This window comes from Puccinia triticina, chromosome 10A (genome assembly GCF_026914185.1).
Source record: "Puccinia triticina chromosome 10A, complete sequence".
Classification (NCBI taxonomy): Eukaryota; Fungi; Basidiomycota; class Pucciniomycetes; order Pucciniales; family Pucciniaceae; genus Puccinia; species Puccinia triticina.
In genome coordinates this window covers 1,986,429-2,057,938 of record NC_070567.1, presented here as the reverse complement: position 1 = coordinate 2,057,938, position 71,510 = coordinate 1,986,429, and the positions used below count along the sequence as shown (strand labels likewise).

Genomic DNA, 71,510 nt, shown 5'->3' with positions numbered 1-71,510 from the left:
TTACATTCAGGATCGTCTTTCCAAGCATCGACTTCTCTCGCCGAATTGTACAACATGGGTTTTGGATGGGGTTTGTAAAACAACCATGAGAACAAGCGATTGGCTGGGTGGTCGTCGGCTGAGAGACTCCGGCCAAAGCCGGGCTCCCGACTCGAGTGTAGCGTTAGGGAGTATGCGGGCCAAGGTGGTAAACTTCGATCATTAGAGTTTCAACACACAGTTATGCATAAACAAATCATGTACATTTGTGCATTACTGCGGCTGCGCAAACTTGTACTTAGTCTAACTCGACCCGCCCGTGTTTCCTTCTTTCCTCACCGAGATTGGACCCGATACCGTGCCGGCCCGAGCTTACCTGCAAAGCATTTCTTTTCGTCAGGTGAGTGTAATCAATTACCGGGATTGGACCCAATACCGTGCCGGCCCGAGCTTACCTGCGAAGCATTTCTTTTTGTCAGATTTGCATTCACTCCCCTGAGTGTCTTATAGGTTAAAAGCCGAGCTCTCGACGCCGCGCGACGGGAACCGAGTCCATTTTACGGGAGACCAGAACTGTATGGTCGGACGAGGAGGAAAGATAAAAGAGATTCAAGAAAAGGCAATTAGAGAGACCAAAGAGAAACAAAGAATCAAAAGAGAAAAAGAAGAAGAAGATCAATTGCGAACAATCAGAGAATTCGAAGAAAAACAGAAGAAATCATACAACCCGTCCAATCCTCCTCCTCGGTAGACGTCGACATGGCGTTACAACCAACAGCGGAAGACTACTTTTGCCTGAAAGCCGAAATCAATCGGCTATCATCAATGATACCAGCCCCTGTCCAGCAACCCGAAGGGAACAGTGTCCTCAACAGTTTCCACAAGAAGCCCCTCGAGCTGCACTACATGCACAACCCGAAAAAGACCCAGCTCGCGAAAGGGAAGGCAAACTTCAAAGTCTGGGATCAAGAGATCAACAGGACCCTCAAGTACGTATTCGAGAACGCCAATACGTTCACCGCTCTAGAGGCAAACTTCAAATCAAGGCCTGCCAAAGACCAAGCGGCCATCGCCTGCCTCTTGCGCTCCACAATCAAGACATCACTGCTTGACATCGTCGATGGGACTAATTCGGACAACCCGTGGACCATCTTCACAAGCCTCAAAAGCCAGTGCGATTGGTCCGACTGTCAACACAAGTTGGATCTCGTCAGCCAGTATGCCGATTTGATGGCAAACAGATTGAATCCGGGAACTGACGTCGACCTGGCGAAATGGAGCAAAGTTTGGACGGAAATGACCCAATTGAAGATCAATTTTGAGGAAATGGGAGGATTGTGCTTACAAAGCAGCTTCTCAGCACCTGCGGGGATTGATGCGAAGACATTCAAATTTGTAGTCAGCCAAAAGCTTGAGACGGCAACTGACGTCTCCATGAACGATGTGATGACTGTAATCCAAGCCGCGACAGGTAAATCCCAGCATAAGTCTAGTTCCACTGCCGACAACCACTACACCCCGATGGACTTAGATGCGAACAATCCCCGGTCGCTATGCTCCGCCACACCGACGCAATCCGCAACAGTTACCGCAGACAAGCAAAGTTCCAATTCCTCAGCAATACAACCAACTGCCACAACCAAAGCTCCAACTATCAATTGAAAAAGCAACTACATTTCGCGGTCAACCGATTCCCAAACACCTGAAGCACAAATGGGGCGTCAACTGCCACTATTGCAAACAAGACGGACACTGGTACAACAACTGCAAAGCTTTCTGGGAAGATGTCGCCTCGGGTGTGATAGGACCACCACCAGAAGGACACAACGCCCCCGGTTCCAACTATCTACCTCCTGATCGTCCTTTTGGCAGACACAACCGCTTACGACAACTAGAGTTACCGGAGATCAACGACGGGAAGATCCTTCTAGACTCAGGAGCTTCAACTCACGTGAGTGGTTCACTCAATCTGTACACATCAAAAGAACAACTGGCACAACCAAGAAAAATACTCCTGGCGGTGGCTGATTGCTTGGTTGATGTTAGCTTCAAGGGGACGATCTCGATCCCGACGAAGCAAGGAACAGTCACGGTTGAAGACGTATACTATTGTCCGGGCGTAGATGGTATAATCCTGTTGGTTGGGCAATTGACAAGTGTAGGATGGCGGTTATTTTTTCAAGGTTCAGATGCTACATCAACTAGCCCTAATAATGTAGTATTTAAAACATTGTACAGAAATTATTGCTGGTTCTTAAGCAATCTAAATCAATCTTTGAGCCTGAACAAAATCACACAACGACCGTCATTTGATCCGTTCCTCTGGCACCGGCGACTAGGACATGTATCAGAAGAAGTGGTGAAGAAGTACCTTCAACAACACTACCTGGAAGAAATTGAAGGGAAGACATGGGCTTCTTTGTTTTTTCAACAATGTGCAACCTCGAAGAGCATAGACAAGAAATCGCCAGGCGGAAATTCGCTGATCCCACGAGACAACCCAATGGACCTTCTAGTGTCGGACGTAGCTGGACCATTCTTGTACGACATGTCTGGAAAGCGGTACATTCTCACCATGAGAGACCACGCCTTGACGTACATATGGTGTGATGCAATGACGGAACAAAGTGAAGTCCCGACTAAGATAATGGCGTGGATGAACCATTTGAAGAATACTTTTGGCAGATACCCAAAGAACCTGCGTTGCAACAATGCGCCCGAGTATACAGCATCCCTGAAGAAGCTACTTCAACTGCTTGGAATTTCTCTGGCACCAGTACCCCCTTACAGCCCGGAACACAATGGTGAAGCTGAGCGAGTCAACCGTAGGCTAGGCGACATGGCAAGGACCATGCTGCATGAGTCAAAGATGCCTCGGCCGTATTGGAGCTATGCTTACCGGATGGCGGCTCACATACATAACAGAATTCCGAATAAGAAGATCGCGACTTGCCCCCTCACAGCAATGTACGGAATAGAGATAGATCCAAATGTTCTGTACCCATTTGGCGCAGAGGCTATAGTACACATACCAAAAGAAAAGCGCGATAAACTATCACAGAGGGCGCACGTCGGAAAACTGGTTGGATATCCAGCGGCAGGAGGCGGTTGGCTCGTCCACTCTTCATACAATGGCAGGATTCTACATCCAACTTCAGTCATATTCCCTGAATTTCAGTATCTCCCGGTCAAGAAGAGGACTCCTTCAAAAGGCGATCTTGACCTCATCTTGAATCAAATCGTACTCAAACTAGGCAAGGAAGAGACCGAAATCAATGCAAAAGCAGAAGAACAAGCAATGACCAACTTGCCCATGAATGAAGACCAACAACTACCGTCGCACATAAGATCAGCTCTAAAATCACCGGACTCAAAAGAATGGCTAGGAGCGGCGAACTATGAAATCAACAAGTTCTTCAAACTCGACGTGTGGGAGCCAATCGAACCGTTTCCTGGAGTCAAGGCTCTAGGTTGTTGGTGGTTATTTGCGATAAAAGAAGGAATGGCCAAAGGAGACCCGGAAATCTTTTAAGCAAGATATGTCGCAAAAGGCTTCAATCAGGTAATGGGTAGGGACTGCAACAAAACATATGCTCCGACGGCTTCACTTGTCACTCTGAGATTACTAATTTCACTAGCAATCAAATATCATTATCCGATTGCAACATTTGACGTTAGTTCGGCTTACCTCTACAGTCCTATAGAGGAATAAGTCTATGTACAACCTCCCGTCAAAATACGGCCAGAATTAAAAGGAAAAATAGTGAAATTGAAGAAAGCTATGTACGGTACGAAACAGGCGGCGAGATGCTGGTGGAAATTCTTCAAGAGCAAAATGGAAGATATTGGTTTTGTAGCGTCAGAATTGGAACAATCACTTTATATATATCGACAAGGACCGGATTTCATCATTATATGGCTACATGTTGATGACGGATTTGCGGTGGCATCCAATGAAACTCTTATGCGGGAACTGAAAACAGCAATGGAGAAAGATATGAAAATAAAGTGGTTGGATCGTATTGCAAAACTCGTTGGCATCAACATCAAAGTGAAGGCAGACGTAATCGAATTAGACCAAGAAAAACTAGCAGATCAGATTGTGAACGACTACTCAAGACCGGTATTCAACCAGCGGAGCACCCTACCGGACATCCAACTAGAAGTGCACTCGGGAGAACCTGTAGATCAAACGGCATACAGATCTATACTAGGTTCGCTCATGTATCTTGCGGCGGGGACAAGACCGGACCTGTCATACGGTGTAAACCTCCTAGCTAGATACAGCCAAAATCCCTCGATGAACCATTGGAAAGCGCTAGACTTCTTGATTGGATACTTGAAGCGTTCGTCATCAAAGAGGCTTTTGATTCAAGGAACCGGAAGTGCCCTGGATCTATGGTCGGATGCGAATTGGGGAGGCGAGCACGAGCGGTCGACTTCGGGTTTTGTTATCAAGCATATGGGCAATGCCATTGCATGGGGAGCAAAACGGCAGACGGTGGTGGCACTCTCAACATGCGCGGCGGAATACGTAGCACTCTTGGATGGAGCTCAACACCTGGCGGGAATCTCAATTCTTTTGGACAACATTCAACATCAAATACCCATGAATATATTCTGCGACAACGCAGCAGCAATATCGATAGCCGGCGACAACGCATCAAAGAAAAAGACTTGATACCTTATACGCGCTTTTTACTTCATTAATGATTTCGTACGGGAAAACAACATCAAGATAACGTGGACAAGTACAATCAACCAGCAGGCTGATATCTTCACCAAGAAACTAGGCCCCAACAAAATGGACAAGGCAACGGCGAATCTAGGCCTGACGGGGTAAACGTTTACCATCTTCAGGGGGGATGTTAGGGAGTATGCGGGCCAAGGTGGTAAACTTAGATCATTAGAGTTTCAACACACTGTTATGCATAAACAAATCATGTACATTTATGCATTACTGCGGCTGCGCAAACTTGTACTTAGTCTAACTCGACCCGCCGGTATTGGTTCTCTTCTTTCCTCACCGAGATTGGACCCAATACCGTGCTGGCCCGAGCTTACCTGCAAAGCATTTCTTTTTGTCAGGTGAGTCTAATCAATTACCAAGATTGGACCCAATACCGTGCCGGCCCAAGCTTACCTGCAAAGCATTTCTTTTTGTCAGATTTGCATTCACTCCCCTGAGTGTCTTATATGTAGCTTGCATCAACATTGATTGCCATTGAAAAGATGGAAGTTCAGATGGCCTGCTTGCGCTGCCTGGGTGTCCGTGGCCATGATGAGGATCTACTCGCTCAAGGATTTCGATGGAGGAGATATCCTTCAAATAAATAGGAGCCAACAACGCTGGGACAGTCGGCATCCCCAGGCCTCTTATCCCTCCCCCCGGCCCTAATCTCCGCTCCTTGTTGTTCAGTGACCTTTGCAGCATCCCGGTATCAGTAGGATGTTCAATTCTTCGCCAGACACTCCACTCTCATTCTTGGTGAGCTTGGTGCGGCGCGCTTCAGTTCAAAGCCAACTCAGGGAGGGTGGCCCCAAGTATTCAAATCATTATAAACTCAAGCGCTTCTCCCAACCCTTGCCCAATGGGCTGCTCTGGTATGGAAAAGTGTCAGCCTTAGAGCCAGCGCAGCTGGCCTAAAGTCTGCCTTTTTCTACTTCATTATACCTAAATGTGTTTATATCTTTTTAACGTTAAGGCATAAGGTTGTTTTGACTTCAGGTTATGATTTCTCATGCAATTTTGACCCTAGTGTTCACTGATCATTTTCCAATATCTCTACTCCTTCATAGAGTTTGTGGTTTGTGACATGCATGCGCAGCGACACCGTGTAGTCGCACCTGAGCGCTCTGTAGCCGGGCTACAGATACCAGACGGGTACCCCCCGTTCTGGAGGCGAGATACAGGAGGTGCCCGCCTTCCTTGCCTAGTTCAGACTAGTGCCAGAGTTAGGCTAAAGTGCCTCCTTTCTTTCTTCTTGCTACAGCCCCAGGGGTTTGTCCTGTACGGCTGTAGACACTTGCTTGTACCCCTGTATTCAGGGTAGTCACGTGTTGTTGTTTCATTCTTGAGGCCACTATATAAAGTGGCCTCTCTTCAGTTGTAGGGGTTTTCCACAGTTCCTTTTTCAGTCGGAATACTAGACATACACTAGTTTTCCTCATCTGTGTGCGGGCCCTTCCACTGAGCCCCGCTTCAGTGGTAGCAAGAGCTAAATTCAACCATTCAACCATAAAAACTCGTCACAATTACTATAAATTCTTTTTTTACCTACTTGCTTTGGATTTATTATCATCATCATCCAATGCACCCGTCACCGTTCTCCGTTCAAAGATCTTCTTATCCTCCTCGCCGTTAGAACCCTGCGGTCAGTTGGGGTTCCATTTTTTTCTTTCTACTTCCGAGTTCCATGCGGGTTGGTCCCAAAGTCCATAGTTTGTGACAGTTGTTGTCATCCTGTTCAGAGTGTGACACCTCTGGGTGAGGTTCAGCAACAGAATAGCGAGCATAGTGCTTGAAGAATAGAGAGGGCTCCAAATAGCTTACTATTTTTGTTTTACCACCCTCTGCACGTCTTCTAGATGTCAAATATGGGAAAAGTCGCCCACAGCCCAAAGGGAAAGTTCCGCAAAGGCTCTTTGGCCGATCTCAGCGAAGTCCCGCCAGGGCTGGCAAATCAGGAGAAGTACACCCCGGAGGAGGTCGCCGCGATGACTGTCCCAAAACGTCAGTGGCTGTCTCAGTGCGAGTACCTGATTGCTGGTTCAGATGACTTACTTGATTGGGAACCCAAAACAGTAGGTCCCTCTTCTGGCGCATCCTCTGAGGAGACCATAGGAAAGATTGAGGCGTCTCTGACAAGCACTTTCAATCAAATGAAGGTGAATCACCCTCAACACCAGCCGGCCCACCATGCTCCAAACTGGGCTTCGGGCACAGCCCCAGCCCCTGCCGGAGGATACCACCACCAAGGGTATCAGCAATTGGCTCCGGCCACAGGGTACCAGAACGCAGCCCCAGCCGCAGGAAATCCTCAGGGGGCGTTCAAACAAGCCCCCAAACCGGCCGATGTGCCGGAGTTTGTCATCCCGCCCGAGATCAATCCGTCAAAGGTTCTGAAGGGATGGCCAGATAAAGACAGTCCAAAGTTTTCAGGAGGGCTAGGCAAAAGCGCCACCTCCTGGCTACAAGTAGTCGAGGTCCTCATCAAGGATCGCAGAGCCCACCCAGGGATCTGGCACCGAGTAGCCAGCCAGCGCCTCAGTGGGAAGGCATTTCGCGACTGGACCAATGCATCTGCCAAAGACACCCAGCCAAAAAGCTGGGCGCAGTTCAAGGAGTGGCTTGTCCGGTTGAATCCGTTGGGCACTACGCCGGCGTTGCTAGCGTCGGAGTTGGATAAGCTGCAACAAGGGCCAAACAAGGCCGTCCAGTTCTTCTATGAGCGGTTCTGCGCCTGGCAGCAGAAGGCGAAGACAATCCACTTCGCCCACAATGAACAAACCGCGTTCATCACTTGGTTCACCCTGGGCCTCTCTTGAAAGGTCCAGGAGTTTGTGACCGGAGAAACTATTTGTGGTAATCCCTGCGCGATGAAGGATGTTGTTATGGCAGCCATCGCCAACGACCAGCATTACCGCACCTCGGTCGCAGCACCAGTTGCTGGAGGATCGGGATCCAGGAAGCGCCGAGCCGACGGCGACGGAGGCAAGAATCGGAAGAAGACTTTGTGGCCTTGCCACAATTGCAAAGTCAAGGGGCACTCTGCGAGGAACTTCCCAGAACCCAAGACTGACGCCCAAAAGGTGTGGGAGAAGGCTAACCAAGCTAAGAATCAAAAAAAGAGTAGTTGGTGAGGAAGAGTCTCTCCCACCAACATTAGTTGTAATTCCTTCTACCTTATGGAATCCATCTGTTGTTGAGAAGGATCATCGTGAGTTGTGCCACTGTGAGTCAGAATCAGCTGAAGATAGCGCTAGTCGCCCAGGCATGGGGAGAGCCGCATTGGACGCGCCTGTTGAGACCAGCCTTGAGTCACCGGAGACCGCCGCCGATGTTGTCGGAGATTGCTTGTGTATCAATGGATGCCATGCGATTGAGTTTGGGCCGGATGAACCTCAGGGCGTCCGGGCAGAGTTCCATCATCTAGTGAAGGGCCGCTTGGCCAGGGTCCTCCTTGACACCGGCGCAGGTTTGTTGTACGTTTGTTGTGGATCAGAAGTTGCCAATCAATCGTTCAGCCGTGTTGTTCAGAGTTACCGGAGCTTTTGGCGACCGGGTGTCCAACGATAGGTTGGCTGCCGTCCATTTCCTTCTGTTGGGGGTTGACTTCAAAGTTGTTTGCAGGGTAGCGTCCTTGTCAAGCTATGACGTTATCCTAGGTTGTGACAGGATTTCCGCGAATGTTGTCTCAACCAACTGGGATTCAAATACATGGCACCTGAGGGATAGATTCAGTAACGTTGTCCCTTTTAGTTTATCAGCTTCCTCAGTCTACAGCTTGGTGTCTCACAAGCTGGCCATGATGACTGACAAAGAAGAGGTCTTCTTACCTAGATCCATCCGGCGCCACAAATTTTACAAAGGTGCCCGGGAGTCTTTCATCTGCTTGATGGAGTTGGAAGGTGTCCCCGGCCCTAGAGACAAACAACCAGTGGGCTTACCCACAGTGTTTGGGCCGGATGCCACGCTTTGTCAGTCGTTGCAGTCTCTTGTGACTAGCTTTGGAGAGGTCTTTGGGCTGATTGCCAAGGTCTCGGATAAGCCAAGAACCATTGAGCATTTAGTAAATACCCAGGATGCGGCCGCGGTCCATCAAACGGTGCGGCAGCTTTCTCCAGCTCTGTTGAGTACCCTCAAAGAGCGGCTGGCTGGCCTGCAAGAAGCTGGTTTCATTTGTCCATCGACGTCGGCCTGGTCCTTGCCTATAGTCATGGTGAAGAATCCCAACTCAGGGAAAGTTAGGCTGTGCGTAGATTACAGAAAAGTAAACGCACTTACCAAGAAGGATAGGCACCCGTTGCCAATTATCCAAGAATGCTTTGATGCGTTGCAGGGAGCGAAATTCTTCTAGTGTATATTTTGGAAGAACACAAACTGCGACGATGACACCTGAGATGATGAAATATAAATCTGATTAAATGACGACTTCAACACAACAACTTAGGACTCCAGCACTACACACCTGAGATGATGAAATATAAATCTGATTAAATGACGACTTTGACACGACAGCTTAGGACTCCAGCACTACACACCTGCGACGACGCAGGGATTGTTTTTGTTTTGATTTGATTTTTATTTTGGTGCTGATTTGAGGGACGCGCGCAAGAGATTTTAATATTAGTCTCTTCCTCACGAATGATATGATGTAAACGCGTTAATTTTTATTGTGAAAGCAAAAGGAAAAGTATGAAAGACAATGATGATTATGATAAATATTAGAAAAAGCGAACCTGAGATGATGAAATATAAATCTGATTAAATGACGACTTCAACACGACAACTTAGGACTCCAGCACTACACACCTGAATAAGGAAATAAATATAAAGAAAACATTGGAAAGATTAGAAGTTAGAGGATTAGATCATAGCTATGTACATCAGTGATAGAGTGATAGATGCATACATGCGACGACGCAGGGATTGTTTTTGTTTTGTTTTGATTTTTATTTTGGTGGTGATTTGAGGGACGCGCGCAAGAGATTTTAATATCTGGATGATGGGAAAAAGGAAAAGGAATTCGGAATGGGATGATGAAAGTTTTGAGTTAGTTTGAGTATCTTTGGTGTCTTGAGGATGAGGATTGTGAGTTTGTTGATGTGCTTACTAGTCTCTTCCTCACAAATGATATGATGTAAACGTGTGAGGAAGAGACCAGCAAGGTTGGCCGCGCATGATTTGTTTTTGATACCGGTTCATAACAAGGTTAGGGTTCAGGCCGGTACTTTTGGATGCTGGTGAGAATTGACATTCATTACTGCGTATTCATAATGAGAAGTGGGATTATTCATAATCTAACATCTAGAAGATCAATCTTCAGCAAGGGTTTCACCAGATGAAGATAGCAGAGACAGACGTACCTAAGACAGCATTTGGCACCAAGTATGGCCACTTAAAGTGGTTGGTGATGCCTTTTGGGTTAGTGAACGCCCCGTCCACGTTCCAGCGTATGATGACGCAGATCCTCCGCCTGTTTATCGATGCATTTGTCCAGGTTTACCTTGACAATATCCTGATCTATTTGGATACAGAGGAAGAGCATGTACAACATGTTAAGTTGGTCCTCGAAGTGCTTCGTTGCAAGGATCTGAAATGCAGTGGCGCAAAGTGCGCATTTGTCTTACGGGAAATCCAATACGTGGGCCACATTATTGGTTTCAACTCAATCCAAACAATGGAGGAGAAGCTGAGCTGCGTGCGCGATTTGCCAAGACCTCAGACGGTCTATGACGTACGATTGTTCCTAGGGCTGTAGGGTTTCTATCGGCGGTACGTGAAAAACTTTGCCAAGATCGCCGGTCCGCTCCATGATTTGACGGCCGGTAGAGTAACTAAGCAGCAGTCCGTCTTGTGGCTGCCGAAGCAAGAGACGGAGTTCCAACAGCTTAAAGAAGTGTTGGTCAGTGCACCGATCCTCCTACTACCAGACGTCCTTAAACGGTTTGTGATGGAGACTGATGCATCAGACTTTGCCATTGGAGCCGTCCTGCTACAGGATGGAGAGTATTTAGTGCTGCATCCCGTGGCTTTTGAATTGAGTAAGCTAAACAAAGCTCAAGTCAATTACCCTGCTTAAGAAAGGGAATTGTTAGCCATCATACATGCATGGAGAAAATGGCACATCTACTTGGATGGCGCTGTTGAGACTACGGTGGTTTATACTGACCATGCTTCCCTGGCTTATCTGCAGACCCAGCTGCTGCCTACGAAGCGTCTCCTACGCTGGATTGAAGAATTCGCCGAAATGGATGTCGACATCCGGTACAAAAAGGGCGCCGACAATGTCGTGCCCGACGCACTCTCGCGTAGAAGCGACCTAGCGTTGCTAGAAGAAGTCACCAGTGAGCTTCATGAAACAGACTGGCCGTTGATAATACCATACTTGGTGGACGGAAGAGACTTACCAGAAGGAATCCGGGAGCGCTTGATAATACGGGCAAAGGAAAATATTGAGTTATTCAAATACGATGCAGACAACGAAACCTTGATCTATCTTGGCCGTTGTGGATTTAAGGAGAGGTCCCCGTTTGTGGCATTTGCTTACCAGTTTGACTTACTCAGGTCGGTTCATGATGAGCTAGGCCATCGCGGCAGAGACTGTACGCTTCAGATCTTAATGGGCGAGAAACCAGGGGATCACACCTGTGGCAGCGACTGCGCTGTGAGTGACACGACGAACAAACACGAGAGAAGGAGCTTGTGGAGGCACACCTGCGGTTGAGTGAGTTATGTGAGTGAGATTTCAAAACCGGAGGAGATGAATGAAGATGAAACTAGTACAAACCTGTAGCAGCAACTGCGCTGTGAGTGACACGACAAACAAACACGAGAGAAGGAGCTGGTGGAGGCACACCTGAGAGTCGACAGAAGGGAAGGTGATGAGAAGAGAGCACAGGAGAGAAATGAGAGAATAGAACAATAGGCATACCTGCGGTTGAGTGAGTGAGATTGCAAAACCGGAGGAGATGAATGAAGATACAACAAGTGGAAACAAAGTTGAACTAAATACATCTACATTAGGTTTAGCGGTCTCATCTAATCTAACCTAAACGATCCTGATCCGCAGCACCCTGCTGTGCCTCAATACCCCCCCTCTCTCATTGCCGGATGATCTTGATGTCAAAGATGATTTGTTGGTGTTTTTGTTGTCCGAGTGCCTTTGTGCATATGTCTGCCTTCATCTTTTGTGTGGATATGTAATTGATGCAGATAAGACCAGTGTTGTGAACTTCACTCAACCAATGGTAGATGATTTTGATATGCTTTGAGTGTTGTTGAAAGACCAGATTGGTTGCAAGCGTGATCGCGCTTTGGTTGTCAACATCAATTTCAATCTTGCGGTTGATAGGAATTGACAAACTGGCAAAGAGATATTTTAGCCAGAAGGATTCTTGAACGCCTTCAAAAAAGGCTTGATATTCTGCTTCAGTTGTGGAGGTGGAGACTGTTTGCTGTTTCTTCGAGCGCCAGGAAAGAAGATTGCCGCCTGGTTGAGTTATGTAACCTGAATACAAGCGGCAATTGTCAACGCAGTTTGCAAAGTCTGCATTGGTGAATACTGAGACGTCGTCTAAGTTGCCAGTTCTGTCTAGAACAATTCCATGTTGTTTGGTTCCTGCCAAGTATTGAAGAAGGTGTTGAACAGCCTTCCAGTGAGCAATTCCAGGTTTTTTGAGATGTTGTGAGAGTTGGGAGACAGTCAATGATATGTCAGGTCAAGTGGAGACTGAAAGGTAGTTGATTAAACCCAGTGCTTCGCGATAATTCACCTTGAGTTGAAGAAAAGATTGATGCTCGGCTTCAGAGCATTTTACTAACCAAGAGTTTGCCACCATTGGAGTCGACGCTGGACGACAGTCATTCATGTTGTAGTTGTCAAGAATAGATTGGGTGTATTTTTCTTGATTCAAAATTAGAGAAGTCTTTGATGTGCAAGTCAACTTGATGCCAAGAATATGATGAGCTTCACGCAGATCTTCCATCCTAAATTTGCCTGAGATTAGTTTTTTGAATCTTGACACGTCATGACTGATAATTATCATGTCGTCTACGTATACATGTACAAAGCATCCCTAGCCAGAAAGCTGAGACATGAATAAGCAAGGATCTGCGGGACTCGGTCGGAAGGAGATGGATTCAAAGAACTTCTTCAATTCAGCATACCACACCCTGGGAGCCTGCTTGAGGCCATAAATTGCCTTGTGTAGTTTCAGACAGTACCCTTTTGGGACGGTTAATCCTGGAGGCGGCCAAAAATAAACTGATTCTTTCAGATTTCCATTGAGGAATGCGTTTTTGGCGTCCATTTGATGGATGTCGTATCCCCTGTGGAGTCCCACTATCAAAGCAGCTCTAAGACTTGTGGAGCATACGTGAATCCAAATCCGTCCTTTTGCTGGGATCCTTGGGCACATAGTTGAGCTTTGAACTTGACTACCACCCCCTTGGAGTCTTTCTTTTTGCAAAACACCCAGACCGTACTGAGGAGGGATCCATTGCCAGGCATAACTTCAATCGACCACACCTTAAGATCTTTCATTGCCGCTAGTTCGTATTCCACAGCTTGGATCCAGGATGACGACTCAGATGAAAGCATAGCCTCCCGATGGGTTCAAGAGATGTCTGATGCTGAGAAGGCCATAGCAAGGTTAGCTCTTCTTTTGGTGTGAAGAATGTGGGAGGGGTCGATATTGGAGCTGATATTCTTTGGGGCAACGTTGGAGGTTAAGACTATGTCGTAGCCGGGTTTCATTCTAGATTGAGTATCTGAATGACTGATACCCTCAGATGACAATACTCGAGGTGAATTGGGATGTGGCAGAGGAGGAACGTCAAAAAAGGAATTGACGTCTATCAATGGAGCATCAAGATCGAGTTCATCCTCTGCTGACCTCCAGTCAAGTACTTCCATTAGAGAATCCGAAGTGGCTGGTGATGGGTTGGTTGGGGATTTGATGATTTCATCAAATTCAAATGGAGTTAATGGGTTGAATTGATATGATGGGTCAGCTGGAGAAAAAGTGGAGACTCCTGGGAAGTCTGTCTTGACAAAGGTAATGTTGTATTACCCATCTGCACCTGTGACAAAGGTGGGCAGTGTCACAATGCACTGTGCTTGACATGTCCACCCTCACGTTCGCCCGAACGTGAGGGTGGACGTGGCAAGCGATGTTCCTTGACGAGCTGGATATATTTATATACAGCCAATCCAAAAAAGCTTGGATGCTTTGGAGGGAATTTCCACTGGAAATTCCTATGGGATTTTCCAACCTTGTATGCAATGAAGTGACAAGGTTGGACATTTTGATATATGCAGGATGCCTATATCAAAATCAGGCAAGCTCAATCAGAGACTTCTGGCTGTTTTTCCCGGATTTTGATTACAGAATCAGAATCCTTGACCAATTTTCACCCTGGACTCCCACTCCGACGAACGCACCTGGGTGTCATGGTGCCGGTCCCCCCAGCGGCCTGCATTTTTTTTCGCTACCAAACGGCGCCGCCAATAGCAACTGCGCTCGCGGGGATGGATATCCATCTGTCAAACTGTGTTGTTGGATACACACAGGTTGGCAAATCCAGAAAGAATATCCGCTGGAAATTCCATCCAAAGAAGCCAAGCTTTTTCGGATTGGCTGTATATATATCCAGCTCGTTGGGAGGACTCCTCCCAGCGATATGGATACATAAGATGCAGCTCGCTGGGAGGAACCCCCTCGGCAAGCTGGATGCATAAGTATCCAGCTCCCTGGACCGGGTTGCACCGGCCATCGAAGGGAGTAAGCACTCCGTTCAATGCCTGTTACAACTCAGGCATGGTGACCTCCATGGCTGAGTTGTAACAGCGATCAAACGGAGTGCTTACTCCCTTCGATGGCCGGTGCAACTCAGCCATTGAGGAGAGTATGCCACCTATGGCTGAGACATACCCGCCATTGAAGGGAGTCCGCACTCCCTTCGATGGCCGGTACAACCCAGCTGTTGAAGCGAGTACGTACTCCCTTCGATGGCGAGTACAACTCAGCCATCAGGTGTAGACTCCCCTCAATGACCGGGTTGCACCGGCCATATAAGGGAGTGTGTACTCCTTTTGATGGCCGTGACAACCTTGCCATCGAAGGGAGTACACATTCCCTGCAATGCCTGGCACAACTCAGCCATCAAAGCAAATGTGTAGTTTGGCTCCCTTTGATGGCCCAGTTGTGGTAGCCATTGAAGGGAGTGTGTACTCCGAGATCGCCAATGCAATGTTTCAGGGCGCGATATACATGGACTCCAAGGTTGAAGAAAGCCGACCTGTGGAACATCATTCCCAAAGGCCGGAAGACATGCAGATAACGGAGTGATGAATTGGCTGAGGCAGAAGGTGGTCCTCATTTCTCCATGCAGATGGCAATGCTGAGCAACAGGTCGACGGGATGGGTGTGCCGGCTTGCACCAAAGCAGATCATTCCCAGATTGCACAATCACAACCGGAGGGCACATTGAGCCATCTGCTAGCTTCAATAGCCCGTGTTTGGGCCCACAACACTTGCATGTTGTGCTTCCTTTGAGGTGGTGAGCCAAACCACAACTCCCCGTCTGGATATGCCAAACCCCAAGAAATAACAATGATTGTAGTTGCATTCTACCAAGCTGATACTCTCCAGATATGAATTGTGGCCCAGACTTTCTGTTTACAGTACAACACACTGTAACTTGGACATGTCAGTTTTTGGTTTGTGCGCCTTCAACACCTACCCTCCAGGGGACTGAAAAGAGCACCTTGGTATAGAAATTGCTCCTCCACTTGCGCATGCCTGCAGCCTAGCAAAGAGTAAAACCACAGAGGACTAAATTAGAATACACATCCCCTCCTTTTAAATCCAGTGGAAGACATAGGAGCTCCCCGTATTCAAATGTAGCAATACTTGCACACAAAAATTTGTGGGTCACTCAGTGCTAAGTGGCCTTGAATACAAATGGCCACAAACAAAACCATTGTCACAGATGATGCCTGTGGACAGGGCATGTCTGAGAACGTGAGACGGCAGTCCCCAGCATCTAGACATCAACTAATCAAAGCAGCAGCCACTCAGGTCATGGATTGAGATCCAAGATGTGAGTTTTTTATGGAGTTTGAAGATGGTTGGGGCAAAAACCAGCAGAGTTCTTAGCTTCCTTCAAAGGTGCCTCTTTCTTATCTGTGAAGGTTCATCAAGCAGGATGTTGTGCCTGTGGCACACCTTGTGATCTGGTGCCTTTCCCAAGAGCCAAGACAGACCAAGCTCCCCAGGCACAGGCTTCAGAATCATTCGAAATCCTTGATGGTGCATGACTGTCCAAAGTGAGTGTGGGAAAAAAAATGTTTTGAGTTCTGAGATAGTCTTTATAAAATGACACAAATACTTCACTATTCTGATGGAATGCATTCAAATGGGGCCAAACTGGAGATGAAATCCAGGCAGAATTAGTAGCTGGCACTGAAGATTCGACATCGACACAGGATCAGAATAAACTGTCACTCAACCTGGTCTCATCCACAGTGGCTTGTCTGTCCAGACATAATTGCCAATGAGTCCAACATGTCATTGACTCAACATCACATTGACTTCAACATCAGTTGCTGCACACTCACTGTTTGACATTCAACTCACATCAGACACGAAGAATGACCAAATTACAGTTTGGCACTCTCTGGAGAGTGCAACCATTCCCCCCCCCGGTGACAGATACCAGACGGGTACCCCCCGTTCTGGAGGCGAGATACAGGAGGTACCCGCCTTCCTTGCCTAGTTTGGACTAGTGCCAGAGTTAGGCTAAAGCGCCTCCTTTCTTTCTTCTTGCTACAGCCGCAGGGGTTTGTCCTGTACGGCTGTAGAGACTTGCTTGTACCCCTGTATTCAGGGTAGTCACGTGTTGTTGTTTCATTCTTGAGGCCATTATATAAAGTGGCCTCTCTTCAGTTGTAGGGGTTTTCCCCAGTTCCTTTTTCAGTCGGAATACTAGACATACGCTAGTTTTCCTCATCTGTGCGCGCGCCCCTTCTGCTGAGCCTCTGTCACCTGAAGAGTCCCGCTTCAGCTCCAAACCACATGTACATGTGTGATTATGTCATCCAACTTTGAAAATTTTTGAAGTCAGGATCCCCCATGCAGCTGGAGGATACACAGACTTCAACACACCAGAACCACACCCCAGATAACCCAGGATCACCACCAAAGAGATTACCACACTCCCAGTATACCTACCGTCACAGGCGCCTAGGATATTGACAGCAAGTAAAATCTTTCACTGAAGCTTGCTTATCCAGAGTGAAACTCTGTTGATCTTGATTGCTTCTTCATTTCTTCAACTCTTTCAATCATAAAAGATCAAAAGGTTGTCTCTGGTTAAGACCTATAAAACCAGAGCAGAGTAGTAACCCTACACCAGGAAAAAACAATTATCACTTGTCGCCAAGTGACATAGCAAAGTACAAAGGGGCCTTTGTACTTTATTATGTCACTTGCAGACCAGTGATCATTGTTTTTTCCTGGTGCTACTTCTGAATTGCACCAACGTTTCCTTGTTGTGAGTGGAGGCTGTTGCACTCTTTTTGGCCTGGCACAGCTGGCATCCAACTTTTCCAGGTTGAGAATAGCCCAGATCAATTAATAAAGACTTAAAGTCTAGGCCTGATCTTCTCTTTCTCTCTTTCTCTCTCTCTCTCTCCTTGTTTGTATTTCTTTATACCAAGAAATCCAGAAATTCCTCCCTCCTTTTTTCTTGTGTCCTGTAGTCACATAAGAGACTCAGGCTCACAAAAAGCAAGCAAAAACTATGAGGTGCAGCTGCAAGTCAGCTCACTCCCTCAGCGCCGGAGCAGCCTCCACCAACAACTCTCACAGATCATCACCCCATCCACACAAATATCTTATTATAAATCACAACATCAACTTGAAATCTTATCTATTATTTAAGCATACGGCAAACTATCCTCTTGGATAAGTTTCATAGCTACATAGCAAACTAATTAATAGGCAGGACTTCACACTTTCCAAATTGGAATCCCAAAAAAAACATGTTTCTTAGATCAATAGCGTGGCTGAAACAGAGATCAAGTTGTCCAAGACGTGGAATTGCTGCAACCAACCAGCCGTTGACAAATAGGGGTGATGGTGAAACATTGTGCAAAAAAATGAGGGAAGGGGTCTAAGGTCGGCACGGCTGAAACATGGCTTGATGTGACAAGGGGTGAAACAGCTGATACCTTCCAAACGCCAACTATTAGGGACGGGGGTGAAACATCTTGCAAGCGGAGCCGTTGTCAATGAGTGGTGGGTGTAAGAAGCGCCACAGGTGTAAAAGGGGGCCCATTTTGGGCTAGTTTGTTCTCCACGCGCCCCCACCTAGGCACTTTAAAGCCACGGGGGTGTTTCAAAGGCAATGGGGGCTTAAGGTACTGGTTAGCGGGATTTGCGCCAGCCCTACTGAGTTAAAACTCACAGGTTTTTTTTTTTGATAAGGGGAAACCCTTGAACCGAAGTTCCATAAGTTACAGGTTTTGGTTAACTTAGATTAGATTGAATTAATTAGCTCCCACTGCAGTCCCCTCTGCATGGATACATCTCAGTGCCCATGGGTTGGTCCTCCCTGCTACCTCCCCAAGCCCCCTGCTTCTTATATTCCTATTATCTTCTTTGGCCTTGTGCTCTGTTCACTACCTTCATTACTCTGATTCATTTGCATTTGCATTTACTTTATAAATAGAACTGCATCTCATACAACATTTTTCACCTTTGTTTCAATCATTAATGACAGATCAAAAAGCTTGATGGCCCACATAAATCCTGAGCTATCTTTCCCAGTCTATTCTCAGCATTTCCATCAAATTCTTTATGTTGAATGTTGGATTTGTTTTCTTTGAGGAGCAAGCATTATTTTTGTAATTGATTGTACAAATGATGTAGTGTATATGCATGGGCTGAAAAAAGCAGGTGTTGAAGAATTTTAAGCTCCATTGAAACCTGTTTCTATGAATAATCTTGAATTCAAACCAAAGCTACCACCACTGCTTAAAAACACACCTTTCTGTGGCAATCATTATATATCAATTCATATTTCTTGATTCAGATCAAAGTGAATTCTACTTACATCTTGCTTGCAAGTACCTGTGATTGAGTTCACCATACTGGTAAATTTTGGTATATCTCTGCTCGACAGACATAGAAGAATATATATAATTCAGTGATAAGCAAACTCTGTATTTAATTATGCAGAGAATTGTGATAAAATACTAACAGTTTAACAGGAAATCCAGGGATTGAGTTGACTGCAACCTATTTATATAAACAGGTTTCAATTTTGTACAATTCCCAAAAGAATAATTGAAGTTTGACTTGATTTTTTTACTATTGGAGTTTTCCTTTTTGGCAAATATCAACTTACAGAACATGTTTTATATACACCCACAAGCAATGCCGGATATTGGATTTTTTTTATCCCCGAGCTTGATTTTTCTTGTGGAGCTGGCTTCAAGTTACTGGTGGCCCTGATCAGTGAAAAAGTTGAAATCAGATGCAAACCAACAGTAGATCTATTCATGCTCAATTCCAAAGCAATCAACAAACCTGATGCAATCTTCTGGTTTAGCAAAACCTGTCTTTGTAAAAAAACATCCCTTTCTTGCAGGTTGGTGCTCCAAGTTTTATTTCACTGCCAAATGGAACACTGTCAGGTAAAACTGAAAAGACTTCAATATTAAAGTTTGGCTTTGAATTGTATCCGCGCTAAAAGCATTCAATCTTCAATCTGGTCAGGTACTTGGGTAAGAAAATAATTTTCATCAATTAGTGCAAGTACATACATGCCATTTCTCTGGAGGACATGAGTCAAACATTTCCTTGAAGGCTGCCTCTACATCTAGCTGCATGGCAGCACTGGTAAGTGAGGAAATGCAAAGCTCCATAAATTTGTGTTTGCTGACTGCTGGGGGTGTGACTTACTCACCCTGCACCAGTGGAACTCACAGCAATCTGGTGGAAAAGCAAAATTGACCTTAGTATAGCTGTTGATTCAATCATGCATACACATATATGAGTGTTTGAAACCTATTGACTCACACGGCAGTTTCCAGAATTGGCAGTAATTTTTGTCTCGCCAGCCAAGATTCCACCCCCAATAGTTACATAGTGAATGTTCTTCATCGCTCTATTTCAGATAGTTATACAAAAATTATGAAAGGTATGTAAGCTAAAAGACTCAGGCTTGAATATGTTGGGGATTTCTTCAAATGAAGTCACAGGAAGAAGAAATCTGAAAGAGATTCAGCGTACGTTTCGCAATCACTCCTAGTCACCACATACCGATCATTTGGCGCTCCACTGCCCCCGCATTCGACCCCAGAGGCCTGAGATTGGGTACGGTAATTAAAGATGTGGACGAGGAAGCCAATCATAATGGGTAAGAATTTAGAAGCAATCATTTTTGCTGGTTCCTGAGATGTATTCGCAATATTGGAAATGGTGATATCTAATCTGGAGGGTAAGGCAAAACGCGCTTAAATAACCCTCAATGTGCCAAAGGGTTTGAAACTCGGACGCTGGTGCTCACAGCAGGTGGTCGCCATGATTGTCGACCGAAGGCCTAGCAGTAGCAGGGGAAAATTAATGAACTCAAGTAACCAAATGGCTTCGAAACTGGCGTGGGATCGAAGGCGACTTTCAAGGTGTTCAAGAGGGGTCGTTGGTACCAACACCCTTGGCTCCGAACCTTCCGATCTCACAACAACCCACGGCAGCATCTCCTAGCTTCCATTCACGAAATGACTGCCGAGTCCGGTGCTGTCCGGGGTATGTATGTAATCTGATGGCACTGCGACGGTTCACTGTTACATCTTTCATATTCGGAGAGAGGTAAAGCGAGGCGAACTCCAAGTGGTGTTCCAAAAACCTCAGTAACTGGCAGCCAGGGTTCAAGATGAAGCTCATTGATTTCTTGATGTCGGCTGTCGAGTAGCCCAAATTTAACCTCATTGCGACTAAGTATATTCCAGCACTGAGCAGCGCCGAAAGTATTGGCGTTGCACGAACTTTGGGATAGGCTGGTCAAGTTCACGAGCATCGAGCATCGACTCGAGCTGAGTGTCCCCCAAGCTGGGCCCATTCATCGAAGAACAAGGACCACATAACCAAACCCAAAGTTGTCATGAATGTTGTGCCCTCAGGCCTGAGCAAATTTTGAGGCCAGATTGGTTCCAAAGTAGTCGATCAGAGTCAGACTGCATTAATGGTGTCAAGGGGAAGAAATGTGGATGTTGTTGGAATTACTCATGCCAAGGTGTTATCCGCCAAATGGAACAACAAGGGAGCAAAGAAGGCAACCAAGTATGGAGGCACTGGACCGGCAAAAACGGCACCAAGTCCGAAGAACGGGTCATCAGAGAGCAGCTTGAGGCGAAAACAACGAGCATGAAGCCGGGTCACAAAAGTGATATCGGTTGTTAATCACTTAAATCATCGTGGTTCAAGATAGACAGAAAGCCGGCCATAAAGCGCGAGAAAGAGAACCAGTGATAGTCTATCATGATTGGTTGAAAATGTTTATGATCATTTCTTCAGGATCTGGATTCGGCAATAAGCAGAGTTTTTCACTGAAAGAAATGTCAATTGTGGCTTTCATCCAACGCGGAAGTCAACGAGGATAAGCGCTGGACGAGTGGACGGGGAGAATCGAGCGATGGCGGTGTCTTACATTCAGGATCGTCTTTCCAAGCATCGACTTCTCTCGCCGAATTGTACAACATGGGTTTTGGATGGGGTTTGTCAAACAACCATGAGAACAAGCGATTGGCTGGGTGGTCGTCGGCTGAGAGACTCCGGCCAAAGCCGGGCTCCCGACTCGAGTGTAGCTTGCCTCAACATCGATGGCCATTGAAAAGATGGAAGTTCAGATGGCCTGCTTGTGCTGCCTGGGTGTCCGTGGCCATGATGAGGATCTACTCGCCCGAGGATTGCGATGGAGGATATCCTTCAGATAAATAGGAGCCGACAGTCGGCATCCCCAGGCCTCTTATCCTTCCCCCCGGCCCTAATCTCCGCTTCTTCTTGTTCAGTGACCTTTGCAGCATCCCGGGATCAGCAGGATGGTCAATTCTTCGCCAGACACTCCACTCTCATTCTCCGTGAGCTTGGTGCGGCGCGCTTCAGTTCAAAGCCGACTCAGGGAGGGTGGCCCCAAGAATTCGAATCATTATAACCTCAAGCGCTTCTCCCAAGACTTCTCCCAGCCCTCGCCCAACGGGCTGCTCTGGTATGGGAAAGCGAGCGAGAACTACGAGGTGCAGCTGCAAGTCAGCTCACTCCCTCAGCGCCGGAGCAGTCTCCACCGGCGACTCTCACAGATCATCACCCCATCCACAAAGCCCTGGCGCGATGACGGCAGCACACTTGAAGAATTTCAGACCTCTAGTAACAAGCTCCAGGACACCACCACCTGGGGTAGTGATGGCCGGGGCGAGGTGATGCACGACAACAGCTCCGATGATACAACTTGGCTCACCAGACCCAGCAGTCGAGCATCTGTCAACCATCTGACTTGGAACCTTCCCAACACGAGATTCTGTGTCGCCAAAGATCAAGTGGAAATCAACTATATCAACAACAACAACCATCAACAGTTTTCGTACCCTCAACTCCCTTTGCCCCGGCTCTCCGAGTCCGACAGAAGAAGCGTGGCCAATCCATCACGAGTCGTCTCCTTCGTGGCCCCAGAGTCTCGCCTTTCGATATCTAGCATCTACTCCCACACCACCGAGTCTTCCTTGACTTTAGAGCTCACGGATGAGATGGCGTCGCCTCCTGTTCGACATCTCTCAGCGGCGCGGGATATCGATATCAGAAGTCGAGGGCAATACGGTAAGCCACGTTGGTGCTTCTCATCGTCTATTCCCCGGATACGAGACCATTGATTTCGTGCCCTTTCGACATAAGGAGAAGAACAAGCAATCGCAAAGGACCAGAAATCACGCACGCGGCCACTGAAACAGTGTCTGGTTAGTCCATCCGCGAGCTTGTTTTTTTTCCAAGCCGTTAACACCTTAAATACGCACGTTCAACGAACTTGATCGATCCAGAGACGCGCCAAACAGTCCACCTGGCTAGACAAGGCTGGCAAGCGGCTCCATTCGTTCCTTCACAAAGGTCAGGCATCTCCACCCTCTCAACTCAGCATGTGACTTGCGTCATCTGCAACTGCCGAACAAAAAAAAAAGCCCTGACTCGTGTCCCTCGCACTCCCTTCTTCAGCATGCCGCACGCAGTCATCACCGCCATGGCCCTGAAAACCTGTTCTCAAGTATCGGACACCAGTAAGCCAGGTAGATGGCAGATCTCGAATATCACACCCTTGCTGATAGACAACAATGATGTCGAATCTTCCAGATACTCCGGTCGTTGTAAGCCGTCCTAAAAACTGCATGCTCCACTTCTCCAGGGTCTCGCTGGCTACGTACGCCATGTTTGATCTCGGTAGCGGCATCAAGATTTCCCTCTCTCTTCCCTTCCCTTTCGCCATCCTTTCGCTCGCGCTAAGGTACGAAAAAAAACGATCGTTTTTGACTTCTTCCCATTTTCTCCTCACTTGATTCCCACGTGAACTTTCATTATCTCAACAAAACGAAAAAAGTACAAAATTCTTAACTATGTAGTCTTCTTCCCTTTTAATCACTACACCATAACTCACCGATACTAAAGAAATCGTGTTTAAATAACTCTTCTTTGTTTCCCATCTAATCCGGCCTCAATATACTTCTGTGATGGCATAAAGTGTGATTCTATAGTGTTTGATCAGCATTCTATGATAAGACTAAAAGAACAACAAGAAAAAAGTGTATATGTGTTCAGCTGCATTCTGAATTTGTATTTAATTGTGTATCTCGAAGAGCTGCCATTGGCAATAATAATTTTATACCAAGACAAGAGGTTTTCTGTATCAACACTCCAGTATTCAGACACAATACACCTACATAACATACGCAGGGTATTGGATGAAATGACAATTACATGTCAAATGTTACCGTCACAGGCTTGAACTAGTCTCTAGAAAATTCTCTCAGCAATTTCTCAGTGCGCTCTCTCAGTGGACGAACTCGGAACCAAAAAACTCAAGCTCAGCAAGCCAGTACACCATCACCTCAACTCAACATCAGTATCGACCCGAGGTAAAGTCGACAGTACAAATTCAACTAGATGCTGTCGCTTATCTAAATTGGTCAATCTGTCGACTAGTGTCTATTGGCCGTTGGTTTTCGTGAACAAAAATCATCAGGGAAGAATCGTTCAGGGGCCGGGGACTCGGGAGGAGGATAGGTACTTGAGATTTGTTTGGTTTTAATCATTCTTATACTCGTCAACTCAATGATTTATATTTCTTTAGTTTATTATTTCTCAAATTCATCGCCGTTTCTCAATAAAGTCTGTCAACACACAACAATGATCAAAACCTAGGTAAACTACTCAAGAGTTTATCGTTTTTCATTGATTGATATCACACTAATAATTTTGTTTCTTATTAGTTATTACTACTACTGGTTTTAATGAAGCTTGCAATTATAAATATCAGACCTCATAAAACTACACAGTGGGACGGGTTCCTGCAGATCCCATGCCGCAAATAGCTGGCGCGGTCAGTTTGAGGTCAAATGGACTGAACACGTCCCAATCCAGCGGCCTGGCTACACATCACCTGCTGAACATGGCGCAGGACCCAGAGGCCACATGTGCCAAATGTGTCATGGCTGGTCTAGGATATAGAGATACATGGTTTTTAATTTTGCTAGTGACAAACTTACTGGTATGTGGGCTTTAGTTTTTAATACTTACAGTGTATCATTCCAGCAATTGGCCCTTTGATGTTCACGATGCTGATTCCTTGTTGGTTTGTGTGACTTTGTTTGGATATTTTTGCCTCTTGAGCAGAAACGGTGCCTGGGAAGAGCTTGAGATGTCACCAACAGTGCTTGGTGTTTGATGACCCTTGGCCTGGTCCTGGAGTTGACTTGGCCCTTTAGTCATTGGTAATAGTTAAGTGGGAACCAATGTTTCATTTCTGCTCTTGAAATCAATCCTGGAACATGTTGGCTGATTAGTATTTAGGGGCATCTGTAGGCTGCTAAAAACTTCCCTGTGATTTGACATTACTCACTGAACAGGGTGGTGGCCTTTTGCAATTTGAGATGCAGATTCTGCAAAGGTTGTGACAGGGCTTGATTTGTGTCTCATGGATACAGTAACAGACAATGCCTGTTTCACAAATGTTAAATAGATTCATGTTGTGTTAAAGGAACTACTGTGAAATACATACATTGACTTTTAACATACATGGCTCTTCAATGCTGTACCCAGCAATGTAACCAGACTCCAGAGAGCAAAACTTCATGGCCAACCTGAAACAAGCCAAAAGCTTTGGCTAGGTTGCCGTTGTAAATGACTTTCTATTTAACAAAGAAACTGACAGATGCCTGGGCCTGAAAACAAAAAAAGAGATAATCAGCGGAATGAGAAGACGCACTTGAACGTCATAGTTGGTGTGATAAATCTTCACAATAAGATTGCTGAACTGAGAAGTGACGGTGGTTTGGTCATTTTCTTTGACTTTTGGTACTACACTCCAAAACCTCAGCAGCCTGCTTTCTTGCCAACAATACACAAAACCCTTCAGATTCAGAAATAAGAAAAGTGAGTTCCTGTTCAAAGTAAAAAAACCAGAGGAATTTTTGTGTTGTGCGCAATTATTTGGCCAGGCAAGAAGTAGATGGGGGAAGTTTTCTTCACACACCCCTTTTGATTTTTTCTCTTGTCACAGACTGGGAGATCAATCCAAGGCACTCACATGCTTGAGGATTAACAGGAATAATTTTTCAACATTTTTTTGGGGGATTGAGGGTAGGTTTTCTTCAATTGATAACAGGCCACAACCAAAATTCAGGTTCCCACAAAACTGTGGACTTAAAAAACTTTTATTATGTGCTATTTTTCATATGAAACACCCCAAAACATAGATTTAGGGTGCTGCTTTTGTGTGAACTTAAGAAGCTTGGATTTTAAAAAATTCTTGAATGACATAAACACACCAATCCTCGAATTCTTATTACTTCCAGTTTTTTTGCATCTGGAATGAGCCTTTGGGTTTACAGATATATATTTCAAGGTATGCATATGGTACATATGTAGAAATAAAACTGGCATTATAATATAAGAAAAAGGTTTGTATAAATTTTAAGCATTTCTGAAACCTGTTTCTATGAATATCTTTGAATTCAGACCAAAACTACCACCTTTATTTAACACCATACCTTTCTGTGACAATCATTGGAATGTTAATTCCTACTTAGCTATGAAGATAAAATTGAATTCTACTTACATCTTGCTTGCAAGTACCTGATATTGTCTGCAGCATATTTTTCAATGTTTTTGGATCTCTACTCCACAGACATACCAGAACAGATAGAAAGCATTTATAATCAGATCATGTAAGCTTTGGTCTGTAAATGATTATGCAGGGAATTGTGATCAAATACCAACAGGTTAACAGTTAGGTCATTGATTGGGTTGACTGCAATCTATTAATATGAATGTGTTTCAAGTTTGCCAGTTCTAATCAATGAGAATAATTATAAGAGTTTCATTTTTGGTGTGAATTGACTTACAAAACATGTTTTATATCCACCCACAAGCAATTTTGGATAATCTGGTTGATAATAGACCAAACCTTCTGTTCCTTTTTTAGGTGCCTTCAATGTAGAAATTGCACTAATCAATCAAAAAAGGGAAATGAGATGTAAATCAACAACATATTGATTCTTTTTCCATTTAAAATAAAAACCAACAAACCTTATACAATCTTCTGGTTTAATCAAACCTATTTTTGAAAAGAACAAACTTTTCTTGCAGGTTGGATTTCCAAGTTGCATATTGCTACCAAATGGAATATCCAAAGGTGAAACAAAAAAAGCTTTAACAGTAAAGAATGCTTTGGAATTGTATCCACCCTGAAAAGAAAAATCATCAAACTGGTCAGACACCTGAGTAATAGAACCATCTATATCCATTCATATAAGTACATACAGAATATTTATCTGAAGGGCATGAATCAAACAATTCACCAAAGGCTGATTCTACGTCTTGCTGCATGACAGCACTGTTAAGTGAGGAAATGTGAAGCTCCATCAATACAGGCCCCCTGAATCCTGGGGTATGAATATGTTGAAAGAGAGAGCTTGACTTGCCCCTTATTATTGGATATGACAAAAACCTGATGGAAAAGAAAATTTAACCTCAATACAGTTGTTGATTTGACAATGCTTCCCTAAATATCTTTATAGGATGGAAAAAGATAAGAATGAAAACAAAACCCATTGACTCACACGGCAGTCTAGATAATTGGCAATAATTTTTGTTTCACCCCCAGTGATCCCGCCCTTAGTATACTGGATGTTCTTATACGCTCTGTTTCAGATAAGTATTCAAATTTTACAAAGGGTATATAGGCTCAAACACTCATGCTAGATTATAGTGATGATTGCTTGAAATGAATTCACAGGGAGAAGGAAATCTGAAAGCAACTCAGCGTACGCTTCACAATTAATCCGAGTCATTGAACCAAATCCGCATGCCCAAGAGGTCTGAGATTGGGCGCAGTGATTAGAGATGTGGGCTAGTAAGCCTATCAGAATATATACGAATTTAGAAGCAATCATTTAATTTGCAATGTTGATAATGGTGAGATGCTGCGGGATAGGTCAAGGGAAAACGTATTGTCCTGGCCAGATAGCCACATATAAATAGCCTTCCTCTTGGAAATGTGACACAGGGTTTGCAATAGTTGTCGATTGAAGACCTAGCAGGAGAAAATTGATCAATTCAAGTAACTAAACGGCTTCAAAACAGGCGTGCGTTTGAAGTCGACATTCAAGGTGTTCCAGGGTGATTGTTCAATGTTGCTATGTACCAACATCAAGTAACCACGAGACCCTCGGCTCCCAATCGCCCAAGAAGCTTTCCTTTCATAACTTTCTGATCTCGCAACAGCCCAAGGTAGAATCCACGAGTTTTTATTCACGAAATGGACTCCTGATTACGTTGCTTTGCTCCGGGGTATGTGTAATCTGATCGCACTGCGACGGTTGATTGTTACATCTCTTCATAGATTCGGAGAGAAGTAAAACGAGGTGAACTCTACATGGTGTTCCAAAAACCTTACGCGTGTGTGAACGGTAGCTGGCACCCAAGGGCCAAGATCAAGCTCAGGCTCAATTGACTTCTTGATGTTGGTTGTTGATTAGCCCAAAGATATCCTCATTGTGACTAAGTAATGTATTTAGCACTGAGCAGTGGTAAAAGTATAATTGGTGTTTCATAAGCTAGAGCAGCGATTCAAGTTGAGCGTTGCCAAACCTGGGCCCATTCATACAAAAAAAATGGCCACATAATCGGCAACAGCCCTGCATGTTTTCCACCTTAACACCCAGGCATGAACAAATTCTAAGGCTAACTAGGTTCCAAATTTAGGATGTTCAAAATTGATTTTTGAATATCATTTGACATAAAATCATAAGATTTATCAAAGTTTTGAGAGGCACTTGAAATGAAGAGGACCCTCAACTTTCACCTCATCAAAAGTTTGGACATGTAGATCTTATGATTTTATGTAGAAAGTGGTTTGAAAATCAATTTTGAACACCACAATTGGTTGATCAGGGTCAGACTGTACTGGTTTCAAGGTAAATACTGCCTATCAGGTGTTCTATTATTTTTTACGCAACCATCTAAAGTTATAAACAAATAGTGTGACCAGCAGTTGTTAGTGTTAGAATAACCCATTTACATTGAAGGACTCCTCCAAGTGCATTAAAGACCCACCCTTTGTAGCATGGTTTAAAAAAGTGAGACCCACCATCCATCCCTGTCTACCAGGATTTAAAACAGTGGGTGGATGGCCGCCAGTGAGTGTAGTAAAGGTAGTGGGGGCATTATGCAAAGGGGGGGGAGGCACCAGGTAGAGCCCCTCAGACCGCGCAAATGCAGCAGCGGAGGGGCTTGAGATGTAGAAACCCACTGGAAGTGCAGTGTGAAGACTTTACTGAGAAACAATCCCCTGTAAAAACATCCTCATTAGAGTATCTCCAATGGTCCTGCTGTTGCGCAACCTACACACTGCAAAAAAAAAAACTTGGTCAACTGCTTTCAGTTGACATGCAGGATACTCAAGCCAAGCTGCCAGTGTAACTCCACCTGAATGCACAAGTGACTTTGCTGGTACAGTCAATGTGCAAGGTGTACAGTGACTGTGCATTGAAGCTTGGGTTAAGTCCAACCTTGAGTAAGGCTGGTGTAACACCACAAGCTTCCTCAGAGTTACCGCATGTCAGCTGCTCACAGTTGACACAGTTTATTTTTGCAGTGGAAACCAAATTCAGAGGCCTGCAAGGTGTTTTTGGCTTTGAGTTGATATTCTGAACCTTTCTGGTGTGGATTGAAGCCACACTGGGCTGCTATTTCTGGCATCTTTGGCATCCATCCAAGCTGCCATCCACCTCCTGGTCCACCTGTCATAATTGTCCAATTATTTTCAACACACTTTGACTCACATCAACATCCTCAAAATCATGCCCCCCCCCCCCCCCCTCAAAAAAAGGGTAATTCCTCATGATCCCCAAATCATGGAATCAATGACTCCCACCAGTACACGCTCTTTGCCCCAACAAGATCTCAAAACAACACACAAGGCCTTGGCTCCCATCAATGCATCCACCCATTTTTAAGGGGGGATAAAATTGGTTTGGATGCAACCCCAACCTGCGACAGCCTTGGCTCCCCCATCAGCTCCAGAGCTAACCAATGATGCAGACAAAACTCAGAAGAATAAGGTTCCAAAATTTTTATTGGCAAAGATAAGCAACTCTTTGCTGCATGGCTGTATCAAACTCCACTATCTCCACAAACATTTGCTCTGTGATTTTACTACGCTTCAGCAATTGGCCTCAACATTTCACAAGGGGAGGGGGGGTAGGGTAGAGGAGTGCATCTGGATTGGTGGCCTGGGTACCCAGGCGGAGGATGATTTCAAAGTCAAAGCATCCAATTCTCTTTGCCCAGCTTGCCTGGTGGTGGGTAAGCTCCTATGATTCTTTTGGTGTTCTGTTGGTTGGTGTAGAAAATGGCAGTCAGGTAGCGCAGATTGACTTAAAGGGACTGCTTTCACTCCTTAAACAGTGCAAAAGTAGCCAGTATATTTTCCTTGTTGAAAATCTCTTAGTTCTTCTCTGCCTGTACTAAGAAATGATGTAGTTAAGCTATGGTATGGAGATCTCTGTCCTTCTCATAAATCTGGGAAAGCACTGCACCAAGCGCAAAGTTGGAGAAGTCACACTCACTCAAGGATGAATGGCTTGTAGGGGTCTACACCAGGAGAAAAAAGTAATTGATGGCAAGTGAAATGAGGCAGCTTTGTTTTCAGCTTCAGAACTGCTCCAATGCTTCTCCTCTCCACCAGCACAACTAGGGCTCACATGAAATGTGTCAGGATCAAAGCATTCAATTAATGTGACAAAACCAGATGATGCTCAGCTTTGGCCCTGGCCCAGCTGATGCTCAGCTTTTACCCTGTCTCAGCTGATGATCAGTTTTTTTCCCTGGCCCAGCTGATGCTCAGCTTTTGGAGTGGTCACCTTATTATCATCTTTGGCCCTGGGATAGCTGATGCTCAGCCTTGGCCGTGGCTCAGCGTTTTCTCAGCTTTGGCCCTATCCAAGCTGATTTTCAACTCTGGTCATGTCTAAGCTGATTCCCATCTTTGTCCCTGGCGAGGCTCATGAGCATCAGCTGGCCAGCTGGCCCAGGACTGGGTCAAAGCTGAGCATCAGCTGGGACAGAACTAGAAAAAGGCTGAGCAAGGAATGGTACAAAGTAGAGCATCAGCTGCACCAGGACTAGTACAAAGCTGAGCATCAACTGGGCAAGGACTGGTCAAATGGCTTTATTCCAATTCTGAGAGTGAGCTTCATGAAAAAGCTGAGTATGAGCTGGGCAAAAAAGCTGAGTATGAGCTGGGTACCAAAGCTGAGTATCAGCTGGACAGAACTGAGGATCAGTTGGGCTCATCAAAAACTGAACAGGAAGTCCTTGGTAAATTTTGGAAGTTGAGGAGATGGTTGGGAGTAAAGATGGCAATGTGGACCCGGGTACCCGCAACGGGTACGGGTACCCTCTTTTTTTCAGCAATTTCTTGAAACCCGTACCCGGACATGGACACGCGGCGGCGGGTACTAAAAGAGTTGAAGCAACTGAAAGATGTATTTCTTTATTTTAATATTGTATATTTACAATTTTAACATTAAAATAAAGAAACACTTGAGCTTTGTGTTTACCTGAAAGCAGCAAGAGATTGTGCAGGGCTTGGGGTTTTTCTGGTAAAGTTTCTGAGCTATGAGTCTTGGAATGCAACGGGGTTTGGTCAAGTCTGATAGTGATGATTTGGGTTAAACATTTCACTATTAGCTCTTCCACCCGTGCATAGCTTTGGTTCTCGTTGATTCTGGGCTTACCAATGCAGGGACCGGCTATCTGAGTAACCTGGTCTTGTCCTGTCTGTACGGATGGGCTGGTTCTGGAGGATCTGCCTGTCAAATGTAATTTGTTTGAGTCAGCTTTGTCTTTGTTTCTCTCTCTTGGATCTTGAGGGAGAGAACTTCTTACCTTGTTGTTTGGTGCTGCCTGTAATCCTATTGAGGAGGGTGGTTCTGGTCTGGTCTGCGATCCGGTCAGCAAGGTTTCTGTTGAGATAAAGTAGGTTAGCTTACGCTCCAACTTTAATCTCTTTTTCCTGCTGACTTACCCAGAGGTGTGCTTTGGCTGATGTATTTCTGTTGTGCTGACCGTTAAGGTTCTGGCATCTGCGAGCATCAGAGTCAAGCTTTTCAGAGGCTATATGGGTTAGGGTTTTGGGTTCTGGACTGCAAGAGGGCTTACCTCTCAATGCAGCTGGGCTTTAGTCTGGGTCTGGCCGCGCTAGCTTCCACAGAGGCTGCTGCAGGTGGTCTGGGTCTGTATTCCTACAGGTACCCGGGCTTTTTTGGCGGTTACAGGCGGTACCCGCCAAGGTACCTGCTCGCCAAGAGGGATCCCTCTCTGCCCTTGGAAAGTTGTTATCAGTATACCTGCCGCTGTGTTTTTTGTAGGTAATATGTACCTCCTCGCCAAGAGGGATCCCTCTCTGCCCTTGGCAAGCTGGTATTAGTATACTTGTCACCAAGAGGGGATTTCTCTCAGTGAGCAGGTATACATATACCAGCTCATTGAGAGGGATTCTTCTCAGCAAGCACTGTTATACACACACCAGCTCGTCAAGAGGAATTCCTCCCGGAGAGCACTGGTATACACAACGGTACTAACCTACAGGCCAATAGAGATCCTGCTTGCTGGGGGTGATTACTGACCAGCCGGGAACAGTTGCTCATTGCAAATTTAGCTAGCAAAGTCCCTCAATCAATTTGCAGGCGCGCGGGTGCTGTTGCAAAGCAACACTCTGAAGGAGGGACTGAGGCTTGCCCGCTCCATTGTGTTGACCAGGTATCACTGGCGGGCACCCGGGTACCCTTACAAAAAACCATGAAATCCAGATACCCGTACCCGTACTTGGTACACGTGGAGCGGGTACCCGCCAGAGAAATGAGTACCCATTGGCGGGTACTGGGTACCCACATGCCATCTTTAGTTGGGAGATTGGGGTAGATAGTGGATAGATATTGGATAGATAGTGGGTAGCTGGCTGGAGCTGGTGTGATTTCACTTGTCATCAACTGACTATTTTATTTTCCTGGTGCTACAATCTTCAGAATTGGAGCACTGGTGAAAGTTTGTCTTCAGAGATTCAAAGGTGATGAAACATCTGTTTTACCAAAAAAACAGGGTCCATTATTTTGTCAGGTAATGGATCCACCAGGAAAAATCAATTGTCACCAGACATCAGGTGACATCAAGCAACAATGGCTGTCACTTTTTTCCAGCTCTGGCACTACCACAACTAGGCTACAATGGCCCCTTTGTTTCCTACAGGGGGCTGTACATGTGGCCAACTGTGCAACTGGTGGGTAGATCAGTGGACTTAGGCTGATTTCACCTGTTGTCCAGTGACAACTTATTTTTCCTGGTGGGAGCAGCCAGCTGGTCTCCTCAGAGAAGAGGTCAATAAAGTGGTGAAAGAAGTTTGAAAATCCAATTAACCACGGCAGCTCCATGACCTTCTGCTGGGTGGGCCATTCCACCACTGCTTTTACCTTAGCAAGGTCCACTTCCATCTTAAGAAAAGCTATCAGAAGTACAAGGTCACTTCCAGCTTGGAGAATTCACATTTTTCCTGTTTCAGCCAAAGTTAGTGTCAGCTCAGGGTCTCAAGGATACTGTTGACCGCCTCTGCATGGTCTGAGCCTTTCTGGGTATACACCATGATTTTGTTCAGATAAATGGGGGCTTCCTTTCCAATCCTCCCCATCAGAATTTCCTGCATGAAGTAATGGAAGTATCCAGGTGTGCAGGTGGGTCCAAATGCAGCAATGAGTCTCTACTTTATGGTTATTGGTAAAGTAAAGATATTGCAGATTATTTTTATCTTGATTAAATACTATAAACAATAGTTCCAGGATGTGTAAATAATCTTTCTTTACTATAACACACTCCACCAATTTTTTTCAATTTTTCACTGGTACAGTATCAGGTAAATAAATTTATGTTTTACTATTGGGGAGAGCTTCCCAAAGACTATTTATCACCAGTCAGGCATTCACACCCTGTTTTAACTCCTTTTATTTTGATAACCAGGGGTAAAAGTACATTTACACACAGTTTTATGTCTGTTTATTGAAGTAACTACAGTTTAAACATGTCAAATGGGGCTCTTTACTATATCAGCTCATTGGTAAAAGTTTGCTTACTATAAACAGTAAATGAAAGTAGGGTATCAAAACAGCTTTACTTTACTGGAAGGGCCCAGTTATTGTAAAGTAAATTAAAGGCCAATTTTTGCAAAAGGGAATGGCAAGTGGAGCTAATTGCCTTGCCCTGCAAATAAAAGCCAGTTTTTCTTTGTTTCCCTCCTCCATGCCCAAGTCCCTGTAGCCGTTGTAGAGTTCCAGGTTTTCAAAGGTGTTGGTACTTACCAGGATGTCAACCAGGTCCATTGTCAGCAGGAGAGGGTATATGTTCTTCACCGTCACATCTTTGAGCTTCCACTGGAGGACTTCCTGTCAATCTGGAAAGTCAGATCTGACTGGCCAGATTTCAGATTTCGTAGGGAAATCTAGGTCCCCAAAGATCCCCAAAGTGATCCAGAGTTCCAGATTTCATCTTTCACTGCAAAATCTGAAATTCCAGATCTGTTCAAAAGTTACAGGAAGTCCTCCATTAATCAAAACAACGGCAGATGTTTCTGTTCTTCTTCCCAGTGAATAAGACCAATGCTGGCCATGGGGATGTGGTTCTCCAAATTATTCTTCTAGCTAGCCCCTCCTCAATCAGCTTTTCAAGTGCCTGATTCTCCTGCCGCATCATTGTAATAATCCAGATTTCTTGAGATTAGATCAACCCAGAAGTTGTACTTCCTACGTGGTTGCAACTTCATGGTGCTTGATTTCTGGAACATGTCAATGTACCAATGGCAACACAGTGGGACCAGTTCCTTGGCAGTCTGGGCCATTATTGTGTCTTTCCCCACTACTGCAAGTTGGTTGGAGGTCAACCACAATGTCTTGGTGGCGCTAATCTTGGTGGTGCACTGTTCTAGCTGGCAGCAAAAAGGCTTAGGGTTTGAATCAGTATATTCAAGATGCAAGTAAGAATTGGATTTGTTGCTGTGTTTTCAGAAAGAAAATTTGTGTTTGAGGATATGCAGAATTCAGCACAAGAGGAACACTAGTCCAGCCTGCCTAGTTAGCCCGGATAACACATTTTCCCTGGCCGTATCTTGCCACATCTGACAATCACCAATATTGCAGATACATCCTGATACATCTTAGAAACAGGAAAAATGATTGCTTGTAAGCTCTTGTGTGTTGTGATCAGCCCACTAGCCCACAGCTCTCCATACCGCGCCAAGTCTCCAGATGATTGGGCATGTTTGAAATGCCAAGCGACTCCATGCTTGAGTCGTGTCCAGATCTCCTCCTTCCTCAGTTCCTGTTCCTCGCCATATCGAGTCAAACTAGCGACTTCGGCTTACCTACTCATGTACTTCCTCTTGATTCGGACAGTTGTAACATTTTTCTGAAACAGAGCACACGAGAAGATTCAGTGCTAGGGTTCCAGCTGCATTGAAACAAGAATTCTTTCCCATTCTGGAGACCGTCTTGCGAGCTTTGACTACTTTGAAGTTGACATGCAGTCGCAGGAACTGAGGAAGAGAAAAAAGACTCACCATCAGTTTCACAATTCGTGCGAGCCACTCGACATCTCCAGCCTGCCAAATCGTCTGGAAACTTGGCGGGGTATAGAGAGATGAGGGCCAGTAGGCTGATCCCAGCAAACAAGGGCTAACAAGCAGCCATTTTTCCTGTTTCTGGGATGTATCTACGACATTGGTGATGGTGAGATGTGGCGAGATAGACGGCGAGGGAAAACGTATCTACCGTCCTGGGCAGCTTGTAGCCAGGCTGAAAGAGTCGTGCTGTTGAGCTGCGTCGAGGGGATTGACACTGGTGTCCACAGCAGTTTGTTGCCAACGTTATCCATCGCAGGACATACGTCATAGCAGGGGAAAATTGATGAGCCAATTGGCCTCGAAACGGCATGCGACCGAAGTCGGCTTCCAGAATGCGTGTTGCCTGTTGCTGCTACCCCCGCCATCACCCAGAGCTCGCTGATGAAACGGCGGCGTCTCCCGCTCGACATCCCGAAGTGGCCCGGGATACGCCAATCCAAGCGCGACCCGCGCCCGCTGCGGCTGCTCACAAAACGGCCCGCCTCGACATCTTTCGTCCACTGTGCACAGAAAGCAGACCATTGCGAGTCCTCTTCAGCGGAAAACAGCAGTGCAAGCAGGTGTGTGTAGGCCCCGGCGCCGGCGCCTGGTCAGCGAGCCCGCGAGGTGTGTGGTCGCGTGTGTCCCCGGAGCGCGAAGGTGGCCGACCAAGGCACTCCGCTGATCTGAGGGAAGTGGCCGATGTGCTCGCTGCAGGCTTGCGCGGGCTGACATCGCTGCAGCCCTCCCCAGACAGCCAGATTCAAGGCCCGTTGCGCATGTCTAGATGAGTGGTGTTTGCATGAAGCCTACAACACAGAGGATGACCGGCGGCTCGAGCGGCCCGATGACGTTGCATGCATGTTTGCGCGCTTGGCCGACCACACATGCAGGGCTTGCCGAGGCTGCCAGGCTCTGCCAGGGCGGGACGAGAGGCCCGCATGGGTTGACCCTGATGCTTGGAGTCCTGCAGCCGGGCACCCTGGGGCCCGGCGCCGAGCGCATCCGTCTCCCTCGCCCGCTCTGGCCGCCGACCATTCCTTGCGATGCTTGAGGCCCCACACGCACCCCACGCAGCAGCTTACACGACATACACTTGTGTGTGTGGGGCATGTGAAGTGAACAAGTCATAGCCGGCAGCGTCGATCAGGAGCCCACTAGTGTGCCAAAGCCCACGGGCAGAGAGGAGTGGCGAATGCAGATCAGAGGATCGCCGGCGATCATCAGCTCGTCCGACACCAAAAACCGCCGCAGCCTTGTCGCAGGACACAGCAGAAAGGGGCTCTCTCTCAGCCACACGCCGCCGCGGCCATTGTGCCCTGCCGCCGCGGCCTCCCCCGTCTGCGCTCGCCATCCGTGCCAGCCCCTCGCACACGCGCTTGCCAGTTGTTCTGTGTGTGTGCTCATGGGATGCTGGCGAGCGGCTGTCGAACTGTGCGAAGGAACTGGCTTCCCAGCTCACCCCACCACGTGCGACGACGCTTGATGCGCGCAAAGGATATCTCGAAGCCAGCGGCATGAATATCTGGAGGGAGCCTAGAGCCTGAGCGGCGAGATCCCAGGATATCGCGGATATGCAGCAAGAACAGTGTTAGCTTGGGCACATGCAAGACGGAGCCGCGCTAAGCTCCGTGGTAGGGCACATGGACAGCGCAGACGCGACGGAGGCTGCAAGCACACCAGAGCGAGCTCGATATCCAGGCCGGCACGTCGGGCCCGATCCCGAGCGCACTCCCGCCCAGGCCCCATGGCGACGAGGATATGTGGAGGGGCCTGTGCATGCGGCAACGAGAGGGCACGCGGCCGGCGAGCGATCTGGGAGGGCTTTTGTGAGATGCGAGCTCGACGATGGGGGCGATGGGAGAGTGGGCGTCATCCCCAGGCTCGCCAGACGGCGATGAGAGGCCTGCGAGGGTGGTTACGTACGAAATTGAAATGATGGGACTCTCATTCTCTGGCGACCGACCGCCTGCACGGCCAACTCTTCCCTAGCCGCCTCTGCCCTAGTGTGCTGTGTGCATTTCCGCTTGTTGTATTTATGTACCCCGGCTGTCAGGGGCTGCAGCCCGGTATATTGGCGCCCCGGAGAGCGCAGGCCAGGCTGTGCTGGCCTGCACCTGCCACCGAGAGAGAGGGCGGCGGACGGGGCGGACGTCTTTCAAGGCATGCACGATGTACATAAATGTTGGCGAGAGTTCGACGGAGACTGGAGACTGCTTGGGGGCGCGGGCTGAGGATGGCTTGATGATGCTGATGCGGATGCTGATGAAACGGATGATGGGCTCGGAGGGATGTGGGTATCGCGGATAGACATGCCACCAGCCTGAGCAGCGCGCCAAACACAGACTGCCCAGCTGGCCTTGATCATAGCCGGCTACAGTGTTTCTTTGGCTCTGGCGGCCATGGGCCGGGCCGGGGAGCCAGCATGCTGGTCGTCACTCGTCCGATATCCATGATTCCATATTACGTACAGCTCAGCAGCACGGCCAGAGTGTTATTGTACAACATCTCATGTTGAGTTGAAGTTGAGCAGCTGCTGCTGTTGTTGTTGTTTTTTTTGGGCTTGGGGAGGTGGTGACAGCTGCCGTCTGTACGATTGAAAGCTCCCATACAAACCCGTATTTATCTCTCATCAATCGTTGTGGGCAGGGCTGTTGGCGGTCCGCGGATGGTGATGGCCTTGAGATCCTTCCCGCTTCTACAGAGGGCTGGCTGTTTTGTGTTGGGTGTTTTGCTGGAGTCTGCTGCTTCCGTAATCGAAACTCTCCCCTGCAGTTAGTACACTCTATCTGACTTCATTCTCGCCTTCTCGCTCTCTCTCTCTCTCTGTCTAAGGTATGTAGTGTGCATGCACCACAGAGCGAGCTGACTAAACAGAAACTAAACAGCCTAGCAGGGATCGTTGCCCATCACCATCAGCTCCTGCTCTGCTCTGTCTGCTCTGCCCTTCTCTTCTCTCTCTCTTCTGCGTGTGCCCCGAGGGGAGCTGAAATAAAACAGCGCTCCCCGCTTCCCGCCTCATCTTCCATCCCCAGTATCATCCTCAAGAACTGTCTCGTCAGCTGAATTTCCGTCAAACCCCCCCGGAAACCTGCTGGTTTTCTTCCCCAAGCAGCCTAGCCGCATACAGCCTACACCCACTCCCCTGGCCTCAGCCTGCCTTGATAATCGCCAGGTGAGTATCTGCGGAGTTTAAAAGCCTTGCTGGATTGCTGATTGCCGCCCGCCCTCCGTCCTTCGCTCTCTCTCTGTCTCTCTCTGCTCGCGTTCTGCCCCTCTCTTTCTCCTCCCGACTCACCCGTGCCTCTTGACCACCCCCATCTCCGGACCGCGCAGACAGCCACCGCGAGCCCTTGCTCTGCCCGCTGCCATCCGTCCTGCAGTGCAGTCTGTGTGTATGCATTGAGCCCGCACACCGATCTCGCTTCGTGCCAGTGTATGCCATCTCGCTTCCCCCTCCCCGATTCCCACATCTCGAGTGTGTGTCCTGACCCCCCCCCGGTCCTTTTCCGATCACACACCCTTCCCTCCAATCGTCTTCCCCCAGCCAGCAACCCTCCAGCACCAGCTCCCACCTTCCCCATCGCCTCGCCCAATACAGCCCAGCCGCGCGACATACTCACTTCCCTCAATCTGGTTTCTCTGTACCCAAACACATACACTGTACAGATTCATTTGTCACGCGTATCTACATACACTGTAGAGCAAATTGCCCTAAGTCCATAACCCACCCTCCCCAAACAAAACCCCCTCTAAACGCCCTCAGCGAGAGATCCCATCCCGCTACATACACTTACACATATATAAACACGTTCAACACATATATATCTGCCTCTCTCTCTACCTACCCACCCACCTCTCTACACCTCTCTCTTCCGCTCAGCTTGGACTCGAGAAGAAGAGGAAGAATTGCCTTTGTATACAAACACACACACACACACATAGAAACCCTTGCCAATTCACTGCTACCCCTCGCCCCCCCCCGCTTAATCACCCCTTTATCATTCACCATCATCATCATGTTTAATAATTACGAACCTTTGCTTGAGCACCACCACCACCAGCAGCAGCAGCAGCAACAACAACAACCACTCCAGCCAGGCTCATGGTGCTCGCCCGCCCACTTCGCTTCCCACTTCTTCCAGCAGCCCTCCTCGAGCTTCCATCCCGGCTCATTCACCTCGCCCAGCTCATTCGGCGCGTCCTCCCTAGCCCGGATGGAGTCCACGTTCTGCAAAAACTTTGTCTGCTGTTCGATCCCGCTCGACGACCTACATGACCTCCTCGAGCACTACGAGCAGGCTCACGTCCACCAGAGCCCGGCCCAGAACCTGAACAGCGACGCCAGCACCCCCAGCCGGCCCGACCTGGTCGTCTTCGAGGACGAGGACGAGTGGAGCGGAACCGAGTCCGCTTCGACGAACCCCTCCAGGAGGGCCGGCTTCGACCGCAGCCACTCGCCCCCGGATCACAACCAGTGGTCAACCACACCCTCCAACTCGCGCGAACAATCCATCGCAGCATCAATAACAGCATCCACAACGGCCAACAACAGCAACAGCAACAACAACAACAACAACAACAACAACAACAACAACAACAACAACAACAACAACAACAACAACAACAACAACAACAGCTCGCGACGTAACAATAGTCCCCTGAGTCACTGGGCCAACGACGGCTTCGGCATCCCGCCCTCCCTGCTCGACGGCCAGGCGCAGCCGGGCCGGAATCCCCCGACGGACCCGACCGAGCAGCCGCCGCAGCCCCTGGTGATGATGATGATCGATGCGGACGAAGACGGCGCGAGCTCGATCGACAGCGATCGGATCAACACCTCCCTCGACTCCGCCCGCACCCGCTCCAAGCCCGCCGCTAAGCGCAGGCTCGCCGCCGAACAGCGCGACTGGGAGGCCGCAAGAGAGAAGCCCTTCAAGTGCACCGTCCCCGGCTGCGAGAAGGCCTACAAACAGCCCAACGGACTCAAGTACCACAAAACTCATGGCCACTGCGCTCAAGTATGTCTCCGTCTCCTCATACCGGTAAAGATCACCACTCACTCACACTCTTCTCTTTGCCACAGAAAACGCTCAGTGCCGAAGATGAATCAAAAGCTTTCGTGTGCCACGATGCGGTGTGTGGCAAGCGATACAAAAAGTGCGTATTCACCGCCTCCAAGCCCCTTCCGATCGATCGCGTGTCTCTGACCTGCTGTTGTGTGTGGAGCAGTATCAACGGATTACGATACCATTACCAGCACACGGGGCCGCATGGCCGGACGGGTCTCCACCTGCTCTCCCTCGGCCACCACCCCTCCGGCCCCGCCCTCAACCTCTCCTCTCTCGTCGGCACCAACAACCACCCTCATCGCCACCCTCTGCTCACCAGCAGCACCGCCAGTAGCTGCATCAGCAGCAGCCAGGACGGCGGAAGCGTCGACGGCCTCGCTTCCACCGACTCCATGGACGTCTCCATGGACGATTAACTTCTCCCCTAACCCCTCACGAAACCCTGCCGCTTCTCAACCCTCGTCTATTTATGTCTATCGCTCTCGGCCTCCGCCCGCACCCGCGAACCCCCGCCACTCCTTGTCCACCACCACCACCAACCCCAAAAAAAAGCCATGCGCACCACCCTTAATTTAAACATCCAAAAAAAAAACACGGCCTTGTCGGTTCCCGGACCGGCGCTTGTCGTCCTTGCACCCTCTCTACTGCATCCACAAAAAAAGCCTACTTCCGGCCCAAAAGAAGGCGCCCGCCGACCCCGACTGTCTTGGGCGGCTCGACCGTACTTACATATATCTTGGGGCTCGATGTCCAGCCCGCGTCCGTCTCTTTCCTTCTTCATCTGATATTCCGGGCCGCCAGGGGCCCCGGCCCTCGCGTATCTCCATCGTCGGGCGTCGTTAGTTTCCTTCTTCTTCATTATGTGTACTTGTGTCTCGCCGTCGCTTTCATCCCCCTCCCTCCAGCCCTCGCTACTTCTTTCCTGATTCCCTCCTGTCGCACACACACATATACACACGAACCAGCCCACGCCCAACACCCCCCCCCCACATGTCTAGTTTTTTTTTCCGAGAAGCGTGTCTTTTACACAGACACATACGTACCCCAGAGGCGCCCTTACCATCCCGTCGTAATCCAGTCATCCCTCCCAGACTCTCACACTCCTGCCCGATGCCCGTATGTACCGCCGCGCCTCCGCTTCCCGTATATCCGTCTTCCGTCCGTGCAACAAGGCTCCCATGATGATTGTCTCTGTGTGTGTCTGTCCTGTGCCTTTTTCCCGCGCGCGATCAGCGCGCTCCGGGTGGGCGTAGTTGAGTGTGCGAAGGGCCCCCTGCACGCCACTAAGGGTCCTGACTGGGGACCGCGCCACTGCGAATGTGCGTCACAATAGGGAGACTCTCCTGAGGGATATAGCAGCGCACCGAGGCTGCGGCTTCGGGCGCGACAGGCGGACGCGGCCGCCTTGGGACACTTAGCTTATTGACCGGTGAGAATTGATCAAGAATGAGTTGTGACCAGCACACAAGGTTTAGAGCATTCGCATTGGTCGAGTTGAATCGCCGGGGCAAGGCGAGACCACCCGTCCCAGCCTGATTGGGCCACCTGAGGAGTTGGCATGTTCCCTCCTTGAAGGATCGTTCCCGCGCGCCCGGGAGACATCCTTCAAGGGTATTGTACACCCAACCAGCGACATGCCAACCTTGCCAAACATCACGGCAGTTTGGCTGCCATTGTACCTCGCGCGACTTGAAGTTCGGATTCCGACCAAGTCGGAATCCGACAACATCCCACCTCTCAACCACCCCAACCAGACCTTAGGTTAGGTCCTGGGTTAGGTTAGGTCCTGGGTTAGGTCCTTGGATTGGGCATCCGCATTGGTACCAGTGGCGCTGAGTAATGCAGCCCACCGGAAGTTGGATTTCAGGTTCGAGTGCTCAATTTGCCGGCCGCTAACCTGGAATCAATTACATGATAGTTTTCTCGGGCTTGGCAACCTGGAAGCCAACCTGGACGACTGCGGTTGCCGCGAGTAGGCTAAACCCGGCCTTCTACCCCGGGTCTCCTACCCTTAAGACTTGCCCCGACCAATGCGAATGGGCTGAGCGGCTCCGCCGAAATCTCAAGCCGGCGAGCCGGCTTGCTGTCCGCCCAGCCGAGGCCCGAGTGCGCCACGCCGGCGTTGAGCGCGCCACGCTGGAGGCCGCCATCTCTTCCGCTGCAGGCCGCCAATCTTGGAAAGACTGTGGAGACGGCGGCTTGGGGAACACGGATGATGTGGGTAACAGTGTTGATCCATGCAGATAATGTGTCTCCGGAGGAGGAGACTTTGTCTGCTCCTTAGCAGGAGAGAGCCGCCGCCGAGAAGACGGCGACCCAGGTCACAACAAAGGCCGGCATACTGCAGATGGAGAATTTGGAGACAATCCAACGCTCTTTTTGTTTGAGTCGACCATCATGCCTCATTGATGGCATTGGAGGCTTAGTGGAGAATGGCCGTGCATCGCACTAATCTCATTGTAATTGTTTTTCAACTTTCCTTTGATCTCTGATCTTGTTTGCGCACAATTTCTGTTCAGACTGTATGTAGCTTCTCCTATCTAGCGCATTCTGTTCAGACTGTGTGTAACTTCTCCTATCTAGCGCAAAACTACTGCAAGTTAATGAATGCTCATCGACCCATTCAGCGGTGGGAGGGCCAGTGTTTGTTTGTTTTCAAGAGTCATGATTATTAAGAGAGAACACAAAAGAAGTGAGGAAAATTAAATGGAGTGGAAGATAAGATGATTAGGGGAGGCAAGAAAAGAGAAACAAGATAGCAAGGGATGAGGAGGCAAGAATTAAGAGGTGTTATGTGACGTTCAGAGAGAGGAGGGAAAGATTGGAAATGATTTTATTGGTAGACTATTCATCCGAAGCGGCCTCATGAGAGTCGGAGTCTGAGCTTCCAGCGTTAGGATCAATAGTGTTGGCCAGGGGGGCCGAGGCATCAACGATGGATGTGTTGTCCAACAGAGCATCGCCGGTTGAGGCGGCAGAGTCAGAAGCCGGCGAGAGGGGCGTGTGGGCGGAGGAGGACCCGTCCAACACGGCCTTCGCGAGCTTTTTCGGAGCCGGCAGGACGGCTGATCGCGCCTGGCCGTCGGCCAGATCCACCTGCAGACCGTCGTCGGCGACCGCGAGTCGGTATTTCTCGATGGCCCGGAGGAGCGCCATGGCCGGCTGGGACTCCTGCTTGGACTGCAGATGGGCAACAATGCCGGTCAGCGCGGAGGAGCCGGCGACGGCTCCGTCGGGAAGCGTGTCTTGGACGTCGACCGGGGCGACCGCGGCCAGCGTGCTCTCGGCGGCCGGCACAGGCGTAATAATGTATGCGCGTTCATCCGATGATGGCGAGTCTGACGAGGACGAGTTTCCCGATTTAACTGGGATGATTTGGTACTGGATCTCTTGAGGGAGTTTTTGGACGAGAGGATCAGCGACGGGGTCCAGGGTGGATGCCAAGGGGCCGGGCAAGGCCGTCCGGAAGGCAGCGTCTGTGGCCGCGGATTCGCGATGCATCTTCGGAGCTTTGTGCGCATTCTTTGTCGCGCCATTGGGGGTCTTGGAGTGGTATGCGGACGGGTCCATGCTGTCCTGGTGCGGCGACCCATCGTCGCCCTCGGCTGCCGGATTCCAGCCGCTCTCTTGGCGCGCTCTTTTGAGGTTGCGCGTCGGGGTGGTAAACTCGATGCGCTCCGTCGCTCTTTTCGACGGGCTGGGTGCAATGGAACGGCCCTCGGAAACGGTGGCTACGATATAAAGAAGGCGAGTCAGTTCCGGTGATGTGAAGGGTAGTAACACTAAGGCGGATAAGCTTACCACCTAGCACTAGAGCTCCAGCAACTAAAGCGAAACGCATTGTGATTGTTTTGTTGGTGTGAGATTATAAGAAGTGCTTTGAATTCTAGGAAGAGCTTTTTGGATGTTTTGGTGGGTGGAAAGCTTTAGTGATGGAGAGGATGTATTATTGAGGACGAGGTAGGATAGTATGAGGTAGGATGGTATAAGATGGGATGGAAGAGAAACAGACCCGCTACCTGCCCCACTATTTATAGGCTTTCTGAGGCAGCAAAAAGGACGAGCCCACCGCCCATCTCCCCTGCTCCCTGAGCAAGCGGAATGGCTGGAGGACCGATGTTGCCTGTTACAGGCAGCTTTGGACCAGCGTTCAGCCAGACGCAAGAGATGGCTGTCCGGAACCAGCGCGCGATTTGGTTCGGGACTGATAATTGCACACACTCGATAAGGGCGGCCCAATCGACCCTGGTCCTTGGTCAAGATGGCTTGCCATTCGCACATCACCCGCGTCTGGGCCGACATCCCAGATGGCTGGAGAGAGACTGATGCTCTCGCCCAGCCCTTCGACCAAGATCCACGGCGCGTGTTTGCCAGGACTAGGCTTTTAGTGATGGTTGAGATCAAGGACTGGGTAGTAAGGTTATTCCGTGGAAGCATGCCACCCACAGCAAGTCGAATCCTGCTCAAGCCATCATCAAATGGAATGGTGTTATTATTGGGAACATGCCCCCCAAGGCCAATAATCCTCCTCTTGTTGTCATCGGATGATAAACTAGCTGAATTCAGGATGAGTGCTCTGCATATACATACTTGGCTGGGTGTGGGCAGGCCGAAGAGGGCAAGTCGCGTGTGACGCGTGAGCTGTTTGCTATCAAAGCCCCTCCTGGTTTCCTTCAGGCGGTGCATGCTCTCCGTAGAATAACCAGAGATTGGAGAACCTGGTTCCTGTGTAATTGAATTAAACAACCATACTGTTTTCCGTGGTAAGTTCAATACACACATGTCATACAGCTCAAGGAACCCTGGAAACCCAGAACCTTGAAGGGTCATGGAGCAAGAATGCTTGGACTTCCAGGAACATTTTGTTGAGGGACACCAGGGACTGAAACAACAGTGGCTACCATTACTCACAGAGGGGGCTTGACAGTGAATGATAACAGTGAGGAAAAGAACAGCTAGTGAGAAACTGGTAGACTGTAGTAATGGGCTGCTTGGTAGAAGCATATCTAAGTACAAGCATACAAAGACTACCTACGGGCTTCACCATCTCAACACATTTATAGCAGGAAAAGATAGAGAAGGGTGAAACAAGTCTCAGTGTCTAAAGGGCATGTGTGGGGTGTAACAATCAAAACGTTACAGATTTGGGAACAGTGTAAAAATTGGAAAGGCAGAAGATCCAGCCAAAGCTTATCAGAAGATTAGAATCTCTCAGTCCAAAATAGGGACGTTAGTCCTAAGTCCTTCCTTGGGCGCTTCATGCCATTGCCACCCCATGCTGTACCAGGGCCCTCCAATGTGGGGGACTTGTGTTAAGTTAGGTGCTGGTTGGATGAGTCAGACTTGACTTGGGCTTGGCTTCCCATCAAGCCAACATCTGTTTCAGGCATTGGCCCGCTCACCACAAACAGTGCCTGTTTGTAAACCATGCTGGTGGCACCCTGACCAACTGTTGGAATTTCACTTGTCTTTGCTCTGACAGCCATTTTTCTTTTCAATCTCCTGTCACCTGTTTTATGTGTCTGCTATGCTTGTGACTCTTTTTCCTTATTCATTATGTGTAAATCATTTAGGGTGTTCAAAGTTGACTTTCATAAAATCATAACACCATAAAACCATAAAATTCTAAGCTGAAAAAAATATGTACACCCAAACACTCAAATTAGAGCAACATTTCTAAAATGGTACACATAAAATCATCATTTGAAAGTTTTATGATTTTATGATTTCATGTAATGAAAATTTCATGATTTCAACTTTGAACACCTTAATTGCACCCACAAATGGATCTATGTGTACAATTATGGTGTTCAAAGTTGGTTTGCATAACTTTATGCATGCATAAATCATAAAATCATAAAATCTTTTTTGCAGGGGATATGACTGTCTGATTATGTAATACAGAATTTCATTGCCAAAATATTTTTATGATTTTATGATTTATGCATGCATAAAATTATGCAAACCAACTTTGAACACCATAAATGTAGTCTATATATGCTAGTAGGACTCCAAGGCATTCAGCCCATCAGTCCTGACCATACTGAATCCTTGATTTGGCACTTTAGCCCCACCTCAAATCTCCCTGCTTAGGCACTTGAGCCCCTGAGAGTGAGTTATCTGGGAATTTTCAGACTTTTTGTCTGCTATTTGCTAAGCCAATCTTCATCCTGCTTCTCTTACCTCCAGCTCACATTTCATCACCAACCAGAGTCTTATGCCAACACAACATTTTGGCAGGTTTGCTTGACACCCTGGTTGCATGGGTCAGACCAACACAAGTCTGACCCATCCCCTGTGGTGACCTGTATTTTCTGTACTCAAATTATATAGCCAAGCAAATGCAATACTGGGGTTCACAATAGATTTCTTTTTTTAAAAAAAAACTTTCAAGGCCTTTATGAACCAGTTTTTTTTTTTTAAAAAAAAAGAAAACTGTCCACACTTGAATTCTCCTTGGCAATCACAAAAACTTCAATTTTTGAAAACATTCCCAAATGAACAGCTGTTCACACTTCAAACTTCATCATTGTTGTGTGGCTCATCCCTTTGTGAAAATGGTAGGGAAAACTGACTCCAGTATTTTCACATTTTATATTGCTGGGAGTAAAATTGCATGTCACACAGGTTTCCTAGCTTTTAAACTGTTTGATACTTGAAGAATATAAACTTGATGTCAAACCATTTTTCTCCCAGTTTATTATGGAAATTGGCATGGCAGAAATATGCTCCAAGGATTCATCCACCAGTTTGCTGATCCTCTGGCGTTTCTACATTTTGCAAGTAGGTTTCATGCTGTGATGTTATACATATATGTTTTGAACAAAGAAAATCTGCAATGCATATTATTCCCTGTTACTTGGCTAAGGATATATTCAAGCATCAGGATAGCTACATTCTTCACAACACTTGTGTGCATTGCAGCTCACTTCCACGTTTGTGATCATGATGAATCAAACACAAAACTCCATCAGAGAGATCTTCATGTGTTGGCATTGAGTGACCAATCATTCCACAACAACTTGAGCTACAGTTACCCTTGTATTGGGAAGAAAGTTTGCAAATAGTTCAACTTTCCCATCAGACCACATGTTGCATGAAATTACAGCCTGGCACTCTCTAGAGAGTGCACCACTTTCCTCCCTGGTGGCAGTTTTTGTATTGGAATTATGAAGCCACACTTGTCCAAACCAAAGAAAGGCAGAAAAAAAAAAGCAAGCAACCTTGAATCAAACTCAACAAAAAAGGAACCCATGTGTTTTTTTAGCAAGCATCTCTCACTCTGCTCTTCTCTCAAAGAATAGCTCGGTTGAAAACCATCAGAACAAAAAAGGAGGAGAAAGGAACCAAGAATATATGTGTGTATTAAAAAGGAGCAACACGAAAAAAACAGAAGCAGAGCCCAAGGACAAGAAAGAGTATAGAGGTGAGAGTTGGAGAGAAAGAGATATATTCGGAGCCATATTGTAGGTAAGAAGATTAATCAAAGACAGAAAGAAAGAGACGAGACAACCAGAGAAAACCCAAAAGAAATTCAAGCCATTTTTCTACCTCTGCCTCTACCAGCCCAACCGCCGTCCCTAGGCGGCGCGACGAACTCCTGCGAGGTGCGTTTAGGCCTACCAGTCGAATGATGATTGTGATTGAGGAAGGAAGGAGGTGAGGTAGGAGGGATTGGATGGTGGTGGGGGTTGTGGTGGGAAGACGAGGAGGAGGAGGATCGTCTGCGCGGGTCATGCGGAGCAGGGAGACTAGATCTGATCACTTCGCCCATCCGCATCAGTCCTTTGCGGTGTTGCTTCTCTCTCGAAGGATGGATGAAGGGCTCGTTGGCTCGTTTAGGAGGGTCAGCGGACGGCCAACCACCAGGCTGTTGTTGCTGATGTTGTTGTTGCTGCTGCTGCTGGGGGTAATGGTGCGGATGACGGGCGGGTGAGAGCGAGGAAGGGTCAGAGATAGAGGGGGCGGCCGTTTGGTGTGCGAAGTGAGGGTTCAGAGGGAGGTTGGCGGGCCGGGGCGGCGCAGGTAAGCCCGGATGGCGACCGGTGTTGGGGCGCGGCTCGGAGCCCAGGTTTGGTTGGGGCATCATCTGGTTCATCGCGGAGGAGGGCGGCGGAGCGGTGGGCTGGACCGACTGGATCGGGGCCGGCTGCTGGGTGTGGTTGACGATTGGCTTGAACGCTTGTTGCTGCGAGAGGAGCGCCTGGAGTGCACTCACGTCCACCTTCGATAAGTCGAGACCATTGAGCGAAGGGACAGATGATGATGACGGAACAGATGGTAATGAGGGTTGTTGAGGTTGAACATAAGGCACAAAGCCCGGTGGTGGCCCAGCATTTGTCGGGGCAGCCGGAGGCAATTGCGAGAGCAACGGGAATGCGAGCTGGGATGAGACTGATGATATCTTAGAGCTAAGTGATTGGAGTAGGGGAATCGGATCGATCGGCGCAGAGGAAGTGGGATTTTGCCGAGCGGGTAAAGAATATGATGAAGTGACTGGTATAGGCGACCGGCCATGATTGGGTGCCGAAGACAACAGCTGCGCTGCTCCGACCATGTTTTGCGTCGAACTGGTTGGCGGCGGAGCGATCTGAGCCTGAGGAGTTGGTGCGGACACAGAGCTCGTCGAGGGATCCACAATGTTAGATGGCGGCTTCCAGACAGAAGGGATTGCACCTTTGGACAAGACCATCACTGCAAGCATCATATCCCGAGCTCTGGGTGTAGACTCGGGAATACTCACGTCGTCTAGGAGCTGGACAAATTCAGGTAGAGGGTCTTGCCTCAAGACGGGCACTAGATAGATATCCCGTACGGCTTGCTTCACCTTGTCATTGACCGCTACAACCGCATGCCTGCCCTTTTTCGTAAAGAACTCTATCAAGTTTTGCTGGTGTTGAAGGACCCGTTCCGGATTGGGGAGCTCAGGCGGTCCATTCAGATTGGGCTTCAATTCCAACAGGACTACTTCTCGAGAAGGCGCAAAGTGGCTTTGTACAAGATAGTTCGTGGAGTCTTTTACTGGCAGTCTACCAACGACAGCCATCGTGTCAGTTGGTATTAATTTACTCCATGTGACTCCATCCGGACTTAGCGGTCGTCCGCCAACCTGGATAGCACAAGCTGCAAATCCACCAGCGTCTACAGTCATCACATTACCCGTCCAGACACTTGGCTGGGTCTGAGCAGAACCAGCTGGCTGGGTTTCGGGTTCCTTGATCGGTGGGGGCCCTCCGTTCGGTCGAATCTGAGATCCTGATGCTTGATCGCCATGGAGAATCGCCTCTAAATCTGCATCGACTCCATTGGCTACAACAAACGGATCATAATCATCCGGCAAGTTTTTCTCCTCAGCGTCGGCTTTGACCGTTCCTGAACCATCTCCAACCGGCAACTCGCGTTCTGGAGTATTTTCCAGGTCCATACCATCATCCGAGTCACCGTCCTTGGCTTCTTTTTGGACCTCACCTTCAGCCGTTTGCGACTTTGCTGTGCTTTGAGTGCCCGAAGCAGTTTGGGGAGGCGGTACAGATCTGATCGCTGCGAATACTTTCTCCAAGTCGAATGAGCTGAGCAAGTTGGGAGTCAAGCATTTTGTCGCGGACTTCTCCGGCTGAGAGGGAGCAGAGGGTGACGATTGGGATTCCTCAACTGGTCTGTCTAGATCTGCATTCGCTCCTGGCTGGCTGACGACGGGTGGCTCTGGCTCTGCTTGCGGGGGTTGATCCTGAGGTTGAGAAATAGGCACCTGAGCGGGTGGAGGGACTGACGAACTCGGAGGATTCTGCTGGCTTTGATCCAACTCGATAGGTTTATGATCTATGGGGGTGGCAGGCTGATCTACAGCTAAACGAGTTTCAGCAGCTTTTGGCGGGGGAAAGCTCCCGATGAAAGGCTCATCTGTCTGGGCCGGTGAGGTGATAGGTTCAAGGATGGGCTCCAGAGTTTTGACACTGTCGTGCAAGGAGCGTTGACGAACCTGCTCAGCTAACGCTTTTTGCTCCGGAGTTTGTAAGTCCTCGTTGGACATGAAAACAATCAACTTGGGGGAGAGCTCCAAGGAGCTCAAGCTGTTGAGAAAAGTGGGATTGTTTTTAAGATTGAACAGCAAAGACCTCAGTTTGGTCATGTACTGCCGTCGAGGCGCTTTTTGGTTTCTGGCATCAAGCTCGCCGAAACTTTCGTACAGTTCCGATTCGACGGCTTCGGAAAATCGCATTGCAGCGTCCTCGTCCTGCTTCACGTTTTTGGAGAAGACAGGCTCGAATAGTTTGTAAAATTGCTCGGTGCATGCCTTTCGGGTTTTTTCAACACCCGACACAGGTGTGGTTGGTGTCGAGGGGGTCGTGCTGGAGGGGGTACCAGTTGAGATTCGAGGTTGGGTCAAAGGACGAGAATCTATGCTGGTAGGAGTCTGTGGTAATACCACCATTGGTGGCAACGTCATTTATCAAGCACTTCGCAATCCAAGCGCATCAATTTGGCTTACCTTGCGCTTCCTGTCAACCTTGCGTAGAGACTCTTCGCCCGTGAAATCTTCATCAGAAGTTTCTCCTCCGCTGCTCAAACCTTCAGCGAGTCTCTGTTTTCGACGAGTTGTTTTAGTAGACTGTGAGGGCTGTGTGGTGCTACCAACCGATGGTCGAATCGGATCGGCAGGTTGACTGTCGTTGTTGGAATCGCAAAGGATCTTCTCGACGACTTCGCCTGAGGCAGGTACGGGGGGAGTTTCTTCTGGTTCAAGTCCGGCAGGTTCTGGATCAGGATCAGGGCTTGCAAGACGAGGGACCTTCTCAACACTACAGTCCCCCGGAGTGTTGTCTTCACACTTGTCGGTCGCATCAGGAAGGTTTTCCGAAGTCTGATTAGAAGTGTTGGATGTCAGGGGGATGCTGGAAGGTTGCTCAGGCGGTGCGGTCGGATCTTCTTCGCCGATTTCTGAGGAAGTCATGCGAGTTTACAATAATCGGGTCAGTATTTAAACAATCGGGGCAGCTGGGCTCAATGCTGCAGAGTGAGTAGACCCCTATGGATAGTTAAACTGTTCCTTGGTGGGCATGCAAATCCAAGCAAGAGCCCCAAGGGGCTCGTGACAGCGAATAGACCACTGCTACAAGATCTACCACAGCCTTTTTTTTAGGTACGCGGGTAGTCTTTCAATAGCCCATCTAGCGTGAAGGAAATGAAAACAAATGCCAGATGAAAGCACTCATGGGAAGGGTCAAGATAGAGGCATAAACCCTGAGATGATTATTATCACCTTGCCAAACATTTGAATCTTCCAAGAAGTGAGCTCAATGGATGACGGCAAATTGCAAATAAAACGTGTCTTTCAGGCAAGATGTTACAGGGAAAACCCTGGTGGGATAGAACGGAGATAAAGATACAAAAAAATGGTGGATTAGACGGACTTACTACGAGTGATCCCATCTCCGGTTGCGTTACAAACCTGGCAATAAAATGCTTCGATCTCTTGGGCCTCTGTGGCATCCAAGTTGATGCAAGAGAAGTGAAACCTGAAATAGATTAAGCGGATAAAGGATTGTTTATGTCAGTTAAAGGTGGCGTCTACAGGACAGTTAGGCGAAGTAGGATCTGATTGGGACGGACCAATTGTCACAGCCCTCGCATTGAATCATGGGTGTATGATCATCGTGGCCGAGACAGATACAATAGAGTTTATCTGGATTCTCCTCGGTTTCGGTATCGTTTGAATGCTGTGTGGCTTGATCATCGTCATCATCATCGTCCTCGTCTTCTTGTTGTTGAGGCCTTTTTTTCGTGCTGGTTCGTGGGTTCCGTTTGCCGACTTTTGCAGCCTCTTCCTCGACCTCCACGTCTCCGTTCGAGTTGATCGTCGCCCGTCCCTTCTTCCGTCCGATCTTGACCTTCGCCCTGACGGATGATGACTGATTCCTGGCCGACGATTGGTTTGATCGACGAGCTGACTTGGATGAGTTCTTGGACTGATCGCCAGATGAGGAGGGTGTTGTCTTGGATGAGAGTAGGAGGGCCGCTTCCGCTATCTCCCTGGCCTTCTGGGATGGTTTACGTATCCGGCTGCTGCGAGTCATGAGATCTGAGTTAGGCGGGCTTTCCAATTGACCAGGGTGTTCTTCCAGCTCGATTTGTTTGGTGGTGGGTGTCGCGTTGGCTGTGTGTCGAGTGGTTGTGTTCTCTTTGTTTTTTGAGTTGAAGGTGTGGTGGTTGTGGTTGGTGGCTGGAGTGCTGTGCTGTATATTGCAGGCTCGAGCCAGTCGGGTTGACTCCATATGTTTAAGATTGGGGCCACCATGCTTGTGTCGGGGGTCACGCCTGGTCACGCTGCAGACTCCGGCGCACGCGGGCCAACTTTGCTTCAACCGACAGGCTATTCGAAGAACAAGAAGAGAACCAGGCTGGCAGTAATCATGGGCTGATTGTAGCGTGGATTGTAGAATTAGGATTGGCTTCAACACGGTCAGAGGAGACCAAACTTTCGATCTGACTCAGTTCAGCGATGCGGAACCCTCACATGATGGAGGCAAAAACTCAAGGGATCGAATGGTATTATTGCGGTTTTTAACAGTGATGACAAAATGCTACAAAGACAAATGCAACTGATTACAATTAAAGACGGGAAGAGGGATGATGAGTTCAGAGAAGGATAACGAGTGTGGGGAATGGAAAAGAAGGGAGGAAAGAACAACGTGTGGAATGCGGGTGAAGACCGATGACAATGGAGGAAGCTGAAAGAGTTTCTCTAAGCTTTGCTGCTCTTCTGGAGAATAGGGACGAATCAAAGTGAGCACAATGTGAAGATGAACGGCAGAGGAGAGCAGTGAGGAACATACATCGTTGTCCTTGTTCTTGGCTAGAAGGGTCGCCGAGTAATCCTGGGAGCTTTGTTGTTGTTGTTGGGAAGAGGATGAAGAAAGTGCGAAGCTTCCGCCATTGGCTCCACCGATTCCGAAGTTTCCGCCGTTGGCGCCAGCGAAGTTTCCGACATCAGCTGCACCGAAACTTGCGCCATTAGCTGCACCGAAACTGTCGAGATTGGTTGCGCCGAATGCTCCACCATTGGCTGCACCGAATGATCCGCCGTTGGTTGCGCTGAAGCTTCCGCCGGTGGATGCATCGAACGACCCGCCGTTGAGCGTTCCGAATCCACCGCCGTTGGCGCCATTGGAGCCATCAAATCCGGTGCCTCGACCAGGAAAGCCGTCGAGTCCGCCTGGGGTGAAGTCGGGAGGTCCTGCGGGTAGGACACCGCCCGATCCGCCGGGAAACAAGTTGTCAGGCTGGATGTTCGGGAAGCCGCGGCTTTGAGGGTCGGGCAAGACGGTTCTTCCTCCAGGACCGAATCCACCGCGGCCATCGGGGAAGATTTGGCCGCCGTTGCCGCCTGGGATGATCCGGCCTCCGTCGCGCCCGTCAGGGAAGAAGTCACCGCCTCCGCCGCGACCGCCTGGAACAAAGTTGCCGCCTCCGCCGCGACCCCCCGGAACAAAGTTGCCGCCTCCGCCTCCACCTCCTGGAACAATGTTGCCGCCTCCGCCGCCCCCTCCTGGAACAATGTTGCCGCCTCCGCCGGAACCCCCTTGGTGACAGTTGATTATCGTTGCTACGTTGAGGTTCAACAGGGAGTTACCTTGGTTGCCGCAGTTGACGGAGCGCGAGTCACTGTCTCCTTTGCCCGTTCCTTGGGTTTCGGCCCTCTTCTCAAGGAGGGGGTGGGCGGAGAAGCTCTGAAGGACAGCAAGAGAGATGGCAACAACGAGGAAGGAACGCATGTCGAAAGGCTGTCTTTTTCAAAGAGAGTGAGTTTGTGTTTGGGTTTGGTAGCGGGAGGGACTGAATGTCTGTGTGAGCTGATGAACGATTGGTAGGATGAGGTGGCAAAGAAGGGGCGACATGGGTCTCCTTATATATTATTTTGCACCGACAGCTTCATCTCAAACGTCTAGTCGCAGCAATTTCCATCGGATGGACACGACCCAGACTGCAAATCATACAAGCCGTAGCTGATGGTTGTCAGGTAGCTCTTTAAGATCACCGCTTGTTGTATACCGACAGTCTGTCAAATCTATCATATCCGTCGGATAACTTTACCCGAGAAAGATCGGTCGGTTCCAAGGGCGGCTGAAATCGGACGCAGAATCCGAGGCAATAAAAATCGGGGGGAGCCGTTTTTCCAGACTGAGGCAACTGGGCTGTCTTCCGCGGATTGCAATGGTGTCAAATAAGCACAATGGTACCAACGGTGAAACTGATACAATGCATGTACTAGGGGAAAACGCGGCGCAAACGCCGCGCGATCAGTGATAGGAAAAGGGGTAAGGGTATGGATGAGAGCAACTGGGGTCAATTTGGCTCCAGGATGATCCTTGGGCCCCCGAAGAAATAAATTGTATAACATAGCATTGAAGGCCCATATTGTATATACATGTGCAAAGAATCCTGATCTCTGGTTCACTCAAGCTTGTGCTGGTGAGTTGTGCACCTCCTGATCACGTCAAGGTTAAAAACATTGATTTTGGAATTGGGCTGTGTTGGCTGTGTGACAATCCCTATTGAGAGAGCCGTGATGGATGTTACCTGGGAGAGGGAAACGTACAGTTGGCCATGGCTGAAAACAGAGTATGGGAGGTACACCATGACCTTTGCGCAAGTGATTGGCCCTGGGACTTGTTGATTGTGAGCGCAAATGCTATTGCAACCAGGAATTGGAACCAACTGAACAATACACCATTAGAGGCATTAGCTTCGTGGATAAGTTTGATCTTGGGGATGGTGCACATAGAGCTGACATGCAATCTGGTAAGTATGCTGCACTTGAACCCACCGGGGGCAATCTCATCTATCAATAGTCTGGTCCCGCTCCCAGGTCAAGGTTGTGGAGCAGGATTATGAGTATGGCAAACTTGATTTGGAGGGTTGATTCTGGCAGGCTGGGGATCAAGAACATACACCAGGAAAAATTAATGATCACTTGTCTGCAGGTGACACAGCAAAGTGCAAAGGGGCCTTTTTACTATTTCATGTCACTTGTAGGCAAGTGATCATTGTTTTTTCCTGGTGATGTGGGGGACTTCTTCTGTCACTGCTTCCTCTTCATTGATCCCATTCATATTGGTGGCCATGGTGTCAATTGCGAGGAATTCAACAAATCTCCCGGGCAGGCACCGGGAACAAACATCATTGATGGTTGAGCAACACTAAAGATCGCCGTCAGGACCCGCGGGCGGGTACCTGGCACCCGTGCGCGGGTACCCGCGACCTAGTGTCGGGTACCCGCCCGCGGGTGCCGTGTACGGGTCCGGGTGCGGGATTTCTGGCAAAAAAGCACAAGTGTAAAGAACCTGCCACACTGTTATGGCTTTTTGAGACGAAACTAAAATACTATTTTTGATTTTCAAGATTTTTGAGAAGATAACGTAAAATAACAAAATAAGTCTCTTAAGGAAAATAGAAACAAGATTGAATCATCGTTTTTTATAAGGAAAATGAGAGTATTTTGATGAAAGAACATTCTAACAATCGTAACACAACATAGATAAAAACAACTGTTCAATAACACATCATGATCCGTTTTGTGAGCTAAAGCGTAACCAAGAGATTGTATAGATTTTACACATTTGTGAGCTAAAGCGTAACCAAGAGATTGTATAGATTTTACACATTATAATTTTTTTTTTGTTTTTGTTTTCTTTTTGCTGTTTCTGACATGAGTTTGACAACAAGGTACCCGGATACCCGCCAAAAATACCCGCGCCAGGCGGGTCTTCATGGCACCCGGGTACCCGCTTTTACGGTCACCGAGGGGGTTGATTCCTCGAGATGACCGGGACAGATTCTGGTCATCAAGGGGAATCAGCCCTCTCGATGACATCGAGAGGAATAGTACAGCCCTCTCGATGACCGCATCAAGAAGAATCAGCCCTCCCGATGACCGGGATCTGTCCTGGTCATCGGGAGGGTTGTTTTCCCTCGATGACCGGGACAGATCCTGGTCATCGGGAGGAATCAATCCCCTCGATGACCGGGACAGACCCCGGTCATTGAGAGGAATTGAACCCTCTAGGTGACCCGGACAGATCTCGGTCATCAAGGGGAATTAGCCCTCTCGATGACCGGGACAGATCCCGGTCATCGAGAGGAAACAACCCTCTCGATGACGGGGACAGAACCCGGTCATCGAGAGAAAACAACACTCTTGATGACCGGGACAGGACCCGGTCATCGAGAGGAAACAACCCTCTCGATGACCGTGACAGAACCCGGTCATCGTGAGGAACCAACCCTCTCGATGACCGGGAAAGAACCCGCTCATCGAGAGGGTTGTTTCCTCTCAATGACTGGGACAGACCCCGGTCATCAAGAGGAAACAAGCCTCTCGATGAGCGGGATCTATCCCGGTCATCGAGAGGAAACAAGCCTCTCGATGAGCGGGGTCTATCCCGGTCATCGAGAGGAACCATCACTCCTGATGACCAGGATCTGCCCCGGTCATCGAGAGGAAACAACCCTCCCGATGACTGGGACAGAGCCCGGTCATCGGGAGGAACCATCACTCCCGATGAACAGTCTGTAGCTGTCATCGAGTGAGGGTGTTGGATAAAAAAAAGCAGAAGTACCCGCGGTACCCGCAAAAAGTACCGCCGGTACCCGCCCGCGGGTGCCGTGTACGGGTACGGGTGTCTGAATATCACAAAAAACACCGCGGGTACCCGGACACGCGGCGGGTACCCGGGTCCACTTGGCAATCTCTAAGCAACACCAAAATCACACGTGAGCCATAGTATTTGATGTTGGTGGCTCAATCTCAGGAGTGCAGAGGTGAACTGGGGTACACGGTGGTTATAAAATGATTGAGAACAGCTGTCTCAGTCAGGCTTGCATATACGTCTCCAAATTCAAGTGTCTGGGGGGTATGATATTTGTGCTGCCTGGTACTGTTTCCAATGGTCAGTAGCCAGCGGTAGAATGAAGCATTCAGCTCTTTCAGTGCAGAGTCTGAACCACCACTCAGCCTCAAGTTCTTGGTCAAAGAGAACTTGATAACATGGGCCCATAGAGATGAGGTGATCATGAAGGCTGCCTCCAGGTCAAAGATAGTCCCGTTGCGCACAACAAAGAGTGTCTGTTGGAAATCCCCCCCTCCCAAATATGACTAACTTGCCACCAAAAGGTTGACCATCTTGCGTAAGATCTTGAAGAAAGCGGTCTCTGCAACCACGTCAACAGCATGTCAGTGTTGCATTGAAACCTTGTCTCATGTGATCACACCTGCCTCTTTCAATACCTCAGCGCATTGAGATCAAAGGGCAAACATGAAGGTGCTGGTTGAGTAGATTACTATTGGAAATTTGAGCTGGGAGTGGACAGTGGAGCCATTGACTGACATGAGAGAAGCAGCATCTGAGGATGAAACCACTACTGCGGGGATGCGCATGGCTCTCAGGGAATGGATAATAGTATTCATTGTGTAGGTTTTGCCACACCCACCGGGCTCATCCACATATAGCATGCTGTCAGAATTTGCTTCCGCCAAATGCACAGCTAAGTCAACAATGATCTGTTTTTTATGGTTCACGGTTTGGCACATTTTTTGGAATAGGTCCGCACACTCCGCTTACCAGAGATCTTCTTCATGCATAGTGCTTTCAATAAGTCCCCCTCCCCAGCGGCGGGGGTATGGAGTCCAACACCGGCAAGAGCTTTTCCACTCTTCTGAGGCTTCCTTGCTAGTAGGTAGTAGCAGAGCAAGATGTGAAGTTGATCTGAGGGGTTTTCAACCCGGTAGACCGTTTGGAGTTGGTGCGGCAGGTCATCCAAGAGCTCAACAGCAATGTGGTTGAAAAATTCTTGAGGGTTTGAGAGTGGGCTGTGGATAAGTAGGATGCAGAAAAAATGAAGTAGGGCTTTGCCTGTCTGCCAGCCTGCGGTTTTGTGCCAGCATTGGCAGCAATGCAAGTCTGAGGACCTCTGCTGTTTTCCAGTAAGTGTCATAGGTCCCTCCGTTGATTGTGTCCATGTCTTTGAAGCTAGTGATACCTTGTCAGTGTAACAGTAGCAGACAAAGGTAATATTTCTGGCCTTTATTGACAGTGGGAAAATATACCGGGCCCATCATTTTTGTGTGTCTTTTCCTTGCTTCAAACCTGTTGATACCTTTGACGTGGAATGTTGCAGGACCTTGTGATGGATTTGCCTGCTTGCCCGGAAGGCTTCCTCTTGGGCATAAAAATTACACCTGCTTGCCAAGGTCTGGGAATCATCTTGGGCAAGCGGTTACATGTAAATATTACTTGGGGATTGTTCTGCTGGGCACAATTCCAAGGAAGATTCCTCCAAGCAGTTAAAAATGGTAACTGCTTTCCGGGGGGGCTTTCCAAACAGGTACACCTTTGTACTTGGCGGGATGGATTTTCTTCCATTCCCCCAATGACTTGTACCTGCTTGTTGAGGAAGATTTCTCAGCAAGCAGGTGCAAGGTCCTCGGACAGGAGGAATCCTCCCGGGCGAGTGGGGATCCGCTTGCCAGGGATGATTCCAACAAAGATTCCTCCCCAGCAAGCAGTGAAAAGACCTGCTTGCCGGAGCAGCCTCCTCCTTGGCAATGTTCTCGCCGTTGAGGACACCTTTCCAGAGAGTAGCTACCCAGCACCTGCTTGCCAAGCAGGATTTTATCTGCTAAGCTGCGTTGTATGCACCGGCACGCCGGTGAAGAATCATGCTCGGTTGCTTGGCTGTGTCTATAATGTATGGGCTCATCCCGGCTCTCTGGCCAGGGACAGTTGAAACTACGTGGTGTCAGACGCTTCGTGAATGATATTCCGCATAAGGTGGTGCATGTGTTTCCTTTGGGGAAAAGCGCCGGGCTGGGATCGGCAGCCCGTGACTAAGTGCGAGCAAATGAGCGGACTCGCGGTCACTACCCAGATTGGAAGTCCTGGGGCTGATCGTGGCATGACTTCATCGGAGATGACCCCATGTTACAATTCTGTGGGAGGACCGGGATACAGTAGCTGCGAGGACTTTCTGATTAGCTTAAATAGGGCTCTTCTTTTCACCACAAAATGCCCCTGGTCTGCTAAGGATTCAGCGCATCAGCGTAAGCCTTCCTAGCCATCAAAATTTGTTTGTGCGCATTGGCGTCTGAACCCAGAGCATCAGCTCAGCCCCAAACTTCTTCGAGCACCAGCCCTCGAGGGGCCGAGCATCAGCTCTACCCCGCCCCGCGGCTTCGCCGCAAAATTGCTGCTCCAACGGAGTGGGCGGCTTCGCCGCAAAATTCCTGCTCCTACTGAGTGGGCGGCTCCGCCGCCAAACGCGGCTTCGCCGCGACCCAACTTGCGGCCCCAAGGGGCCAGGTTCTTGAAGAAACAGCAAGAGTAAATTTGTACTAGGGGAAAACGCGGCGCAAACGCCGCGCAATCAGTGATAGGAAAGGTGGAGGGCTTATGGATGAGAGAAACTGGGGCTGTTTCAGCTTCAGGGTGATCCTGTGACCCAGGAAATACATTGTATAACGTAGCATTTGAGTTAGTTGTTGTATATATACATGTGCAAAATATCATAGACAATGGAAAAAATCCTGCTGGACTCACGCTTGTGCTGGCTAGGTGTGAGGCTCCTTGGCGCACCTCCTGATGACGTCGAGGTTTACTACATTCATCGTGGAATGCGGCCGTGTTGGCTGGGCAACAATTCCTATCAAGAGGCCTGCGACGGACGTTACCCGCGAGAGGGTGACATACAGTTGGCCGTGGCTGAAAACGGGGTGTGGGAGGTACACCACAACCTTTGCAAGTGATTGTCCCTGTGACTTGTTGATTGTGAGCGCAAACGCCATTGAGACCGGAAATTGGAACCGGCTGAACAATACGGCATGAGAGGCATTAGCTTAAAGTTGGGGATGGTGCACGTAGAGCCAACCCGCGATCCGGTAAGTATGGTGCACCTGAGCCCATTGGGGGCAATGTTGTCTGTCAAAAGCCTGGTACCATTTGGCAACCCCGCGGCCAGGTCGAGGTTGCGAAGTAGGATTATGGGCATGCCTACCTTAAGTCGGAGGGTAGCTTCTGGCAGGCCGGGGATTAAAAAGGTGTGAAGGACTTCTTCCGTCACTCCATCCTCCTTGTTGATCCCATCCATCTCCGTGGACATGGTGTCAATTGAGAGGAACTCGACAAACCTCCCCGGCAGGCGCCGGGAGCAAACCTCGTTGATGCCCAGAACATCCCGCTGGAGCGGCGCCAAAATCAGATGTGAGCCGTAATACTTGACGGTGGCAGCTCAATTGCAATAGTGCGGAAGGTGGAGATCGGGGTAAACGGTAGTGGTAACATGGTTGGAGACAGCAGTCTCAGTCAGGTACTGTCGGATTTTGCAAAATCCAACAGTACAACAAATGTGACTGTGTTGGTGAGTCCTCAATCCACCGCTGTGACATTAACAGGTGTTGTACTGTTGGATTTCTCAAAATCCAACAGTACAGGTGAGTCCTCAATCAGCCAATGTGGCATTAAAGAGCCCCTTAAGCCGCGCCTGGAAACACAGCTTAAAGAAGCTTTTCTGTACATTAATGTTTGGATCCACATTAGTGTTGAACCTTATCCGTAAAGAAAAGAGTCAGAATCAAACCCCCATGTATACTGTGCTGACTCTAAACATGTTATGGACCCTCCCTTTTTGGCACATGAAGCTATGTTATCTGGTGCGGATCGGTCCTTGTTTTTGACTGGGATCCAATGGGTGAAGTCATCATAGTAGCCTCAACTTTGAGTGAGTGTATGATCTGACACGGGAGCAATGTGGTTCACAGGAAGGTGAATCTGGATGAGTGTTGCTAGTGCTGGGAGACCTTCATTTGCTTGCGGGCGTGATTTATGATCTCAGCTGGAGTACACTTTTTAGGGGAGGTGACGACAAAATGGTCATTGCCATTGTTGTGAGAAGACTGAGGTAATTCACCATCTTCTCTTGCAGAGGGCCGGGCTGGCGGGACAGGAGAGAAGCGGGGTTGACTTATAGGAGTCGAACTGTTGGATGCCTCATGGCGTTTGGGAAGGTTTGTCGATGGTTTGTTGCTTGTTGACGGAGTGGGCGACTGGATTTCACTGAGCGCAACCAAGCCGGGGGCCGGGGCAATGATGTGTTGCGCTGCCCGATCAAGACGGTGTGGCACTGACTGTGCTCTATGGGACAGATAAGTTCAAGACCTTTGATGCACATAATTGGTCAGCTTTTGCTCAGGCAACTGCGGGGGTTAACGATGTGGCATACCTGAACTTCCCACATATTACGTTCAACTCAGTAACCCCAGATGTAACCAGAGATTAATGGCTCGCAGCCAAGCTGGTAAAGACCATGGGTCTTACCCTGAAGACAATTGCCAGGCACAACGTACTTGACTTCAAACCCCGCTGTCAGCCGGGCTACTATATTAAGTAGAGCCCCGCTAACCTTTTTATGTAAATTAATGTAAATAAAAATAAGCTGCGGCAAGGTAGCACCACATAGGTAAAAGATAAAATAAAAGTAAATATTGTATAAAAATTTAATATTACATAACAGCACCGGCACAGGAGCGCGGCGCCTTAGAAAAGAAGAATAGAGACCAGACTATCTATCTTTAGCCCCCCAAAAGATATGTAACTTACAAAAATCGTGGGCTAAACCACGAGGTAGCCACAAATAGGACCTAGATTGTGCACGCGTGGTTCTAATAATAAATTGTGCGCGTGCTTGATCTAGTACTTAGAATTGAGGTCGGGAAGCTTGGAAGATACCATGCTCCGCGACTTCGCAAGAAGAAATGGACAAATAATCTTTGCCCTAGATCCCTGGTAAATACCAGGAGATCTAGAGCCGAATAGTTTAAGAAACCTCTGGGTAATGACCTTGGGGAACCAAGCCTATAAGTGTGACAAAGGATTGGTGTGGACTCGCAAAAATGGTGAGCACACACAATTGTTATTGCAGACGCATTAAGACCAATAAGGCTATTTGAGACTCCTATAATGGACTCGTGATAAATAGATCACGAGTATCCCAAAAAACGTGTGCAAAATTTGATCTATCCTGTGAATAAAAAAGCCCAAGACCTACCCTGAAGATAGCAATGAGGCCGCACCCAAGTCAAGGGCCAACATGATCCGGAGAATCTAGCCTTGGCCCCTGACTAACAACCGTGCCTTACAAATAAAAAGAAATAGAACTATGCTTTGATCTTGTGCGCAGAACCAGACAAGATCATCAGCGTAGCCCCAGCCAATAGGCTGAGGGACTTGGGGACTAGCAAAGAAGTTTGTCGCAGACTCTTTGACTCCTAGGAGACAGAGAACAATATAAAAGGTGGGCCTTTGAGCGAGTGAAGGCCCCCCAGAATTGTCAACCACTTCATCGCACTGCCAGCCTCGACCCCGTCTACTCAAGACTTGTTTGCCCGCTAGCTCTCCGCTGAAAACCTGACCCAACTCCCTGTTTTTTCCTAAGGATTCCCTCCATCAAGTGAGTCCTTTGTTTCCTTTATTCTCTATTGGAGCAATCTCCAATACTCCTGGGAACTGTATAGTTCAAACACCCCTGCTTTGCAGGCCCCAGAAGTACAGGCACCTAAGCACCCCTGCCCAGCAGGCCCTGTAGCACCTCGGAGGGCACTTAAATACCCCACTCACTCGTGGCCCCTCCGTTAAACATACTATACCAAAAATAATCACATTATTTTTATATTTAAGCGCTCCTCTGCGCGCTACTTAAAGCCGTCGCCGGTGTAGCTAGAAGAGATTTTAATCTCTTGGCATCACCCAAGCCTGACATCCGCCTTGTCTTTGTGCTGCCAAAAAGGAGACATGTGAGTGGCAAGCGACTTAAATTTGGTTCATTCGACTAACAATGGAGTCGTAATCTGTATGCCTAATGATAACATGCAGGTCAGTTTGCTTCTGTTTGTTAGACCCAGTGCCTTGAACGGTATCACACTGAATGACCACCCCGAGCCCCTTGACACCAACTTTGTTAGCTAGATCAGTTGTGTAGTTGGTTTAAGGGCCAATATTGAGGTGAATGCCCTGTTCAAAGTGGACAGTGGGGTTAGGCTCCTCCTTGCGCAAGATGAAGCGCCCGGAGAGCATATACACGAAGTTGTCCTGCGGCTTGGCAGTTCCAGCTCCGTATCCCGCAGCGTTTGCCAAGACGTTCGTTTCCTTGCCGGTGGTGTCGCTAGTGAACGCGATAGAGGTCTTGTAGAGAAACTGGCCATAGTTCAAACTTGCTTTGGCGTAGTCTTTAGTCTATAAGGGGAAAGAGATTCTGTCACCAGAGGGGGTACAGAGAGATGCGCGGTGGCAATCTCCTCGCTTGGCCTGTATTTGCGGCTCACAGAATCTCAAAGGATCTGGACCATAGCACGTGCTGCTCTGAGTGTTGAGTATGGAGATCCGCGGGTATGACATGTTGAGAGTGCTCATCTTGTAGTCTGCTTTGATCTTCATTTCATTTTGTACATGTCACGTATGTGTGACACTTAGCCTTTCTTCATTTGACTACTTAACCTGGAGTAGCAGCATCTGGAAAGCCTTCCTCATCCTTTCCAACACACACTCACCGCACTCGTGTCTGCTGCTCCAGGTACACATTTCTTTTTCTCTCTTTGTTTTGTTTTTCCTGTTCCAGTTGAAATGAATCCTTTCCAACACACACTCACCGCACTTGTGTCTGCTGCTCCAGTTCATCTCAACATGACATTGTCATGGTGAATCTTAACACAGGCAGTCGGCCGCTTGAGGAGAGATATTCCGCATAAGGCGGTGGGTGTGCTTCCTGCGTGAAAAAACGCCGGGCTGGGTGAGCATTTGCCAATGTAGCGGCCAAATGTAGCGCCTGTGGCCAGATGAGCGTACTTGCGATCACTACCTGGATGTATCTTTTGGGGTGGGGGTGGTAGTCATAGGGCTGATTGTGGCATGACTTCATTGGAGATGACCCCATGTTACCATTCTGTGGGAGGACCGGGATACAGCAGCTGCACGGATTTTCTGATTTTGCTTAAATAGGGCTCTTCTTTTCACCACCAAGTGACCCTGGTCTGCTAAGGCTGCAGCGCATCAGCGTAAGCCTTCCTACCCATCAAAACTGGTTTGTGCGCATTGGCGTCTGAACCCAGAGAATCAGCTCGGTCCCAAACTTCTTCAAGCACCAGCCCTCGAGGGGCCAAGCATCAGCTCTACCCCTCCCCGCGGCTTCGCTGCAAAATTGCTTCTTCAACTGAGTGGGCGGCTTCGCCGCGAAAATTGCTCCTCCAAATGAGTGGGCGGCTTCGCTGCAACCCAACTTGCAGCCCCAAGGGGCCAGGTTCTTGAAGAAACAGCAAGAGTTAATCTGTATTGGCGATACATAGTTTTGTAAAAGTGTGTATTGTATCTGATATCAGATACATCACAAATACATGTATTTCAATACAATACAGCATGTATTTCCCCTGATACATGCTGTATTGTATTGTATTGGGCACCCAAATACACAGTTTTGGAAAACCATGTATTGTATCTGATAACCAATACATCCAAAAATACATCTATTTTGATACAACACACGCACTAAAGTATCAGTTTCACCGTTGATGGTACTCCGGATTCAGGGTTGCTCAGATTTCACAGGAAGTCAGGAATCCGTGAGATCCTTGGAATCCGCGAGCTATGTACAGTACAGGCCCTTTATACAGTGATCTCGCCGAACTTAACAAAGTCCCTCGCTGCTGTGGGCGTGTGACTCGCGAAGCAAGCCTCCGACAGCCCTCGGCAGGAGGGACTTATACCTATACTGGCGCACGGAGAATGCATTTCCCCCCCCCTTTTTCACTTTTCCCCTTGTACCTCCCTCATTCCATGATTTTTTTTTGTTTTGCTCCAGATCAGTTCAACATGCACGCGCTGAGCCTTGTATTTTTTTTTCTTTATGTACTGATACAAGTCAGTCCTGAAAAATCAAACAAGACAACTAAACCTGAAGACTATTACCAAGTCTATAACCCAGATCTGCAGAAATTAATCATAAAATGAGAGCACAGACTCTCCGTTTAATACTGGCAGAGAACCGGAGCGCAGCGAGGTCACGTGGTCAATGGATGATACATGGAGCAACAGATCTTGCGTCGCGTCGCGACCCCCTTGGCCATGGAGGCACCAAGCCTTAGAGACAAGGACTAGGGGTCCAAGCCTCAGCTCCAGTTTCCAAAAATAGACAAAACAGTGTTTTAGGTGGCTTTGGGGCGTCAGAACCAAGCCACCCCCCAAGGCCTCAGTAGTGGTAACTACAGATGGCTAGGACACCCCAGAGGCGTGGAGACACAGCGCCGGACCAAGCTCTGGGCCCGGATGGGCTAGCCAAGGGACCTTAAAGGGCAGAAGACTTTGGGCCTCTGCCCAGTCCCCAGGCACTCCATTCATCCATCTACTACCCACAGCGTTCTAGCTAGTATCACAACCTTGACATCATCCTTTTCCTTTTTCAACAGAATCCTTAATTTCAAAGAAACTCCGGAAATCCTTTTTACCTAATCATCACCTCACTAAAATTTAACAACAACAAACCCCGGAAACACAATGTCAGACCAACTCTCCGCCCTATCAAACGCTGTAAAAGCTGCTAGTGGGATCCCCGTGGAACCCAACTCGTCAAGCGAAGGCATGTTAGCAGCCCAGACGACAAAAGGGAAAGGCCCAGGCTCTCAGGAGCAAGCCAAAACTCAAAGGCCTAGCCAAGAGAACCCAAATGCACCCCAGCCATCCGGCAAAAGGGGAAGCAACCAAAAAGTACACCTCCCAATCTGCCCCCCTAACCAGGAGTGTGACAAAAATTTTTGTTGCAGGAGGAACAAAGGAAGTCCCCTCAACCTCAGTGGAAAGGACAACGGGCAAGTTCCCATGGCCACGGACAAGAGACCAAGCACTCTAGCCCTATTGGGCAACAAAGACAACTTAACAGCAAGGAGGGTAACCTCTAAGGAAAACAAAGCAGATGCGCTATCCAGAGGAGACAGCTCTGGACTACTATAGTCCCATCTACTACCTATCTTGCTGCCACACAATGTGGACCATTTGTTTCTACAAATTTGAAATGTTTCTACAATTTCAAAACCGTAACCTGACCAAACCCCACCCACGAGACTCAGATCTCAGTGGCCAGAGAGAAACTTTCTAAGCTTCCATGAACCTAGGGTCAAACAGCTAAGATGGAAAGATAACGCAAAGCTCGGCATGACCAGCAGCAAAGTGGGATTGTGTGTGAAGGCTCCTGCCCAGGCCAGAGAAATTTTGGTCTAGCACGGATCCCCCTCCACGCGTTCTCTGTTCTTTTCTTCTGCTCAGGGGGTTTTTCCCTCCTCTCAAGCCTCCAAGACGCAAAGTAATCCCTTACGCACTCTTGGGGCTTGGGGTACATGGGGTGAAACTCCCCCCCAAACCACACACGGCCATCTTGGGATGCTGTTACAGGTATCCGGGATGGCCTAGGACACTAGGTTGGAGATTCATCTCCACACCTACAAGTCTGAACATGTAGGAAGAATTGAGATTATGCATGTCCAATACTTGGCAAGCAGATACCAGGTGCAAACGGGAACGCACACGTAGGCGCGCCTATGTGCGCGCCCGAAGAGAGACAGAGGCTCCCAAAGCCTCCTGTCACTACCGTAAACCCCTCACCCCTGGCAGGTAACAGAAGGGACCCGTTGCAGCAATGCAAGGAATGGAATAGCGTGTTCAACACGCAGCTAGCTTGAGGATGACCGGGATTGACCGGTCATCAAGGGGACTCGAACCTCTCAATGACCAGTATGTTCCAGGCATTGAGAGGATAAAGCCCTCTCAATGAAAGGCACAGTACCGGTCATCAAGAGGATAAAGCCCTCTCAATGAACGGCACAGTACCAGTCATTGAGAGGGTTGAGTCCTCCCGATGACCGGTTGATACCGGTCATTGGGAGTGTCAAGTCCCCTCAATGACCGGTTGATACCGGTCATTGGGAGTGTCAAGTCCCCTCAATGACCGGCACAGACCAGTCATTGAGAGGGTTTTATACTCTCAATGGCCGGTCTGTGCTGGCCATTGAGAGTGTCAAGTCCCCTCAATTACCGGCACAGACCGGTCATTGAGAGGTTCTATATATGCCTTCAATGACCGGTGTGGTGATCAATTCTGGGACTTGTGTCAAATTGTCCATGGGGCAATCAGTGCGGCGCACAGGCGGTGCGGAAACGGTGCGGAACGGAGCGCACAACTGAAGGTGGCGGCGGAACTGGACTCAGACTAAGCAGGCCAGGGCGGACTGGATAGCAGAGGTGGTGATTGGGGGAAGCCGTGGCAGCCAGAAGGATGGCATGTGGGATCCTGACATCATAGGCTAGACAGGGGCGTGGAAGCTAGAGAGAGGAGTTTGACGGCGGTCAAAGGCGAGCGGCAGAGACAACAGGAGTTGGCGTGAGAGCGGAGCTTGGCAGATGACGTGCGTGTGTGTATAGCACTTGGCAGATGATGAGTGTGCGTGTGTGAACAGAGTTAGCGGATGGCATGCGTGGGAGGCGGGCGGAGGATATCTTTTAGTTCTCTTTCTTTTCTCTATAAAACCACAGTGGTGGAGGGAGGATTCTGCATCATACTCCCCACAGACTCTCTTTTTATGGTTTTACTTTACTTTGCGGATTGATTGTGCTTCTTTTATTTTGCATACATTGCAGAGCGGAGTTTTTTACGTTGCGGACTTGCTTTATGTGTTACGGTTGTGCTTGCTTTACGGCTGCTTTCTTGCAATTGTTGCGGAGTTTTTTGGCAGAGTTATCTCCTTTCTGCGGCGGAGCTTTATTTTACTGTTTACTTTGCGGAGCTAGATTATTTTACGTGCTTTACTTTATTTATCCCACTCAGAGCCCTACAGCGCGGCAGAGCTGTGGAGTGGATTTTTTCCAGATCACCCGACTTTACCTGGGAATCATCTTGGAGCGGCGGGGTCCTGACATTTCTACACAGTGACCACTTTTGTTCATCACACCGGTCTGTGCCGGTCATCCAGGGCGTTGTATATATCCCTCTTGATGACCGGTCTTTACCGGTCATCCAGAGGGCCATGTGGTCTCAATGGCAGGTCTGTGCTGGCGATCAAGGGCTCAGAGGCTTGACTGTAAGTCAAAAAAAAAAGAATATTTATAAGTATGTGAGCACGGATCTTCTCTGTTACTCGACTTCAGTAAACTTCAAAGTTTGGCTGACTTTGATAATTTATTTAAACTTGAAGAAATGATGTAACATACCTCAGATTGTGTGGGATGACGCCACCTGTGTCAATCCAATTCTTCCGCTTTAAACCAAAGATAAATTTGCCATTATCTTTGGTTTGGAACTGATGGGAGGGCGGAGCTGGATGGAGCTGATTGGAGCTGGCCTGGGTAATAAATTCCCCCAAACAGCCCCACGCAGAAAATGTTTCATAGCCTAGTGGTTTGCAGCTCTGGGTAATAGGCAGGTTGCTGGTTCAATCCCCCCTGTCCCCATCCCCCATTTGGGGGATAGGGGGCAGGTTTTTGGGGGCAGGTTTTTGGGGGCAGGTTTTTGGGGGCAGGTTTTTGGGGGCAGGTTTTTGGGGGCAGGTTTTTGGGGGCAGGTTCTAGGGGTTAGGTTTAGGGGTTAGGGGTTAGGGGTTAGGGCTTAGGGCTTAGGGATTAGGGATTAGGGGTTAGGGGGGATATGAAAAAAAAACTTGGGCAATACTGGTCAGAAGCGTGTGGTAACCTTGTTTTCCGCAGTTCTGACACAGCTCCTCCCAGCTCCATCCAGCTCCGCCCTCCCATTGGTTCCAAACCAAAGATAATGGCGAATTTATCTTTGGTTTAAAGCCGATGGATCAAATAGCCATGTCTCGATGACGCGCAAGAAGCAAGGCTTTGTGCCAAGCAAATTTTTAAGGTATAAGGTTTTGAGGGCAAGGAACTGTGATGGTTTGGCAAAACCACCCAGCCAAACTCAAATTCTAGGCTCTGCAAAAGGGGGTGATAGCGCGCAAGTCCCTCCTGCCGAGGGCTATTGGAGGCTTGCTTTGCAAGACCAGACGCCCGCAGCAGCGAGGGACTTGGGTTAAGTTCGTGATCTCGCCATGTAAGCACAAGGATGGTGGACAAAAATCCTATGCTTACATTGCAATATTCTTCTTATTGAGGTAAAATCCCAGCGAAAGCAAGAGAATGGTCGCGGGAGATCTATGTATGCTTACATTGTGATTATGCTTACATTGTGAATGCTTACATGGCGGGGTCACTGTACCAACAGAGCATCAGTCAAAGAACAAGAAGAAAACCAGGCTGGCAGTCATTGTTCTCTGTTCCACCTTAAGCAACAAACTGCCGCCCAAAAACAAAAAAAAACCACGGGGTTTGACTGCAAGACCACTACGTGAGAGACATTGACCTCGCTGGATCCGCGGTGGGCTGTTGCCTCGGTGGCTCTAAGGGCTGTCTATATATACTGTTGGGTCTGCATTTTGACTGCACCTTTGTTCCCTCCCCTTCACGGGAAAAGCATGTGAACCGGTGCAAGTTCGTTGCATCTGCATTCGGAATGCACCTCTGTTTCCAATTCCTGTTGGGAAAATTATGTTGACCGCTCCAGTTTTTTCCGAAAAGGCTAGCAGAGGTCTCATACTGCTGGAAATTTGTTGAATAAAGCTAGCAGTCAAAAATTGTTGAATAAATCTAGCAGTCAAAAATGTAAAGACTACACGAGCCATTGGAATGCAAGTGCTTGGATATGGTAACTGGTTCAAAAACAACAGCATCCAATTTTCCTCAGCCTGGCAAATTTGCTATCATACAAGTATATTTCTTTTGTTGTACCTTTCAACATGCTATTTCTGTATTTTTCCAAAAGCATATCTCTTCCAAACCCAGGCCATAAAAAATGCATGTGTCAGGCATGATCCACAATTGCTGTTTTCTACCCACTGGAAACAGATTGGAACATTTCACCACCTCAGACTTGTCAACTCAGGCGATAAAAACTGCCACACCGCTCAGTTGCTCTTCCATACTGCCCCATTGCTCTTACCTACTTGTCCGTTGCTCTCACCTTATCAACCATCATCAATCACCATGCCCTTCACCAAACTAATTGTTTAATCTGTCACCTATGCTGCAGATTGTCCCATCCTTGGAAAAAACAATCTCTACAAAATCACATCTGAAGTTGCATGGATAACTTGTGGCCGCATGATTCAGCCGGTTTACAACATATTCCTCAATATCTTCACACCAGCTCCCATGGAATCTGGTCCGGAGCCTGCATCTTGGCTTGTCTTTGAAGGTCCCATGTCTGTGCCTTCAAACTCCAATACAATAAGCGTGACAACACACGCCTCAAGTTTCCACCAAACAATCCCTGTGCAGAAGCAACCCGTTGGGTATGCTGAACTTGAGGGTGTGCTTGAAGCAGTTCAGGCTGGTAATGTGGTCTGAGCTGAGGACCTTGATACACATGAAGTAAGTCAATTATTTAACTATATCACCATTTGCTCATGCTTTGACACTATTCCAAAAGTCCTGAATGTTTGCAATGTCCTTGGACAAGACTAAAATAAAACAGGTGTTGGGAAATGCACTTGGATTGCCGCAGAAATTATAGCTTGCCACAAGAATTTTATCAACATAAAATTAAACCTAGGTCATTTCGTGATTTGAGTGATATGTAAACAAAACCTGACAGAATTTCTGGTGCAGGAGTTCCGTTGGTGCTGTTAAGGAATCTCAGCATTGATGAGGGACTATGTAACAGTACTAGATTGCTACTTCTTTGGATCCACCAAAACACATTTTATGGTCTCATTCTCACGTGGCCTCTTAAGGGTAAAGAGGTAAATATTCCAAAGATAACCCTGTTGCATGAGGGTGATTCATCTGTCAAGATATCATTCTACAGGTATCAATTTCCTGTTGCATTGGCATTTGCTATGACAATCAATAAATGCCAGGGGAAGAGCATGAAGCATGTAGCCTTGGTTCTGCGGAGTCAAGTTTTTGCTCATGGACAGATGTGTGTGGGCCTTTCTTGTGCGCAGGATGTACACAATAGTGAAATTGGCAGAAAACCCTCAATCAAAAGTTGTGAATGTTGTAAAGATATGTGTTTTTTGTAATTATAGATTTTAACTATCCCACTGTATTATTCTTGATAGATGCACAATGGTTTGTTGGCGCTGGAACATAGTACTATGTAGTAGTGAGATCATGAGACAA

General features: G+C 48.3%; 5 protein-coding genes across 5 annotated transcripts; 1 reads left to right on the top strand and 4 right to left on the bottom strand.

The window, feature by feature from the left end:
* Positions 1-21,812: 21,812 nt before the first annotated feature.
* Positions 21,813-40,664, top strand: PtA15_10A217 (uncharacterized protein; the record flags this gene model as incomplete). The annotated part of the gene is made up of 11 exons (XM_053160372.1): positions 21,813-21,979; positions 22,112-22,307; positions 22,386-22,584; positions 22,660-22,721; positions 22,803-22,900; positions 22,975-23,036; positions 23,110-23,123; positions 39,274-39,656; positions 39,834-40,197; positions 40,263-40,336; positions 40,409-40,664. 11 exons carry the CDS (start codon positions 21,813-21,815, stop codon positions 40,662-40,664), a joined length of 1,875 nt encoding a protein of 624 aa, XP_053024353.1.
* A 2,428-nt stretch (positions 40,665-43,092) lies between these two features.
* PtA15_10A216 (uncharacterized protein) lies at positions 43,093-44,089 on the bottom strand (the record flags this gene model as incomplete). Its single annotated transcript, XM_053160371.1, has 2 exons — positions 43,093-43,979; positions 44,050-44,089. 2 exons carry the CDS (start codon positions 44,087-44,089, stop codon positions 43,093-43,095), a joined length of 927 nt encoding a protein of 308 aa, XP_053024352.1.
* Positions 44,090-47,999: 3,910 nt separating this feature from the next.
* On the bottom strand, positions 48,000-52,520 carry PtA15_10A215 (uncharacterized protein; the record flags this gene model as incomplete). Its single annotated transcript, XM_053160370.1, has 6 exons — positions 48,000-48,073; positions 48,175-50,662; positions 50,738-51,186; positions 51,664-51,764; positions 51,859-51,965; positions 52,059-52,520. The coding sequence occupies 6 exons, from the start codon at positions 52,518-52,520 to the stop codon at positions 48,000-48,002; spliced, it is 3,681 nt and encodes a 1,226-aa protein (XP_053024351.1).
* Positions 52,521-52,990: 470 nt separating this feature from the next.
* PtA15_10A214 (uncharacterized protein) lies at positions 52,991-54,020 on the bottom strand (the record flags this gene model as incomplete). Its single annotated transcript, XM_053160369.1, has 2 exons — positions 52,991-53,008; positions 53,082-54,020. The coding sequence occupies 2 exons, from the start codon at positions 54,018-54,020 to the stop codon at positions 52,991-52,993; spliced, it is 957 nt and encodes a 318-aa protein (XP_053024350.1).
* Positions 54,021-63,278: 9,258 nt separating this feature from the next.
* PtA15_10A213 (uncharacterized protein) lies at positions 63,279-63,640 on the bottom strand (the record flags this gene model as incomplete). The annotated part of the gene is made up of 2 exons (XM_053160368.1): positions 63,279-63,527; positions 63,638-63,640. The coding sequence occupies 2 exons, from the start codon at positions 63,638-63,640 to the stop codon at positions 63,279-63,281; spliced, it is 252 nt and encodes an 83-aa protein (XP_053024349.1).
* Positions 63,641-71,510: the final 7,870 nt, after the last annotated feature.